Here is a 72,089-nt window from a genome sequence, read left to right as displayed (position 1 = left end):
TATCCTGGCTTGAAGCCTGGGATGTGCTGACAGGTGATGACTTTATCAATGACACAGACAGAGATGGGTGACATGTGCGAGGGCGCAATGGCAGTTTTGCTAATTCACCAGTGAATGAAACATCTGCTGTTGATGAGAGTTTACTTGTCCGAGAGTAAGTTCTGGTGATTTTTGTAGGCTCAATACTAGAGATGTCATCACAAATCTCCCATGAACCTGGTTGTGTTTTGTAATTAATATTTATATTTTTGGTATCCTGAGATGCTGGCAAGTCTATAGTATTAGTGTTTATCTGAGCTACTGGAGGTCCTTGTGACACTGGTGAGGGAGTGGCTGATTGACTACATGGCATGGCACAGAAATGGTCAACAGACATGCTTCCCAACTGCCTATTATCTGATGTTGCTGTGTCATGCAGGGGTATTTGGGCAGAGCTGTTGCTGCTTAAGTTATGTGGGCCACCAGAGTTTGTGGGATTCCAGTTGTCAGCAAATTCATTATTCGCTAGGTTGTCAGACTGACTGGTTCGATGCAAAATTCTAGATTTTCTCTGAGTGGGAGACTCTTGGTCATGAAAAGTTGGGCAGGCACAGGCTGATGATGGTCGTCTGCGTACAGCTTGTGGAGAATTTGTGAAACGCTGTTCTTCAGGGACTATAGGATAATCGAACCTCGTGGATTCTTGAAGTAATCTGGTAGCTATCTCCATCTTCCTCTGTGCAGCAGCTTCTCGATGCCGGAGCATTTCCTCTCGTTGTCGCAGCTTAGCCTCCTGTTGATGAAGGGCCAGCCAGATGCGTTGCTGAGCCTCCTCCTCCTGCTGCTTAACTACTGCCTCAGCTCGTTCCAGTTGTTCTTGTCTCTTTGCCAGCTGTTGCTTCTTGAGCCATACGGGGGAGGGTGGCTCATCTATATCCAGATTTTCATCATCTCTGGGCCATCCTGTTACTGCTGACACAATGGTACCTGGAGAGTATCGCTGTTCCAACCCTCGTGTGCCAGTCTTCCTTCCTGTTATGGGCAAAATGCTACCTGGGGTCCTCTGCTGAGACCTACTAGACTCCCCACCACCACAGCAATGCACCTTCCCCTCCTGCTGCCTTGCCTCCTCCTCACTATCATCACTAGTGTAGCTTGAGGCTTGTGACTCCCAAGGTCGGCGTTTCACCATTCGGAATGAATTGCACATCTTGATACTATCAGATTCATCTACATATTTTCGCTTCATTCTAGGTACACCTGTATCAAACAGGATTCCACTACTGGTATTTTGAACAAATGCTGGTCTACCAACTCGTCTCTGGGACTGGGAATATGAGCTCTCAGAATATCCTTGCTCCTCACTGTTCATCCTTAGAGTGTTAACATCCACATACTTCCTCATCTCCTCCAACTCTCTTCTGCAGCGGACAGAACGTTCAGATCTACCCAAGTCCTGAACACCATACTGATGGACCTCTAAGGAAGACGGGGCAATGGACTCGCGTCTTTCCTGGCTCCCAACACTACCTTCCCACCTTCTGCAGCTGCTGCTCTTGTCCCTCTCCCTCCTGACATTGTGCACAACCTGCAGGTGCTCCCACAGTGCAGTCAGGGATGGTAAGCTCTTGCAACAAATACCACATGATGTATCAAGTAGCCTGGAGTTGTTGCAGTCTGATCCAGGGGTGGCTGAGCTCTCCCTTGACCTATACTCTCCACTCTCTCCATCCCCAAACCTGGAAGGGCAGAGACAAGTAATTTTGCTGCAAAAATTAATCCAGAGATAAGGAATATGGTACATATAGATATAAAAATTCATTTAAGTTACAAGAAGCCTGAATTAAAACGACATAATAATAGGATGATGATCACCAACCACTTACCTGCATGGGTACCTTTGCTAAATTAACAAGGGTAACTGTACAGGGAGATGCCCTGAGAAAAGCACAATGGAATATAACATATTGTAAACACTCAAATGGGGTATTAAAGGATTAGCTGTTTCTGTTTTCTGTACTCCACTGAGGTACCTCTCATCAATCTGTTCAAATCTCGATCACCAAACACATGGCAATGTCAGTCATCTTCTCTCAATAACCACTGGTTGCCTTCACCTATCTCTACACCCTGATACTCGGAGATTTTATTGAACTCTTATCCAGTAAGCAAAGAACCTGTTTACCAACAGCAAACAGCACTGCATCATTTGCATACATCACATCTGAAATACTACACCTTTCACCACTCTTCACCAGCTTTCACACTCCTTTCTGCATTACTCATTGTTTTGACTAATCTCATTCCTCATTCATTATCAGTGTTGGAAGGAAAGAGGTGTGTGTGACATCCCCAGGACGGCCAAGACAGAACTGCTTCCAGGTTATTTTGTCCTCTCATATGACTATCACTCCCTCAGACACTCCTCTTCCTCTTCCTTCTCTTGAACAATCACAAAACAAAACTAAGCCAATGTAACAAGCATGAAGCAGCCATAGTTAGTTTTAATCATGATAATCCTACCTGGTGGGAAGGAAGGCAATCGATGTACCAAAGGTGTTAAAGGGACGGTAATCTCTGTCCTCCTCCTCCTCCTCACAGGCCTGAAAACATTTCACTTTTCAGTAGGATGACAAAATTTCTATACAATCCCAAGTACCCCACAACATCAAATAAGAAATCTGACCTGGGTTCCAAGCAACCAACTAATGTTCTCTTAAAATACAATATAAGCATTTATAACTTGTCTACTCCTTATTTGTAGTCCATCTATCCATCCAATCCTACGTTGCCCCATGTGGAGTGTAGGAGTCCGGGGCTAGGCAAGTCAGTCCCGACAATGAAGATGACTCGCCTACACCTTATTTGTAGTATATTATATATATATATATAATACCAATACACCAGTCCTGTATGAGACAGCCCTAGCATGTATTCAATATGGACGGTGGGTGTTAGTGCCGAAATGGTGACATGTAGTGGTGTATGATATGTAGGAGGATTACTGAGCCTTGAGAGCTGGCTGTGAGGCCTATGCCCAGAGTTGAGCACATAACATATATATATATATATATATATATATATATATCTGATGGAGAGACAGGCTGACGAATGAGGATATAAAGGAGTGTTGTGGTGTGGATGTGGATGTGATAGGAAGCGTTATGAGGAACACACTGAGGTGGTTTGGCCATGTGGAGAGGATGGAGGGTGAAAGACTGACGAAGAGAGTGTATGTGAGTGAGGTGGAGGGGGGAAGAGGGAGGGGGAGGCCGAGAATGAGATGGAGGGATGGGGTGGAGAGGTATATGAGAGAGGGGGGTGTGAGTTGGGGGCAGGGCAGTGAAATGGCGGGGGACAGGGCGACTTGGAGGTGATTTGTTTGTGGCCACCCCAAGCAGGATTGAGGCGTCTGGCAATGGATGGATGGATGGATATATATATATATATATATATATATATATATATATGTGAAGCTACAGAACGTGGTGAATGTTTTTTGGCATATCCGATACAGCCAGGATTCCGGGGGCTTGAATGATGAGTGAATGGAAGCGTGGTCCATTCAACTGGGCGAATTTGGTCTGTCTGGACATTGCTACTCCTCACCCTGCCCTAGGGTAGGAAATGAGGTCCGGATGATGATGATGGTGATGAAATATATATATATATACCACAGCCTAATAAATTATTAGGCTGTGGATATTTGATTTAAAAAATGTTTTAATGATTTTTGTAAGGATCTGCATAAGCTATTGTATATCTATATTTAATTATTAAATAAAACGTCTTAAGAAAATGCAGATAAAGGTAAAACTGGCAACATCACAGCCTTTGGATGGACAGTGAGAGACTAACGAGGAGAGTGTATGCAAGTGAGATGGAGGCCAAGGATGAGATGGAGGGATGGAGTGGAGAGGTACCGTATATGAGAGAGGGGGATGTGAGCTGGAAGCAGGGCAGTGAAATGGCAGGGGACAGGGTGACATGGAGGCGATTTGTTGATTGTGGCCAGTGGCCACCCCTTACGGGATTAAGGCATCTGACAATAGATAGACAGATAGAATAATAATAAATAAAAGTAACTACAGTATGCTAATTTATTTACATATCCCAATATTTTTCAACAATTCCCACAAATATATGCAAATGGTTGGTGCTAACACTTTGCGACATTGCGCAAGCTAAATATTAAATTATGCACTTGTGCAAATTACAAATAACAACAAATAATAATAATAAATAAAAGTAAGTACAGTAATCCCTCTAATATCCGGACGCCCAATAACCGAACATCCCCACTAACCGAACCTTATCGTCCTGGGATCAAACATTCCCAAAATGGTCCGAAAATCCAAAAAAATTGGAAAAAAAATCGATTTTTTTGCCGTCCGTAATTTGAACTTGCCGCGCGCGCCGCGTGAGAGCATTGTTTTGGTTCGTCATTCCTCCGACGTCTGATAGAGCGCCGCTGCATCCTCCCCACTTCCCGCCTGTCTCTCACCGCGACAAGACCTACGCTCTTCGCCATGGCTTGGGAAAGGTTAATGTGCAACACTTAAATTTAATGGAACATTATTTGGACTAAAGTGAACACTGTGAAAAGAACGGACTTCTGTGTGTTAGTGACTAAGTTCAGTGCAAGACTTCAGGAAGAGTGTAGTGCAAGTGCTTCAGGAAATCGTTCTTACTGTCAGAGTCCGAGAGGAGGCGGTTATTCATCGAGGTGGCCAGGGACTTGCTGTAAGTAGCCAAAATGTTTCATGTTGTACTATTTTCCATACTATATTTACCAGAATGTTTCATATTGTATTTTTTCCCATACTATACTTACCAGAAAGTGTCATACTGTACTTCTTTCCATACTAAACTTACCTCATGCATGTGCAGTAGGAATGTGTTTTTCAGAGTTCGGTTAGGTTCGGTTAGGTTAGGTTCGGTTAGAGTCCATAAGTACCAGAATGTTTATTAATGTATGAACATACTTCTAAACCCACATTTTATGTGTGTATTGCATTTATTTCAGTCATTTATGTGCCTTATTGGTGTGATTTGGGTGTTAAATAGGTGCTATGCATGTCCGGAGGGAGTTGTATAGGTGTTTCTCTGTGTTAGGGTCCGTAAGTACAAGTCCATAAGCTGGGGCCCAATATCCGGACAAAACCAATATCCGAACCTACTGATGGCTCTATTGATCCGGATATTGGAGTGATTACTGTATGTTAATTTATTTAAAATTCCCACAAATATATACAAATGGTTTACGCTTGCGCTTTGCAACATTGCGCAAGCTAAATATGTGTCAGACTGCGCATTGTGCGCACTTAAGGTCTTTTTTCATTTGTGCTGCCCACCACTGATCACACAATAAGGATGATTTCCAGTAAGCAACATGTGAATCAGAATTTATAAACAAGCAAGTAATAACATTTTCCATACAATAGTATGACACAGTCTTTTGATGGACTGAAAATGCTTGTAATATTTTCATTCTACTACTTCCATGCAAGTACTCTTTACTTAATTACATGTTTTCTTACTCTACAAGAAGTTTTCCAAGCAAGAACCAAGTATAAAAAGATTTAAGATAACAAGCAAGCTGAAGAGGGCCCTCCAAATAAATATTTCCATATCAAGGTGAAATTGTTGCATATGAGCAACTACAGTAATGACAACTTGATTATACCAAGACACTCTGTAGCCAGTTCATTCTTTCCATGTATGTACATAAGTATGTGGTAAAGCTGGCTGATCATGTATTTTACCTAGTTGTATAATCATTTATTCATTCATCAACTAATCCTGTGTTGCCCCATGAGGAGCACAAAAGCTCGGGGCTAGGCAAGTTGGTCCTGACATTTACGATGAAAGTGACCAGCCTCACTCATCCTTGAGTGGAATTACGTGAGCAATAAACACCAACAACCCCTTGGATATAAACTTGCACAGGCTCAATCCGACTGGAGCAACTTAATTACCTACTAAACCATCAGGAGCCATAATCTGGTTATATGGTTACCACCCAGTGTACTATATTATTTCCTGGTGTATAGGACCAATTTGGCTTGCCACTCAGTGTAAAGTCACCTGTAGGCAGAAGGATGAGGAAAGAATGAAGGAAAGAAAGACAGAAGCGGGAGTGTCAAGGCACCCATAGGTAGAAGGAAGAGGAAAGAATGAAGAAAATAAAGACAGAAGAGGAAGGAAGGAAGGGAGGAAAGGGCAGACACCCGAGAGCAGCACTACATCAAGTGAGTGGATGGTGGGCGCCCCCACTTAATTTATGACACATGGTGCATACTGCCATAAGAAACTTTACAGTGACACACACTTCTACATCCCTGGCGACATTTATAATGCTAGACATCACAATTTCATCCAGTGATTCAACATTTTGTTCTTACTGTTTGCAAAACTGAACCAAAAACCTGGAAAAGTGTTAATCCCTTTAATTCAAGGACATATTTTTGTGTTATGGTATTCCAGTTTACCTCCACACGATGTTATAAAGGTTCAGTGAGCCATTCTGAACCGGAGAGATGAGATGCAACCTTCCTTAACCCCTCCAGTATGTTTTTTTTTTTTTTTTTTTCCTGAATAAAATAGTCTGGTGGCATCAAGAACAAAATCTAACAGGCACATTCGTCAACCACTTGGCCAGTGTCATACCATGAAAAAAGGTAGGTACAGAAATGAGCGCAGTGAGCAAAGGAATGGGTGATATAAGCAAGAAGTTTGGTGGGTGGTGACCTTGGGGTAGGAATGTATATCCAGTGAAAATGAGTGTTGCAGGATTAGTGGTTTGAGAGCAGCGATGGTAGGCTTCAACACTTCCTCCAAGAATGACTCTGTTGGGTGAGTGGTGGGTGAATATATGGGAATGGGGAACAAAGAAATGGGGGGGCTGACCTACAGCTGTGGTGGGGTTGGGCAAGGGGCCACAAGAGGAAATACGTCCTGTAAAATTAATGGTATGAGTGCAATGAAGGCTTATTTCAGTTTTCTCCAACAAGAACAAATACCAGTAAGCTCATGCAGCTCTCATATGCCTAGAATCCACAATGCAAGCAAAACCTTGTCAATATAGTGAAGAAGTTGAGTCTCCGATTTACAACTGAATTTATGGTGTTTTGGAAATGAAACACACAAACAACGACATGGCTGTGTTGCTCTCGTATGCCTGGAATATTATGACAATGGCAAATATGGCATCGTAAAGGTGTTGAGTCTCAAATTTTTGGTTTCATTTACAGTATTTTAAAGACTGAATGCTAACACCTTTTTTTTTTTTTTAAATGTCCCAAGATCCTGAACACAATTCTTAGTTCTGTGGTGAAATTATATAGGACATAGTACTACAGTACTTTTCATAAGAGTAAGATGTTGGTAACATCAAGTTAAAACCATGACACTAAATGAATAAAAGACAAAATCTGTTCAGTATATTCTTATGTAATGCTTTTGCTTTTACAGTTAGAGACAGTGTTTCATCTATGACACCCTGCAAGAGTTAAAATAAAGACAAGCTGGCGCAGACTCACCTCAGACGATGCTTGGGTATTTCCTCGTGGCCTTTGACTCACCTGTTCCTTGCGACCTTCCTTCCAGCTGGTCCCTCCACCACGCTCACAGCCTCCAGGGTCACTGCACGGGCGGGGTGGGTGATGCCGGGTAGGGAGGTGGTGGAGGGGCAACTCTGGGGGACTGGCACTTCTCTGCACCAGAAAAAGTTAATGTTAGTATGATGACTGTAAGCACAGATATCCCTAACATGCAGTTGTTGTCAAAGGAGATACATATACCAAAGTGGTATCAGTAGGACAGAATGCACATTCTTATAGTACTGGAGAACCACTCTACTATACAAATAGGGTTATCAGCATGGTACAGAGGAGGTACACCCATATATACCCATTAAAGTCAAGCATAAGCCTATACAGACAAGACTTCACAGGAACACCAGGTATGTCTCCATTGGTCAGAATTTATTCAATACTGTATATCATTATATCAGAGAAAGTGAAATCTTAAAATTCCTAGGATAGACAACTGTGTTTATGACTCTGTGGGTAGGGACAGAAAGAAGAGAGAGCTGGAGGGAAAAATTATGACTGAAAAAGGGCAGCGTAACACTATATATATATATATATATATATATATATATATATATATATACTGCATATATACAGTATAGCATCCAGTTAACAAAATCACATACAAGAGTGCATAGTACTTTTTTCTAGGCACTGTGTTGAACGTCAGAATATTTTTCTAGTGTTTTTTTCTGGAACCCAAAGAGTAATTCATAAAGGAACCATTATGTAAATTGGGACCCCCCATATGGCAATCAAACTGCTATATCTTACTTGGTGTGGACTATCATGTGATTTGTGTGGCATATACAGTGATGGATCTGGGTGTGTTGGTGGCTCCACTTGGCTACCAGACTCCACACCACAAACCCCACTTCCTCCTGCAACATCTGCAGGCCCTGCTTCATCCATCTCAATCTTTACTTCCTGCAAGAGGGAGGCAGCATGAGATTTGTGGTTAGAGAAGTGGTAAGTTGTCTGAAAGGATGTAAGTTTAATCCTACACTGTGGCAAGGAACAATTCGCTGACCTGAATTTTGTTAAAACAGATTTTATTATCTTCCACAAGACCTATCAAAATGTAACAAAAACACCACTGCTATCATCACACCAGTCCTGAATGATAAAGTCCTACAATGTATTCAACCTGTACAGTGCAGTGGGTATTTGTGCCAAAGTGATGACAAATGAAGGTATGTAGCGTGCAGAAGGACTGCTGGCCTACAAGACTGGGCTTTCAAACCTATAGACAGACCATGACATAAAAAAATATTCTATCCATCTATCTATCATAAAAAAAAATAAATAAATAAAAATAATAAATATATATATATATTTTTTTTATGTGTTCAACTCTGGGCATAGGCTTCACAGCCTGCTCCCAACGCCCAGTAGTCCTCCTACATACCATGCACCTCTACACGTCACCACTACAGCGCTAACACCCACCGTCCATACTGAATACATGCTAGGGCTGTCTCATACAGGACTGGTGTATTGGTATTAGCGGGGGTATTTTTACATGTCTGCGGGTCTTCTGGTAGATCAGTAAAGTCTGATATTATGAAATTCAAATCCTTAAACTGTTCCCTGCCCCAACCGGGATTTGAACTTGGGTCCAATAGGACTGCAGGCCACCTCTCTACTGACTGAGCCAACGCCTTCAATATTCACTTGCCTTCATGCAATCTTCACCTACTGGGAAGATGATGCAGTAAGAAAAAAATTCTAGTAATAATCACAGCATCAGATTAAATACAGGACTTATAAAACAGATTACATAACTGACTTTCATTGACCTGTATACCTGGTAGAGTAGATGAGTATTGGACACTGATAACAACGAAGTGAAAGCAGTGGATGTGGGGGTGGCTTTAATGAATGAGGGTCAGATTTGGAAGATTCCGGTGTTGCTGTTTGCTGATGATACAGTATTGTTGAGTGAAAATGAATGGGAGTTGCAAGGTCTGGTGAATGAATCTGGGACAGTGTGTAGGACGACGAATCTGAAAGTTAATGTAAACAAGAGTAAAGTTATGGTGTTTGAGACGAATGAAGTTACAGAATGTACAGTGAGGCTGGATGGTGAGGATATGGAGAATGTGAGTGCATTCAAGTACTTGGGTAGTGTGATGAGTAAGGATGGAATGCTGGGGGATGAACTGCGTGAAAGGGTACAGCAGGGAAGGAAGGTTGTTGGTTCACTGAAAGCAGTGATGAGAAAGAGGGGGGTGAGTATCGAAGTTAAGAAGTCACTGCATGATAGTATTGTGATCCCTACCCTGACGTATGGAAGCGAGGCATGGACCTTGCAAGAAAGGAACAACCCAAAAGTGACAACAATGGAAATGAGTTACTTGAAAGGAGCATGTGGAGTGACAAGGAGGGACAGGTTGATGAATGAAGAAGTGAAGGAACATTGTGGAGTGGATGTGGATGTGGCTGAGAAGATTAGGAGAAATACACTGAGGTGGTTTGGACATGTGGAGAGAATGGAGAATGAAAGACTGACTAAGACGGTGTATGTAGGTGAGGTGGAGGGAGGGAGAGGGAGCGGTAGACTGAGGATGAGGTGGAGGGAGGGAGTTGAGAGGTATATGAGGGATGGGGGAGTGAGCTGGGGGGATGGCAGTCAAATGGTGGGTGACAGCGCGACTTGGAGGCGTTTTGTCTGTGGCCACCCTTTGTGGGATTAGGGCGTCGGGCTATAGATAGATAGATAGACAGAAAGCATAGGATACAATATGAACAAAGGCCAGGCTCCCACCATCTGAGCACAGCAGCTGCAGTAACCCATTCAGTATGACATTATTCATATTTCATTCCTGCCATCATCACACAATTTTCTTCAGCTTAGGTGATGTCTTGCAGTGCATGGGCCAATAAAGGCAATTTCTAACTTCTCCAGTTCAAAGTTTTTCCTATGCTGAATAAAACTGCCAAGATATAACAGACAGGAGAAAATGAATATTATTAATACTGAAGGGCTTAACATTAGCTGGCTATCACCACATTCATTCTGACATTTTTCCCACCTGAGGATGGGGCGAAGTAGGGTCCACAGAGCAAGGGAGGCAAAGCATGATAAAGGGAAAACTATTAAAAACATACCCAGTAAATTGGAACTGACTCACCAATCAAGTTCCAGAATCCTGACTCCCACATGAGCTCAACCATTCACACATTTTCTTATGTGTTTTTCATAACAGTGTAAAATATAATCATTGTGACAATGGCACTCACTTGATGTAGTGCTGCCTACTTCTTCCTTCACCTTTATCATTCTTTTTCTGTGCCTGTCCTCCTCTCTTCCTATTTCTCCCATCTTTCCTGTCACTTCTTATTGCTTTTCTTTACAGGTGGCTTTACATTGAGTGACAAGCCAAATGGTTTCCTGTAAGCCAGGAAACCATTTACAACGCTGGGTGGTAACTATATAACCAAACCATACGTGCTCCCTACGTGTCAACAAGTGGGTTGGTGGAGGGTTAGTGCCCCTCCCCGTAAACCAAATAACTCAAAGTCAAATGGCCACCCCTTACGGGATTATGGCGTCTAACAATAAATAGATAGATAGATAGATAGACAACGGCATGTCCTTTGAGGACAGTGCACAGATGAAAGCATGGAAAAGCCACTACCACTGGCTACTGAACAAGGAGTTTGAGTGGAAAAAAAGAGATAATTTGATGCTAATCAGAACACAACAACAGTCAGCTTTTCAGAGAGAGAGATCGGGTCAAGCAACTAATAACCAACACAAAAAATCGTAAAGCATCAGGACCATCAGGAACTGTAGCCACTTTTCTTCCTTGAATCCACTAAACTCCCATCTTCACTTTAAAATATCGTCTATTACTGCTCCAGGGCAATGAGATGAAATTCTTGGACCAATTAATTTTCCTCTATTTGCCAACACATACCACAGCTAATGCTGTGACCCACCTTTCTTCTCACCAACAATCATTTTACTTTTATTTATATTTACTTTCAGACCACACCACTCACAGAAAGTAACAAGGCCAACCAATCTGCAAACATACCATTCATTATTAAGCATCACAGCATCATCTGCGAACATCAGATGTGAAATACTCAGTCTCTCATAACATAATTAATCACTAGCTTCATTCTCATTTCTAATAATCTTGTTTTCCCTGTCTGAAATCCCATCCATATTGCTATAATTTCATCACCAGGCATATCACACACCCTCATCCCCCCAGGTTACAGTATGCTGATCTGATTCTCAAACAGCTATCTACTCATACACATGCTTCAGTACCCACATAAATTATTTTATGGTATTTGACAGTTTTCCATTCACACCATACATACATACCTGACACATAACACCTTCCACAATTTCTCCCATTGCATCGTATCATATGCTTTTTCCAGATTCATGAATGCCACATCTTCCAATCTTTCTCAGATGTTTTCATCACTATCCGCCTTACTGTAAATATTTAATCCAAACATCCCCCAACACTCTAGAAACCACTTTGTTCATTATTCACTGGTATCTGCCTAATTACCAAGGCATAACCACAACCTATAATACACTGGTACAACTCCAGTGTGAGATTAGGTCCATACAGAAAGGTGAGAGAAAGCATAACCGAGGAAGAACTACCAAAAGCATGCCCAGTGTTATGGGTAACACTCATTCACACACCACTGAAGACCCCAATCCTGTCTCTACCTTACAAGTTTAACCATTTTCACATACTTACGGGTTATTTCTGTTTACTGTTATGTTTCATAGTAGCCTACCTGCTAGAGAACCAATCCCTCAATTATAAAGTTAAAAAAAGGAGTACCAAACCTGTCATGTACTCCATCAAACCACAGATAGCCCAATCCACACATCATGCACTCCTCTATCCATCTTGTACATTCAACTCAATCCTCCATTAGTTTCCTAACTTGAACTTCCATAGTTTACTTTCTTGCATACTCATTTGCCAAAACCATAAAACTTCTACCAAACTTCCTAACACCCTCATACTCACCTCTACCCTTTTCATCACCATGCAGTGGCTTAGAAGTTAGCATCACTGACTGTGAAGCTGTCAGCCCATTAGCATCATGGTTTGAATCCTGGTGCAGATAGCTGGCATCACACAACTCAGGTGTCCATCCACCCCTTGTGGATTGGTAGGTGGCCCACCAAGGGTAACACCTAGGGGAAGTAACTGTGGTAACCTGGATGATACAGTGGCTTTGTATACTAAGACAGTGTGTGAATAACCCAGCACAGATTCAAAGGTCTATGCTAGAGAAGAGCACCTTGGTTAAGTACGTCATAGCTTTTGTCCCTACCTTTACCTTACTTTCCATACTCCACAGCTTTCTCCAGTCATTATTGCTGATCCTATCCACATGTTACATACTCTACAAACTTACAAAATGAATACCGTATACCGATATTTGTAAAGTGCAATGCGCCCCAACTGAGAAAGCTATTTTAGCTGCAACATATCATTAAAGATATCAATTGAAACTGTACTTCCCAAACTTCATTCTCATTAGTTATTATGATTAAACTCAAGTAGATATGACCTGCAAATATGCATGCATATGTTTCTGCTTTCTGAAACAGATTAAAACTTTTGGAACTGTAGCAGGAAAACTATGGCAGAAACTGATCAAACAATTTATAAACACATGGTTCATCATAGTCTCTACATCATCATCATCATGTGGAGGCAAATGCTATGGGGATGCACAGTGTCACACTCTCCAACTACACCCACAGGGGTCCTAGCATCACACTCTCCAACTACACCCACAGGGGTCCCTTCATGCAACCCTCCTGGCAACAACTCTTCCCCCTCAAAATATCTCTCAACAGGAATCAACTTGCTCCAGCTATGAGTTCTGTGGCCTTCCCCTTGGTCTCCTTCATCCCAATTTCTCTCTCTCAGGATTACTCTGTGAGCTGAATCAACCTCAAGAACAGAATGTAGATAATGAGCCTTGATTCATTCTCACAAAGTAGCAGCTCGTTAGGCATAAGACAATGCCCCCCCCAAAGTGTAGAAGCTTAAGAAAATATATATATTCTTCCCTATACCAAGTACAGTACATGGCAAAACTTCCATAAACCCCAGATTATGGGTCATGTAGCCTTTTCAGTCTGTCCTCAGAAAAAAAAAAAAAAAAAAAGACATGGGTGATAATAGGACCTCTCTTTGAATTGATTCAGTGACTCTGTTAAGGGTGTAAAGAAGTGCATTTCCAAGTATGAGGAGGCTCCATCAATAAACATGGAAGTATGATTATATAAAGGATGGGTTAGGTTGGGTCTGGATAAGTCTGGATAGGTTACCACAAAACTGGTTAGGTTTGGTTAGGATAAACAAAGTTGGGTTGCTACAAAAATTTAGGTCAGGTTTGGATAAAAAGGCACTGATAAAGGTAATTTCACTTAAAAATAGTATTCCAAGGTGGCGTCCATCTGTCTTTGGCAATGCTGGGGATTGTACACAAGTGCTATTCTAAATATTTTTCACCACTTGTAAAAGAAATAAAAAACACTGACACATGAAATCACACTCAGAAAATAATAAAAGAATCCCGTGATGCATAATAAAAAATAAAAAAAAGACGCACTATTAAAAAAAAAATGCACTTAAAGAAAAAAAGGGATCACTTGTCTCCTCCAGGATCACCACAATGGTCATTTGTAACATCTGTGTTTTGAGTGCACAAACAACCTAGCTACATGAAATTTATATACCATAGAACAATTCGACAGAACACGGCATAATAATATACACCCTTGCCTCTATAAAACGGTACCTATAAAAACATACACTTTGCATTCTTCCATTTTTCCCTAATGGCATTTCTAACAATAACAACACATAGAGTCTACATACATTTCCTGATTATTTCTGGGGTGCTCTATAGTTACATCTCCCCCTTGGGCCTATACACACCTATCATCTATAGGAAATCTATCTCTATCTATTGCCAGACACCATAATCCCGTAAAGGGTGGCCATTTGACACTGAGTTAGTTGTTTTACAGGGAGGGGCACTAACCCTCCACCAACCCACTTGTTGACACGTAGGGAGCACGTATGGTTTGGTTATATGGTTACCACCCAGCATTGTAAATGGTTTCTTGGCTTACAGGAAACCATTTGCTTGTCACTCAATGTAAAGCCACCTGTAAAGGAAAGAAATGGAATAAGAAGTGACAGGAAAGATAGGAGAAATAGGAAGAGAGGAGGACAGGCACAGAAAAAGAATGATAAAGGCTAAGGAAGAAGTAGGCAGCACTACATCAAGTGAGTTATTGCATTTATATATAACACATGGAAGCTGTCAGCATCTGGTAGGCTACGATACACAACATCTCGTGATGTATTAAACAGCAACTCTGAGAGGCCAACAAGTTAGATACAGTTGGAGATGGTCTTGGTTAGTACGGTACTGAATTAAATGGGTTTAGGTTAGGTAAAGTGGGATCAGGGTAGGTTTATGTCTTTGGGTATAATGGCTTGTATTCCTCTCGCTTCTATATGTCACCATTGGGGATAGGAGTTAGGGAGTGGGGGTTCTCAAAAACTGGCCAATTCTGAGGGAAATAACTGCAAAAACCACACAAACTGAATACAAGAAGCCCAATGAAAAAACATAAATTTATCACCAAGCACAGTATGGTCTGAAATTTAATATTTACCAACTCAAATCTGATAATTTCCATTCATCCACTGGTAGCCATATGCACTGAATATTGCCTAATGCTATCACAACTGCAGCCCTAATTGCATACTGGAAATTTAGTGCTAACTTTAACTTAGGAATCACATTAGGAATTATCAGCCAGCCTTAATTACAGTGATTAGTAGTATAGGCAAATTATGGTATTAAATGTATTTTATTGGGATATCAAGTGCACTCCACAAAAGCCATACAGAACAACGACACACCAATGCAGCCCCACCATAATGAGGAAGCCAGCAGCCCTGAGGGAAGGTGGTGTTCAGACTAGGCAGGCTGATCACTAGGTTAGGCAGCCTGATCACTACCACATGTTACTGGTGCTGTGTGCAGCATGACATGAGTGCTGCACGTGGACAGCCAACCAACACGTGGGTCATGCTCTCACATGCTCACTCTCAAGTTATAATTAAAACATCTCCGGTCAAGAGTAATCACTTCTCGTTAAGCACTATTGGAGACCATTTTTTGCTCATCTGGAGTGAGTGACATTATCAGCTGTGTCTAGACTACACGGTTTCAATAAAGTCTACGATTGGCCATTATTTTTGGAGGATATGTGCTCGGATTCGAACCCCTACCCACAAATACACTTCCTCGCCCTCACCTGCTATCGAGTCCCCGCCGTCATCACCCTCAGCAATATTTATACTAACTCATATATATATCCATACATGCTGAATTACTCAGGCTTACCTTAAAATATACGTAAAATGAGTGTCACAAAATGATAACTTGCTGTAAAATATTACGACACCACCAGCTGTTTATCTAACATGGCTGCCCATAACCTATTCAGTGTTGCCATCTGTCTGTAAATAATGATGCAGTTTTGAGAGCACCTCCTTCAACCAATACTTTTTGTTACAATCTTTGAAACTTTTGGAGTAAATAAGGTAACACAATATAATTAATACCTATCTTAGTACCATTAGGCATTTTCCTCATGAGAAAGTCTTAAGTGTCGCTTATGTTGGTACTACAGCTATACTAAAAAAAATTGTTTATAGATCTTTCGTTTCTGTTCAACAAGAGTTCTAATATTCTACTCGTTACCAGTCAAAAATCACCATATAATACTACAAACAAGTATTCAAGCATTTAAAACCGAGACGCTGAACACGATAACGTTACTCCAATAAATCAGACAAATGCATTTTATCTCGATAAATTATGATGAATGGCTAGTGAAGTGGGAGTATATATCCTGCAACACAGTGTGCAGAAAAAAAAAAAAAAAAACTAACATTGTCGATCAGTCACTCTTCATCACTAACCCCTTCCTGACTATCGTTCCCCTCCCCTCCCACCACCACTTCGCTGTCATCTACAGTCACAGTCTACTGATGAACCGAAACTCTCCACACTCCAATGGAAGCCGATTATCTCTCTCCATGCAGTAATCGACGGTTTTGGAAGAATATTAATGTTTACACCCTTGTAGTTTTAGAAGACACCTATAGGAGATTCGAACGTGCGACCTTTTGATTAAGAGAGAGCCACTCTGCTGACTAGGTCACAAAACACCACTCTGCGGCCTCCGATTTGCTTTGGATTATAAAAGTAAATCCGTCAAACCTTGCAAACACTGAATGAAGGAGAAATGAGGGGAGGGGCAGTGGCGTAGCGTTTCGACAGATGGAGGGGTCAAGCCCTATTCTGGGGGGACCCAATGCTTAACATTGCCTACAAATTAAATTATACAAAATTTCAAGTGGAGTGGCTAGAAGGGAGGCCAAGGGTCTGGGTCTGACTAAGGGGGTCCCAGGCTCCCTCAGCCCCCCCCCCCCAGCTAAACAACTGACCTTAACACCCCTTCATCACCGATTCATTTTTGAATACGGCTATCGGTCACCAACAATTGTTATTCACTTACAGAACACGGATAGTAACAGTTCTAATAGCCGCATTAAGTCAAGGCACAACAAACATGGGGGTATACCTTTGAAATCAAAGGATTACACTGTTCCAGAGGATAGAAATTTGACAAGATTCCTTCTTATTCCCTCACTTGGCATTACTTTACTCTGTTCAGTTTAACTAGACGTAAAATGACCATTGCTCCATCTTGAATATTTAGCTGTAACAAGAGATGAACACGAATATAATGGTAATCACGAAGAAGTGCTATGAAAGGTATGCTGAGCTGTGGTACAGTAGTCTTATTCTGCCTCTGAGGTGTAGGAAAGAAGCTGGAATGGGACGAAAATCCCCATCTGACAAAAATGATTGAACCTTACGTAAGTAACCTATTGTAAGTGAGTGATTTTAAGAACCCACTTATACGAAAGGAACAACTCCCAAACCTAAGGATTTTCTAAGATACTGAAAAATGCAGTACCTTCAAGTAATCAATGGCTAATTTCGTGAAAGTTTGAAAGCAGCCTCTTTACCCGTTTTCTTTCACCCGGGTTAAGAAAACGAGATTTTAGTGTTTATGTTGCTGGGGATGACGAGCCTAAACCACGTCAAGGAAGAAGAAGAAGATTAATTTTCTGAGGTAAGGTGTTTGCTGGCATATATATATATCAGTATTTTTACGAATATCAGGATAGCAAGGGTAAATTTTTGATGAACTGGGAGGATAGAGCAATCAGGTGCACTGTATATGTTGATATCAGGTGAACGGGTTATTTTCAACAGGGAAGTTTTAATAACCCAGTTCGCGAGGGTATATTGCGGTGATAGGCAAACCTAGGTCAGTATGTCGAGAGTTTTACGAGTGTGTGGATGCCTCTCAAAGTGATCGCGTCACATTAATTCCTAAAGTACTGCTTTATAAGTCTACGACAATGGCACTGAAGGAGTTGAAGCCTGAAATACATAAGACTGTCTTGGCCATTATTTGTGCTCTTTGTGGATCATTCTTTTCAACAACAATGATTGTATTTACAAATCAGAGAGTGCCATCTTATCCCCCACTTCCAGACATGTACCTAGACTCAGTGGATCGAATTCCCTGGGCATTCAAGCTTTGTGAAACAGTTATACTTTTCTTACTTTTCATTCTGTTTTGTATTACACTAATGCACACTCACAGATGGATAATACTTAGGCGGTTTGCAGCTATTTTATCACTCTTGTTTATACTCAGAGGGATAAGCATGTTTCTTACGGTGTTCCCGCCTCCTGATGAAAATGTCCCATTCACAAAACTCCCATTAGATGGGTTTATGGAAAAACTTGCCATGTCATGGAAGATTTGGGGAAAGTTTGGCTTAAGTTTGCAAGGAGTTGAGACACCAGGTGATTACATGTTCAGTGGCCACACGGCTGCCCTGACGGTCTTGAACTATTTTATTACAGAGTACAGTCCGAGAAGGTTAAGGTGGCTCCATAGACTGTCATGGGCCCTGAATATTTTTGGTATGTTTTTGATTCTAACATCATTTGAACATTACTCAATTGATGTTTTTGTGGGATATTGTTTTGCTTCAAGGATATTTATCTATTACCATGCCTGGGCTAACGACATCTCTCGTCACTTTGTTCACGCGAGTATCAAACCGAAGCTTCTCCTTTTCCAATACTTTGAGGAGAATATTGTTGGTATTGTTCCTAATGAGTACAATTTTGCACTATGGTACTGATGACTATACTTTTGCATCTGTCTTTCAGCCCAGTAACTGAGGAGAATATTGTTGGTATTGTTCCTAATGAGTACAATTTTTCACTATGGTACTGATGACTATAATTTTGCATCTATCTTTCAGTCCAGTAATTGAGGAGAATATTGTTGGTATTGTTCCTATTGAATACAGCTGTTCACTATGGTTATGATGACTATAGTTTAGCATCTGTCTTTTGGTCCAGTAATCATAGGAGTGCTCTTGTGATGATGATGAAATTGCCTGTCTTTCTGGAGAAAAACTGTATGCATTTTCCAGTGTTGTGTTTTAGTCCTAGCCCTGTTTAAGTCTTGAATTTATGACCATACCTAAACCAAACTTACTCTTTCACAACAACAAATCTGAGGCATGACTACTGTTGTCCAGATAATTTTAAGGGTTGGAAACCAGCCTGTGCCCATGATAGCATTATACATGTTTAAGCAAAACTATACTCACCTCAGGGATTCAGACTGTAGCATGTAATCCATAGAATATTTTTACGCAAGAGCTTTACAACCAGACAACATCCAAAAATAACACATGCAAAAAACAAAACAATGATACTGTCTATTATTAACTTCGCCCAAAATTGTCATCTTTCCATCATGAATGTGAAGTTGTAACAGTAGAGTAGCTTATGATGCTAGTCAGAAAGTAGTGTTATGGAAAGGATGAAGAGCCATTGAGCTTTGTGAAATAAGCTGAAGAATTAGGACAAGCCAAAATGGGACAGAATCTAAAGTATGGAAACAGAGATTAACCCTTGTACTCCAATTCCATAATTTTTAGTTTACGGCCTTGTTGCAGTTTCCAGATGATATATATTGAGACACATTAAATGGGAGAGATGTGACATAGTGTACATTAATATCTTCACTATGGTGCAAGATATATTTCCCAAGACGAATATGCTTATCTGGAGTCAGATATTTACAATATGCCACAAAGAGAGGGAATGAATTCAGAAAACTTTACAAGGTTGGAAGACAAGGAGGATTTTAAAGTAAGAAATGGACATCAAAGGAGCATTGCAATGTGAATAGAAAAATCTCTGGCCACTTCTAGGAATCCAGCCGTAGCATATAAGAAGACTGAAGGATTGGAATGAATGGATGAAGCATGAATGAACTTGGATATGATAAGGGTTGCACCTGCTTATCAAGTTTTTCAAGTGATGGAAAGATTTGCCCTCAGGGGTTGTGAGAGTGACATTTAAAAGTGTGGAAGGCTTTTGCTTATTTGGTGGACCCAAGAATATGAAGGCTTTCATGATGTTTGAATGGCTGTACAACCCAGTTTTCTGGGCATTTTTCTGATAGCTGTCACACAATTATGCACATTTCATTTTCTTATTTCTGGGTCCTACAGACCCTTAGTTATTATTATGATTTTGGGTTAGAATTGGGTTTGGATGATGATGATGATGATGATGCTTAACTATGCTTAATGTTAATGGCTATTACTGACAGCTCAGATTGTTCGCAGGTGACAGTCACTCAAGACAGCAATAATGGTGGCCCGGTTGTCACGCCACGACTGGGTGACTCTCCATGCAGCATTGCTGGAGCAGGAGCGCAAGGCTGAGATTGAGGAAGCTCAGGCAAAGGTATGAGGAAACAGGAGATTAGAAATTGGTTGAAGGAGAAAAGTGGTGGGTGAATGGCTTTGAATGTAGGCTAATGTATTACAAGGTCACAAGTTCAGACCTGGTCATTGCAGGGTAAAAGGTGTGGATGATTTTTTGCTTGTTAGGTGGAGCTGAGAATTTTGAATGATTTGTGCTGTACTATATGATTTTGTAGCCCATTTCACTGGGCATTCTGATAGTTCTACTTTTCTGCTTTCTTCCTGTTTCGTGATCCTGTGCATCATATTTTACTGTGGGAAATTGGGCTAGATTGATGTTGATAATTTTGTCAGTATTTGTGTTCTTAGCCCTTTGCTGGTATTTCTCTTGGCTGCACAAAATAGTCCTATGTTACCCCAAATATGTTAAAGAATTACTTGAGGTACTTTTTGAAGCTTTTGACAACATAATCCTTTAGTGTTTGCCTAAAGAAAATGTCCAAGTGCTCCAGCCTCAGCAGAAGGGTTAATTCTCTTGGGAAATTAATTTCATGTGCTGTATTATTCTGCAGCTTGAAAGTGTTCCTCTAAAGAACCTGCAGTCACGTGGTGTGGTGGTGTTAGGCCTGGTGGTGAATGAGCGGTCAACAGGGCTATATGGTCGCCCCACACTCTCTCTGACACCCGCCCGCACTGACACACCTCTCCCTGCCAACACACTTACCCCAGGTCAGTGCACAAGATTCTCAGTTATTCGTCTGTCACTTGCCCTTGGTGTGCTGTACAGTAATTTTGCTGAATCTACCACAAGATACTAGCCAACCATTGAACCATTTGTAGCCTTCATTTACCTGTTCATTTTGTGTGATTACGGCAGACCCTGAGTATACGATGAAGTGGTATGCAATGAAAGGTACAATGGCAAAAAAAGTTAAGGGCTTTTTTTTTTTTTTTTTTTTTTTTTTTTTTATGATGGCATTTTTACTTATATGATCACTGTGATCCCATATGAAGATTCAGTGGTCATTGTACAGTAGCTGTTGTGAGTCATATGTTTTTATATTCAGTTCGTAATGTGCTGTTTTGCCATTTATGGGATGTCACTGTAAAGAAATGCGGGCTAACCATCAAAGCAGTAGAACACTCATTGGACAGCTCTTGATTAATTATATGATCTTTAACTTAATGAATTTTATATTGTTAAGTCAGACATTTACCACAGATTAACATCAAGGAGACTATGGCAAAATGCAACTGTTAAATTGAGTTTCATATATTCCATCATCACCTTGAGATGAGCTACCATCACTGTCACCTAACCACACCATCACTAGTTTCATCACTCATCTCTTTCCACCACCATCACTACTAACCACCATTACCACCACCACAACCATCACCACACCATCACCACCATTATTACATACACTCCATCCACTACCACTGTCATCCATCATAACTGCTACCACCACAGTCACAGGTGTTACTGCTTACACCGCCACCATCATGTCTGACACCCCACCATCACTACTGTTGGTAATGACCCCACTACCATCACCATAACAAATAGTGCAGTAATAACACTCTAACAACTACTAGTGCTATCCATCACTGCTTTTCCACTACTGCTACCATTTCTTGACTGCACAAATACCACCATTACTACTGATATGGTACCACTACCGTCACTAGCACCACAAATGCAACCAATATCATCACTACTGTTACTGTCATTACCATTACTTGTTGGCCACAACCACCTTCCATTATGTACCTGCAGGTGACATTGTGGGTGTGCGGAAGGGCGGGGTAGGACGAGGCGTACAGCTAACATCTGGGGTCGTGACACACATATCCCACTCATCTGTCCGCATCGCCATTGATGAGGGTGCTGATGAACTGGATGGCCTTGATGATGACACCACTCTGCAACTCCACAAGCTGACCAGTGATGTAAGTTGCTTTGGTCAGTGCAGTCAGTCTTCATGTAACCTCTTGAATCTGATGATATATTTTGTTAGTTGATTCACTCTCATCGTACATGTCAGGACCAACTTGCCTAGCCCCGGGCTCTTGCACTGCTCGTGGGGCAACATAGGATTGGATGATGGATTAGTTGGTGTCTATATTTTGTTAGTTTATTCTTGGTACCTTGAGCTTATTGAATTTGGGAAGGAAGTGAGATCTCAGCTCATTTAATTATTGTTGAACAGTGTAGCTTAGCTTTTGACACGGGGTTGCATAATCTGGATGACAGCTCCTTTAAAAATCCACAATCTCCTGGTGATGTACGTGGCTGTGGTCAGTATTTCCTATACATCTCTAGGGTTCTAAACTGCTGGAGTGGCATCCCAATGCATTTGGCTGTTTTTGAACAGTTAAGTGAGATCTCAGTAAGTTGTGATAAAGTTATCCTTTTCCTCAGCCTGTTTCTGTTAGCCTCTGCCCACATCTGTCTACAGCAGTTAATATACTGCAGGTTAACGGCCACACAACAGATATTGGAGAAGAGGGAGAGTGATTCTTCTTGCTCCTCCTTCTCGGCACTTTTTGCATTCAACCTCTTCCAACATTTCTTCCAAACAGGTAACATACCGCCGGATAAAGGCTGGTCTGCAGATACTGGAGAAGGGAGAAAGTGGTCCAGCCTCCCATCTGGTCTCAGTGCTGTTTGGAGAGGCTCCACCCAGGCCCCCTGCACCCTCCCTCCCTCCTCAACTCACAAGGGCACCAGGCAAACTGCAGCTCTTCAATAGTGAGTTTTTATATCCACAACATTTTTTTTTAGATCCATTTTTGGTATTAACAGTTTTAGTTTGGTGAAGTCTTGCTTCTTCTGTTCATTCTAAATTTAGAGACTTTTTTTTTTTTTTCAGCTAAAAAGATTAATTGGAAGTAAAGATGTAGCTTTTTCTTTTTTTCTTTAAGGATACACAATGGCAGGTTGGGAGCTTTATTTTATATTATTTTATTATTTTTATTATTTTTTAAATTGTAAATGAGGACACATAGTAGGTTGGGAATTTTAGTGTTTTATGATGGCCAAAAAAAGACTTGGGATGAGATCATACAGCATGACCTCAGAGATAAGGGACAGGATATACAAGCTGCTAGAGCTCAAACAGCATGGAGAGCCGCCAATAAGTGACCGAGGCCAGTGCATGCAAACATGTTGGAGCCTTTATAAATGAAGCAAATGAACCTGAAGATATATAGTAGTAAGATGGGACTTTAAATATTTTGTGAGGGATGAGGATATTGGTGGTAGCTTGGGGACATTTAATTTTTATGATTATTGAGGATATTGGTGGTACGTTGGATGCTTTAGCCCATAAACTGCAATGTACCTTAGTAGACAGATTGGTTTTGACTGTGGTGTACCTCAGTAGAGACCAGTTTAAGTTTAATTCCCTGCAGTTTTTTACTGATGTTTGTTATTTCTAAAGCACATTAGATATTAACCTAGAAGTTTGTATACCCACATTTCAGCAAGACTCTACCATCTTATAACCTACCCATATAACTGGTTTTTGGTTAAATAAAATGTAGGCCTAGATATTTTTTAGCTTGCTGAAAAGTTTTACATAAAATATAACTAGTGGAAAAAGTATGACATTAAACAGTCAATCCTTAAATTTATAGACTTATAACTCATCACATCCTTTGTTTCCAAGTATTAACAAAAAAATTAGTCAAATATATATGGTATATAAGGATAAATGGTGGTAGGATGGGAACTTTAACATTTAAATATACCTAAATATGGAGCTTATCCTGATATCCCAATAGGTAACCTTGATGAGTCCCAGGAAGCAGCAGTGATGTTTGCATTACAGCGTAGCGACCTGGCAGTGATACACGGCCCCCCTGGCACCGGCAAGACCACCACCATTGTTGAGATCATCAGGCAGCATGTCAAACTCAATGCCAAGGTGTGCAGAGGGTAAACTTTGCTGGTCTAGTGGTTGGAAGTGCCAGATGAAGTAGCAGCCTTGATTGCAGCCATGGTTTCAAACTCCCAGTGATGACTGGAGGGTTTTAAATCATGGAATGCCATAAAGGGATAGGGTGGTCTTCTGCCCTTAAATGTTTAGCAGCAAATACCATCTTCACATTCTCAGCATGAAGGCCTGGTGCCCATTAGTTTTCTACAGAGATAGACAGTATCTTGCTTCTTCTTATGGCTTGTCAGTCCCAGTGTCTCTCAGTGTCTCCCTGGTCTTCAAGACAGGTGCTTGTCTCTCCACTCCTTTTGGCCTGCCACATGCATCCACAACCTCACCTGTGTTATAACCTGTTCAAGTGACTCAAAAATGTTTGTATAAGGCAAAAGCTACATTGATATGGTAGCAGTAATAGTGTGCATGATTTACATGGCATTGTTTTTGGATGACAGTGATGCCTCTGATCCTGATGGGTGCTGAAAGCAAGCTTGGGGGTGTCGGAGAGACAATGGCTTTTTTTTTTTTTTTACATCACACTGATTTACATATTTTATATCTTTGTTTTCTTGTGTTTAGGAGTTGAATGATGAAAAAGTAGGGGTTAAATACTTTGAACTGCAGTACCCTAGCCTTATACCCCTGCTTGTCTTAGGGGTAAAATGGGCCTAGCTGTCACTGTTTTCACTCACATTACTTGTTGAAATATGTAGAGACTTGAGGCTCAGCCATCATAGTCCCAAGTATTTAATCTTTTCAGTCTAGTGACTTTTTTTTTTTTCTCCACTTTAGGAAACTATCATATTGAATGGGCACATATGGAGATAACAGATTGGTACCCCATCAAACTGGATAACATTCTTTATCATGCAGTTCAATATATTTTCATTTACGGTACTCTAAATTACCAGGGGCAATATTTACACTCATATTGTAGGTTGTGCTTACTTGGTATATATGAAGCAATGCTTCACCCATGTTTCAGAATGTTAACCCTTGGAAATCAACAATATTTTAAATTTTAAATTAAGAAAAAAATCATTTTTCGGAGGGATCACTAATAATGAGATATTTTGAACCCCTCATGTTTGAAAGTCTCACTAAGCTGAATAAAAATATCAAGAGATAGAGTGACTAAAATCCAAGTATGTGTCATCAGATTAAGGAATTAATGTGCTGTAAGTAGTGATAACTTTTTATTGTCGACCGTACCTGAAGGCAGCAGTGAGTAACAGACTATGCCAGCCCTGCATGGGTACCCATCCTGTCAAAGTCATCACAACATTGTATTTGAATTCCCACTACAATGTCTTGTACCGCTTTACAAGATTCAGCTGTTTGTTTTCTCTTGGTGTTGAGTATAATTACTGTATAGTGCTTCCGAGGGTTTAAATGATATGTGAATGTGTGGCCCATACCACTAGGTGTGCTGTTGATGGTTCTGGTTCTTTCACAGTTTTTCTTTCCTACTCCTCCTTATCTTAAGGTGGAAATAAAGATCCTGATGGTGATGATGGTAATAGTGTTTTTGAGCTACTGTACCCCCCCATGCGCCTCTCTTTGTAGGTGTTGGCATGTGCTCCCTCCAACTTGGCAGTGGATAACATAGCTGAGCGTCTGGCAGCAGCGGGAGGAGGAGGATCAGGCGGAGGAGTGAAGATAGTAAGGATAGGACACCCGGCACGTGTCACTCCTTTGACACAACGCCACACGTTGGATGCACTTATACACAACAAGTATGTTAGCTGGTAGTGGTAGGATAACAGTAGGAAGTGTTTGGTATTGCTTTTTCTCTGCTTCAGTTTCATACCATGCCATCATCATCACCCTGAAAAAAAAGTCATGATGATTGTGAAGGTGACCTTTTTTTCAGGGTAATGATGATAGACTGGTATGAAACTGGAGTAGAGAAAAGTAGGACTGTAACATACGAAGATATGTAGTCATTGGTTGAATTTACCTGCCTTACCAGAGTCTTTCATCCACATGTTAATGTGGACCTGGCACTGACAGTCTTTCATTTAGTTCTTTTGCAGCCTCCATACTTAGTCCTCTGTTTCTTATTATATACTTGTTTCTTTGGATTTTGTCTTGTGCAGTATGCCACTTTTCAAGCTGAAATAATGATAATGATATTATCATTGTATTAGGCATATCTCAAGTAAAGTACATATGTTTCATTGTAATTTAGCATACAGCATGTTCCCATTTTGAGGGGGATGCATTTGAAAATATCCATTGCATTATGATTTACCATAAATCAAGTCAGTTGTAATGGGTTCAGTGAGGATATGTTTTTGACCAGGGGTCACACACCCAACAAAGTCTGTTAACAAGTTTCCAGTGTACCAAAAGTGATAATTGTTTCACTTCTTTGCACTTCACTTACTGCTTGAACTCCAGCGTTGCGCTATTGTTCCATCACTGACACTAATACATCTGATAGTGACAAGTTCAGAGGCCACCTTGGAACAAACAAATGACAGTAAGCTTGCACATCGGTGATCCCATAAGCGAAAACAGTGAATGTACATTGACCAGTGAGGCTTCATACAGGATCTTAATCATTGTACAAGTGAAAATGCCGTCGTATATTGAAAAAGTCCTAACTTTTTTGATATTGTATAAGTACTGTAATTCATTGCATGCCGGTTCATCATATAACAAGGGTCTGCTGTACTGTATCTTGAACTAAAAAATGCTGTTGAACTAAATGATCTGATGCTAATGTGTTCATGTTATTAAAAAAAAGTTGTTTTGTCATTTCAGTTTGAAGAACAGTGTACAGTATGGGTATCTGTTTTTCATTCTTCATTGATAAACACCATAAGTAATCACTGTTCACAGAATCAAATTTTTGCTTCATTGGAAATTAGTGTCTATTAAAGGATATTATTCACCTCTTTTGTATGTCATGGTCTGCAACAGGACAGTGAAATATCAAAGAAATATCTCCCACAACTAAGCTAACCTTTACATTGTATTGTTTGCTCCCTGTTGTAGTGAGGAGGCTGGGATCTTAGATGACATCCGCAGTGATATTCGAGAGCATCTGAATCTCCTTAAGAAGGCCCGGGACAAAGGACAACGTTATCGCATCAAGAATGAAATAAAAGAATTCAGAAAGGAGCTTAGAGAAAGGTTAGGACTACAACAGAGGAGTATGTTTTAACCCTTTCATTTTGGCAACATAGTTTTATTTTTACTCAGGTTAGTACCAGACGAGTATATTCAAGTTGGGAATGGCCACTAACAGCCAGTTAGGTAGTGAAGACTATATCTAACTTCTCCAGTGTAAAACATTTCCCCTGGATGTAATTGTGTGGAGATAGAAAGAGTGAACTGAAATTTTATCAGTTGTAGTGAAGGAGTTGAAGTAGATAATTTCATCATTTTACTGCTACTGATAATTTGAATGGTGTTTGCTTGTGTGGATAGTTTGAATGGCATTTGCCTGTGTGTTTGGTACCAGTATATTGTTCCTTATTTAAGATGTGCCTGATATCTTCACTATAACAATGTATTTTAATCCAGTTATTTTCAGAGGCTTTTATTCAGCTTGGGAAATCATTTCAGAGTTTAGAGGTTAAACTTATATAGCCTTTATTTACCGTGTCTGAATAAATGACCTATCTCAAGTTGAATAAGAATGTCCAGGAGTAACACAACTGAACTATTAAAAAGAAAAAAAGACCACTGGATTTAAGGGGTTCATGGCCTATATTGAAAAAAAGTTATCCCTCATGAATAGGAAACAGATGTGAATAATACTGTAAATCACTATACTGTGTGGATAAACCAATACTCTCCTACTTTAAGTGTCACTAAGAAGAGACAGTTTGACTGGTAATGGAACCTGGATTTGAACCACATTTTGAACATATTTTCAGCTAGATTTTTTGTTGTGTTTCCCTCAAAAGGAGCAAACTAACATCCCATTATTTCATGATTTTCAAATTCACAACATAAATTTTGAGTACAGTACTCAAATAAGCTTGCTCTCATTAATTCCCAGGGAGACTCGAATGGTGCGTCAAGTGTTACTTGGGGCTGATGTGATCTTGGCCACTCTCACCAGTACAGGGGAGGACGGCCCACTCCGTCATCTCCCAGACGAGCACCTATCCCTCACCGTTATTGATGAGTGCTCACAGGTACGACAGGCAAGGCACAGCTAGGTTGTTGAAATCAGGGGTTGTAGTCTCACCAGCTAAGGAGGCTCTCTAGCACCTCATATTTACCAGTATATTTCCATATCTTTTATGTAACTATGTCCTTGTATGCTGTTTTTGCCATTCATGTTGATAGAAAGAGAGATATAAATACCTTGTAATATACCTTTGCAAGAGAATAGTGAGCTATAATTCACAAAAGGAATCACAAAGGAAGAGGTGCAGGAATTCTCCAAAACTGATGAGAATACAGGTCAAAGTCTTGCGTAGAGCAATATTATATTAATCTCCTTAGTTTCATGATACCGTTTTCTAGTTTATTCATCATCATCCGGACCTCCTTTCCCACCCAAGGGCATGTATTATTGCCACATCCATTTCATTTACTTCAGCTTGGAAATTTTTTAATACGAGGGTTCTGTATTATCTTCATGAATTGCATCACCGCTTGGGATCTCTCTTAAACTGAATAGAATTGTCTTGTAGGAGCATAATAAAGTAAGAGATAAATAACATCCTCCTCCTTTTCCTCCTATCTTTCTCAGGCCTCTCCTCCTCCACCTCATTGACCATCACCATTTTTCTTCTGTCAGGCTATCGAGGCATCATGCTATGGTTGCTTGCTGCGTTCCCCTAAGGTGATCCTGGCAGGTGACCACTGCCAGCTGCCCCCCACCATCATGTCCGCAGAGGCAGCACAGCGTGGCCTGGCTCACAGTCTCATGGAAAGGGTTATCAGTTAGTGCACAAACTATCTTAGTTTTGGTGGCTGAACATGAGACAGATTAGCATAAGGTGATTGGAGTTTGAAAGGGTATGTGCATGAAGGAAAATTAAAGTGAATTCAAATAAAAGGAATGTAATGGTGACTGAAAGAAAAGAATATGGTGAAACAGACTTTTGTGCCAGTATAGGATGAAGGGAGAAATTAGGATGAAATACAGAGTACAGATAAATGGCAAGGTGCATGAAGGAAGTTAATAAGTAGCTGGGAAATGTTTTGTTTGGCAGGACGGAATGAAGCAGGGGTGAAGGAGGGATAACTTCAGGGGAAAAAAGTAACTAGAGAGCTTGGTATTGTTTTTAAGAGGAAAATGATCAGTGTGGAGATGGAGAGAGCTCAAGTGTGATTGTTCTGACATTTTATATGAGAATGAAAGTTGGGTAGAGAAAGAGAATGTTATAGGTTACAGGTCATAGTAATTTTTGCTTTCCCCTTCAGAACAGATGCAGCTATAAGTAACTTGAATGGTATAAGCAGTTGAGAAATTTGGAGGACCTTTGGATTAAAATAATAAGCTATTTGAGTGAGACTGAGTATTGCTGAAATGGATAATCTTATGTGATGATCATCATATTGATAAGGATTTGCAAAGTTTTCCTAAATGACAGAGCCGCAAATGACAAAACTGCGAATGAGCAACTGAGAGACTGGCTGGGAACTTGGTACATTGATGTGATTTATAGAGGGAGATTGAGATGATTTAGATATATGGAGAAAATAGATGATGAAAATTGGTGAAAAGATCTATGAGGGTGAATGTGCAGGGTGGAACACCAAAAGGTAGACCTGAGAGGACATCAGACGAAGTGCAACAAAATTACCTTGGTTAAGGGAATTTGAGCATAAATACTGCCAGACCCATCAGGTGAACAAGGCTGAAACATTCAAGAATATACAAGGTTTTCCAGTCTGAAGGAACAAGTGAATAAAAATATGATGGCATGAAAGCTTATTATGGTACTTGTTCCCAGGTGAGCAAGGTGATGAGGTAGTGCATATGCTGACTGTACAGTACCGAATGCACTCATCCATCATGAACTGGGCCTCCACTGCCATGTACCAGGGCCGCCTCACTGCACACCCCACTGTCTCCAGTCATCTCCTTACTGACATAACTGGTGTTGACAAGACTGAAGATACAGGTTGGTGGAGGAATCATGTTGAAAATATTATTGTTAATTGTACTAAAATCATAAGAATAAAGTAAATAAATATATTGGTATGGAATTCAAAAAACATCATCACAGTGAAGAGGTTAAGTTCTGTGTTGTTTCCCCAGAGAATGTGTTGGTGGTGGTGGACACAGCTGGATGTGGATGTACAGAGCTGGACACAGAAGAGGACCAGAGTAAAGGCAATACTGGGGAGGCGATTCTTGCGGCTGGCAGAGTGGCTGCACTCATAGCTGCAGGGGTGCCACAGACAGATATAGCTGTCATCACACCATACAATCTCCAGGCAAGTGCTGGAAAATAGTTGCAGGTGTTTGCAAATGCCCTGAGTGGTAGATGTAGACTTTCGGGGGGCATTAGCGGTGAAAGACTAGTTACTGCCTGACTTTCTATACTTTGTTCTTGTTTGCTTGTAAGCAAATAATCTTAGGGGAACCATCTGGTTGTGAAGGGATTATTGAAGAGTTTATCTAAAACCTCCACATCACAAAGTTTATCCTAAGCAATAACTATATACAGGATGATTTGCTTGGGCTTAACACATCACCTTTATGTTTTGGACAACTATAACCTGCACCGGATCCATACACCTCACATGGGGTAGTATTTGTCCGTGTTTTTGCTATTTGCTATTAGCATGTATGTATTCTTCCAGGTTGAGCTGATTCGAAGCCTGGTGAGAGATCGCTTTCCAAAGGTGGAGGTGCGTTCCGTAGATGGCTTCCAGGGCCGGGAGAAAGAGGCAGTGGTGCTGTCACTTGTACGCTCCAACACACATGGTGAGGCAGGGGGCTGACAGGGAGGCTGGTAGGATGAGACATAGAGATTGAAGGGTGAGGAATAGAGGTTGAGAGCATGAAGTAGAGAAGCACTGGCAGAATATTAGAACCAGGCAATCAAAAGAAAGTGATGCAGGATGGGGGAGTAAGAAATGTGAAAAGAGAGATGCTTAGAAAGTGTGATAGAAAGAGGTGCTGGTAGAGATAAGAGTTACTTCTAATGGTAGACAGTAAAGCAGATAGACGATTAGGTTGGTAGGTAAGGAGGAACAGGAGGGAAGGAAAGAAGAGAGACAGAGGAAAATGAAGACTAGAACAGTTACATAAATAAACAGGCAGGAAAGATGGGATACTTTGGGAATGGGGTGGGAGGTTGAAAGTTAGAGGGGAGGGCTGGAGAACAGGGAGGTAAAGAGGGGAGAGATACAGGAATGAAACAATAGTAGGGAGGGATGCAGGATGGGAGGAAGAGGAAAGGGTGGAGGGACATATGGAGAGGGTGGGAGGTAGGGAGAGAGAGGGATGAAGGGAGTTTGGGAGAGGGAGGGATGCAGAGAGCTAGGGAGAGGAAAGGAGGGTGGAAGGGCAGGGATGAGTGAAAGGGATTCAGAAAGGAAGCATAAGGAGAGAGAAGTGGAGGGCATAGAGGGAGAGAGGGGGTGGGGGAGGAAGCTGTGGCTCAGTGAAATGGGCTGCACACTTATTTACACACCATTCTAGCCATTAGAATCCTTGTTCCATGCTACAAGTATATATAACCACTTTTTTTTTTTTTTTTTTTAACATCTGCCAGATAATCAGTCTGCTGACTATGAAGGTAAAAAAAAAAAGGGTACCAAGCCTGCATCATGTTCATTTCTGTATATACTTCATTCACCTAACTTGATCCCTGTCAGTGTCCTAACCGTATCAGCTTCCATACCATGTTTCTCACATATTCATTTACCATATCCAGCCGTCTTCTTCTTGGCCTACCACACCTTCCACTTTGAAACTCACTCATAATCAGTATGTGTATTTCATCATTCCATCTATATCTCTTCTTTCCATATGACTATACCATATAAGCAAAATACCTTCTGCCCTGTTAGTAACAACATCCGTACCCCATATCTTTCATGAATCATATTAGTCATATCATATCCTATACTGTGAACTCCACACTTTTCTCAATAATCCCCTTTTTACAGCTATTACTCCAGACTTTTAGTTCTCATCCTGTGCCAAAGTCTCACATATACATTAACGTGGGTGCTAACACACTCATACAGTCCTCTAGCATTCGTCACATAGATCTTTGTTTCATATCAAGACCTTCACAGCACCAACCACCTCTTTATCATAAAATCCTCACATACTGGATGGATTAAGCACTACTGATCTGTCTTTTGTAACACGCTAACCTTATAGGCACAGTTGGCTTCCTGAGTGAGGACCGGCGCCTAAATGTTGCCGTGACCCGTGCCCGCCGCCACCTGACAGTGATATGTGATTCGTCCACAGTGTCACGCCATCCTTTTATCAGTGACCTCCTCAATCACATGATTCAGCATGGCACAGTCCGGTCAGCGCATGAGTACCAGGAAGGTCAGTTGGATACCGTACCTTTATTAATAAGTTCAGTTTGGTAGCATCTTTTTAACCTCCTCAGTCTGGTCATGTACAGCGCAGAAAATCCTCATTATAAGTTGCCATTTTCTTCTTTCATGTTAGTTTTTGCTAACAAATAAATTACAAGAAGAATGCCCATTAAAAGTTCTGTTGCTACCTATAGAGCCAATTTACCAATTTTCCCCAGTTACATTACCAGTTGTTTGTTAAAAAATGGTAATATTTTGGAACATCATTTTCATACAACAAAAACTAATTTTTTTTTTTTTTTTTTTTTTTTTTTTTTCTCAGCTACCTGATTAATTTATTCAGCTAAGGTAAAAGTTAAAAAATGAATGAAGATTACATCTAGCCTGTCCAGTTTAAAAAGTTCATCTTAAGCACAGATAGCAAAATTTGAAGGCTATACCTAACCTTTCCTATGAAAAAAGAAAGAAAAAAAAAAGCACAACAAAATCATCTGGAGATAGCAAGATGGTTATGAATGATGTCCACATGCTGAATGGGTTAAATTGCCTTAGTATGGTGAAGTCTTTTTAATATTCTTGCTATCCTCAGATGATTTTGATCATTGTAGTTAGCCCTCATGCAAAAGGGGGTTAAAAACAATCCCTAGTATCTATTATCTTTCATGCTTTCTGATGGCATTGTAACCTAACTCAAAGGACAGCCCTTGATAGGAGTTGCTTGTAGATATTTACATACTTTACTCATTTCAGAACTGGACACAACGGAGGTGATCCTCCCTGAAGGTATTGTGTGGAGGAGCAAGGAGCCAGATAAGCAGAGAGGCCAGAAGACAGAGGGCAAGAGTAAGTCAAAAGACTCTGTGAAAAACAAGAAAAGCAAATCCAGTCAGCAAGAGATGGAAGCTAAAAGGGAGGAAAATAACCTGAAGAGGAGAAAGGAGTACCTGGCCATTGTCAACAGTTTCCTCAAAAGTTACGAGCAGACATATGAGTTTCCCCCAAACCTAAATGCCTATGAACGGCGTTTGATACATGAAATCTGTGAGGAGTCTGGCCTACAGCATGAAAGCAAAGGAGAAGGAAAAGAGCGGAGAATTGTGCTTCAGAAAGTTAAAGCTGAAGAAAGTGAAAAGAATGATGAAGAGAAGGTTACTGACAGTGAAAAAGACTTGAAAGAGAAGGTTGAATTGAGGGAAAATGATCAAGGGGAAACTTATGTGGGAAATGATTGCCAGAATGTAGAGGAGACTAGCAGTGTGGGAAGAGAACTGGAGGATGATATACGGAGGTTTGTGGAATCTAACAGACAAACTCACACCTTCTCCCCAAAGCTTAGTTCGTTTGAGAGGATTCTGGTGCATGAGATCAGTGAGAAGTGGGGTCTACTACATGAGAGTCAGAGTGATGGCAATAAAAAGCAAGTGGTAGTCAGAAAGAAGGGTAAATGTATATCACAAAATTGGTTTGAACTAGAAAGTGACTCTCAAACTCTGAGTGAAAATAGTGGAAATTGTTATAATGATAGTGTAGTGGAAAACAGTGATGTATCAGTGAAAAGAAAACATAAAAGAAAGGAGAATAATAAAAAGCCTGGTAATTTATCAGAAACCACAAACACCATAGACCAGAATAACAAATCACCTGTAGAAAACTTAGAGACAGTGTACACATCAGAATCACAGAACAGTATCTCTCACCTCCCAAACAATAATGCAGTCAATGAGAGTAAGCCCCAGACTGGTGCGATACCCAAACTGCGCACTCGCTTTGTTGGTGGGCGTTATGAGGAAGTGAAAGCCAATGACCCGTCCCCTATTGCTGCACCGCAGACCCGGCACTGTGAAACCTGTGGCAAGGATGTGCCAGTGATGAACTGGGGTCTACATACTGTGCAGTGTGAGCGCAGCAAAAACAAATTGAGCCAAGTTGGGGACAAAGCTGGCAAGGTATGGTAAATTGGATACTGGTATTATATCCTTCCTTATGTTAGATATGTTAGTAAATGTTTGTTGTTGTTGTTGATTAGCCCTAGCCTGTCTGGCTGAGCAGACCCATCAACCATAGACAAGCAATTGTCCCTGGAGGGCTGTTTTGTACAGTGAACTGATGTTCTGTTATGGTAGACACTGCTTTGCCACAACAAGGTGTGGAGAAGAGTGTAGAGGTTTGGTTCCTAGATGGACGCTGTCTTTCTGTCTCAAGCCAGTTAACAGGGGCACTATAGTAGGCTCCATATCATCCCTTTACTTGGTTATATGGTTACTGCCCAACATTGCAAATAGTTTCCTGGGTTACAGGAAACCATAAGGCTTGTCACGCAATGTACATCCCCCTGAAGTGGAAAGAAGAGTACCGCTAAATAAAAAGTGACAGGAAGGATGGGAGAACTGGGAAGAGAGGAGGGCAAACACAGAAAGAGATTGATAATAGGTAAAGGAGACATAGACAGCACTACATCAGGTGAGTGGATGATGGTCACCACCACCTACCACCGGGTATATGTTTGTACCTTGTAGATTCATGCTTATGGCATAGCCTATCAAATTCTGACCCTCCCTTTTGTTCCGGTGTGTGCTTGCTTATGATTTCACCAGACAGACACACACACATGCATGCATACAGGTAGCCACTACAACACCTTGATCTTTATATGCATTGCTCTGTTTAGCTTTAGACACCACTTCCTGACTTCTACGTAGCCAGCATAGGGAAGGGTTAATTCTTGCCATCACTTTCCCTCAAGTACGGTACCTCTGTGGTCATACATGAACCATCAGTCATCTGTTTAAATCTCTTGTCAGCTCCTTAACCATCTGTGTAAATCTCTTGTCTGTTCCTTAATGTGCTCAACTTGCCTGCTGGGACTCACTTCCTCCTACAATGCATTTGTTAACCAAGGAAGGAAAGGTTCTGAGGATCTGTTTATACTGGAGAGGCTTACGGCATATACTGTACGGTACTGTAATTATTTTTCCACATAATTTTGTACAGGAAACTCTTAATGTGTTGGACTGTGCCTTTATCTGACAGGCACCTTATTCTTGCCAGACATTAATCTGGTTTTAGACTCAGTCCATTTAGAAACAAAAAATGGTCAGAGTAGCCAGTGTTTAGCCTGTACTATAATTAGTTTTAAAGGTATAAATAGGTTCATTAGTATGCATATACTGTACGGTACATTTATTATTATCAGCTGCTCTACAGTTGCAGTCAGGTATTGTTTCCCACTTTGATACATCTAAACTGTAAATATGGCATTGTAACATGCATTCCATGTGTGTATTCCAAACATGACAGCTGGAATTTGCTGTGCAATCAAATTCTGGTGGTTTTATATTCCGATATCATGTGCTATGGTGCCTTATTTATAGGTTTGAGATATCAGGATGGGAGTGAATACCTGGCTACAATTGTACCATAGACCATATTTTCTGTGTTAATGTACCTGACACCAAATTACAGTAACGTGCTTGCTTTGCACTACAGTGTCAGATTTAATTGTGATACCAGATATTTTCCTCACATAATGGATTACATTCTAACATAAAGGAAAACAGTGTTACATAAAATGCTTCTGATATACTATTCCTGTAATTAGACATCTCCCTAATAGTCTGATATGCCAGTATATACAGTAATGATGTTTTATGATACTGCTGTTTAATAAGTTTTTAAAAACTAGTTCAGTGTTGTAATGTTTATCCACTTTACTGGTATGTACAAAAAATTTATTATAGTGAATTGTAGGTAAGTATTACATCAGTAACAGCCTGTTTCATTTTGTATGAATTTTACTTTCTAGGTACCCAAAGAATCAAAGGACAAGAAATCAAAAAAGAAAAATGCCAAAAAGGGTGGGAAAGACAAGATACAGGAAGAAGAGGAAGAAGATTTTGACACTTTAATAGCAAAATTTACTAAGGTAACTAACTATGACTCAGTATCCAGATAGCAGTAGATGGATTTTCTTCCCTCCTTGAATTCACAGGATGCTTCTTTGTAAATTTAGAAGAAAAAGTGTAGTCATTAACAGCTGATAATATTATCTATTATTGTAATTCCCCCCCTTCACCCTTTCTCTCTCTCTCTCTCTCTCTCTCTCTCTCTAAGCTTAACTTTGTGATTGATAATACAACTTTCACTTACGTTGTGGAGAATATTTGTATATATGCCATGAACAGTTTGTTTATGTTGGCAGATTTCTTGATTCTTACGTGCTTACTAGTATACCGTATTGAAATTTGTGGGGTGTATTCTTCCTAAGATTTCAGGGTCTTGGAAGGAGAGTGAATGGAGATACAGTATGTCCCATTTCACTAGTCACTTTGTTGATAGTTCTTGTGCTTTGTGTTTTCTTCATTTATATTTCTGGACCTTACCCTCACATGTTTTAGTGGGATATATGGTTAAGACAATGATGATGACAGCTTTCTGTGATACTGTATCTACATTTTACCCTTTAACTGATGTTAGCAGACTGAGGAAATTTAATGTGGATAACGGAAGATAATCATTTACTTTTATAAGTGGAGAATTCTTTCACATCAGAGGGTTGAAAACCAACACAATAAGTTTCACTTGTATAGTTACTCTTAACTCCCGAATTTTATACTGGGTAACACAATTATTTTAATTCACTATTTGATTCAGGAATATAGTTCTTGATTTGTATAAAGCCTGTTGTTGTTGCTGTAACCCCAGGCTCATCTTGATGTGTACAGACTTAATACTGTAAATGGCAATGTTTATGTGTTGAAAATCATGACAGGTTGATGATTTATATATAGGACAGTACAGTACAGTCAATCCACACTTTATATTAGGAATGTGGTCCAAATTGGATGTTCCAAAATATTATTATTATTTTTTTTCATACAATTGGTACTGTAAATGTGGGGAAGCCATCAAATCAGCATTACAGGTATCCAAAAATAACATCAGATACAGTGAATGAAGTCCTAAATTATTGTACTCTGCTTACTGTATAGTGTGACCTGTGATGATTTATTTGTTGCCCTTATTGTGTGTCAGGAGAACAACCGGTGCTCCCAGCCTCAGTGTGGTGCCCCAACCACGGTAATCTCTCAGTTGTGTCCGTTCTGCCGACGTACATTTTGCCTGAGTCACCACATGGCTGAGGTCCACGGCTGTGGAGATGCGGCACGACACCATGCCAGAACGGTCAGTGATGGTAGAGGGACAGGGGCCCATATTTTTGTCAGGTTTGCATACTTTCTATTATCTCCTTATTAGTAATTTATTTCCGCTTAAGATATATTTGTATCCTCCCCATGATATTTATATAAACTTTGGCAGTAATACAGGTTAATTCAAATACAAAAAAGAATATCAGGATATACAGTACTCCCCTGCCAACCACAGGGATTAGGTTCCTGAAAACCACCATGGTTGGGAAAACCATGATTGGTGAAGATAACTTTTTATGGGGAAAATAGAGTTAAGAAAATCATGGTCAGAGGTAAAAGGGGGTATAACATGAAAAATATGCACTATTTTTTTTAATCTTTATTGCACAATATTGCACTGTACCATATGTAATCATAAACAAAAAATAAGCAATACTGTGGTAGATAGTGATTTACTGTACAACTCTAGAAATATGAAGATTATCAGCTGACTGAAAATCTATTGAAAGTCTAATAAATGGGCATGGAGAGAGCAAAGCAACTGTTAACGTGATTGGTTTGGGGGTGTACAGAGAAGGAAAGCAGTGCCAGGATCTGTGACACTCACAGAAGTGAAGGATGTGGCAAAGTGACTGAAGAATGGGAAAGCAGCAGGGGTTGATGAGGTGTTTGCAGAGATGATTAAGTGTAGCTGAGCGAGTGGAATGAAGTGCCTGTTGGAGATATGTAAGAGGTGCTTGTTGGATATATGTAAGAAGGCACAGTGAAACTGTGCCAGTTGAGTGGAAAAAGGCAGTGATTGTACCCCTGTACAAAAATAAAGGTGAGCGAAGTGAGTGCAAGAATTATCGTGGCATAAGTTTATTGAGTGTTGTAGGGAAGGTATATGGAAGAATTATTATAGAGAGAGTAAGAGAGATATCAGAAGTTCTAGTGAGTGATGAACAGGGTGGCTTTAGGAGTGGCAGAGGATGTGTGAATCAAATATTTGCAGAGAGACAGATAGTGGAGAAGGCTTGTGAGAAGGACTATAAGGTGTTTATGGCATTTATGGATCTGGAAAAAGCATGCAACAAAGTAAACAGAGAAGGAGTGTGGAAATTTTTGTGAATGTATGGTGAAGATGGTAAACTGCAAGGTGCCATCAAAGTTTTCATTTGGTGGAGGATTACTGTAATATGCATGATAAACCAGTAAAGAGGTTGTAGTTAGTTTTCTGCCTCCATGAGAATATGATCCAGGGACATGGGACTAGAAAGACGGGGCCATATTCTCAGTCATAGAGGATCTTTAGTAGGCAGGTTGGGGTCAGGGTGGAGGGTTGGTAACATTAAATTTTTATAATGGAAAATGGACCTCCACGTATGAATGTTCTGCTTGAGAGCTACCATAAGTTAAGACTTTAGCTGTGTATCAAGATGTTCTGCTGTGTAGTTCTTCTCTGAATGATAGAACTGCACCTGGCGGAATCGTGAATTAGCAACTAAGAGATCAGCTGGAAGTTAAAGGCATTGGCAGTTTGATGCATTGGAGGAGATTGTGGAGATACTAGAGGATGAAGATAGGGTGAAAAGATCTGAGTGTGAATGTGGAGGGTAGAACACCAAGGGGTAGACCTGAGAAGACTTAGGATGAGGTCTTACAAAATGACTTTAGGTTTAATGGATTGGAACAAAGATTCTGCCATAGATCATGTAGCATAGAGAGCCATCACCAGATGAATAAAGCTGACACATGCAAGAGTGTACTGTACAGAGATTTAATAAATGAAACATTATTGAGTCATAGAGGCCTGATAGTGTTCAAACTGACCTAATACTGGCTACAGGTAATATCTCGTGAGGGAGTGCTGTACCCGGGCAGTGGGGTTCCATCCAAGAAGCCCAATGAAACACGCCGCCGCCAACTAGAGCGCCGACTGGACAAGCGCATGGAGGAACTATCAAGCCAACGCAAGCCAAAAAAGTCAGATAAGGACAAGGACAAGGGCAAAGGGAAGAATGCAAAGTGAAGGTGAGTTTAACACCTATTTATGGATTTTATTTCATCAGTTAATTTTATTTTGTACATTTGCAGTGTGAATGGTTGTTTTCTGTGTTATATGGACCACTAACTCCTGCAGACATAAACTCAGTGGAGTTTATACAGAGATGAGGCTTGAGTGGATGTGTAAATGAACAAGTTCATGGATATGAGGGAATGGATGTTGGGTTAAATTATGGCACCAGGAATGTTAAAGGTGAGAGAATAGTTAATTCACTGATGCATTGAACATGTATATTTTCAACACTGGTTACAAGGACATTAAGCAAACTTATCCATGTATCAAGTGGTGTTATGTGTCAGTTTTATTATAGCTTAGTATGGAAATGTGAATGGAAATATGCCCATGGTGTGTAGGGAGAAATGTGTCCCACAGCACAAGCTGCTTGTATGTGATATGATATTGAAGAAAGGAATAGCACGCCCATGATTTATAACCAGAATGCGTTTCTGAAAACTAACTGTGTAACAGATTCAACATTGTAGCAATTGTAAAAGCAAGTAAAATGAAAATGTAATGAGAAATCGGGCATCACAGTGATTGTACAAGTGAAAAACATTTGTAAAATGAAAAGAGTCCTAAAATTTAATTCTTATTGATCATATACCGTACTGAGTGATCTTATAACGAGGGTGTACTGTATAGGAATGCAAACTCTGCATGTCATGAGAGGAGAGTACAGAAGCTGAAGAATCAGGCTGGGTTGGGTTGATTCTGAACACAACTTTCTGATAGCGGTGAAAAACATAAGTCTGAGGAGAAAAGAGAGATCATGTACCATCTTCCTCTTATTAAGCTGGGAAAAATCTTGGTAACTTTGTAATCATCATGCATAATGTAACCAGGAGTGAAAAAGCTAGCTTTTTAAATTATTTTATCATTATTTTTTACAAAAAATTATAGGGCCATGACATTTTTATATTGCTAAAAACAATCATTTTAATGTGAGGAGGAAATATATGCAAAATAAATGGAGACATGGGCCCAGGTTGTCTACTGACCAGTATAAAAAGTTTGGACAATAGTCTGTGTTTTCTGTACCAAGAAGAGTTATGATTAGAATGTTGGCTACCTTGTATTATTAGGTCTTCAACAATGAAGTTGTCCATGATCATCAGATGAAAATTTTTTTTTTTTCATCACAAAGCATAACAGCATTCCAGAATGACTGATCCATTGCCAAATACTGGTGAGAAGATCCTGCTTTTGTCTTTGTGCTGGTGACTTAATTCTGGCTTGTTTGCTGGTGTTCTGTGGTGAATACCAGCATCATGAAGTCAGTTTCTTGTTGTCTGAAGAGCAGCCTTGATGGCATCTGCATAAGTTACCTTGAACAGCCACAGTAGTGATTTCATCTTGCTGCCTAGTGGTGAATGGTGAGTTCTGCTTTCTGTCTTCATGGTTCTTTATCCACTGATGGCTTGTCTTCTTGCTTATGTTAAATATTTTAGAGATTTCTCTTACTGGATTGCTGGTCAAATGTTGTGTAATAATTGCTTGCCTTTGGGCAGTGGATGTCTCCCATTGCACTTGTGAATGGTCCATCTTGAATAGCATACTTTCTTACTGTACTTTGTTTTCTCACCCTCTGCTGTCCATGAAGATGGCACAGATGGAAATGTACTGTATTTCTTGGAATTTCCTCTTCCTTCTGCCTACAGGTGACTTTACAGTCCGTCTTGTGTCTTTCTTTCCTTCGTTCTTTCCTCTTCCTTCTGCCTGTGGGTGACTCTACACTGAGTGACAAGCCAAATGGTCCAGTGATTTCCTGTCCCCACAGCTGTGTTAAAATTGATGGTCATAAATCAGAGGCTTCCTTACACCTTCCTGTACTCAGTTTAAATAATACTATAATAATATATCAGTTACTCCCCTTGATTGCCTTGTCATCAATAGAATATAAATTATAATGATAGAGAAACTGTGGGTAAAAATGTTTTTGTGTAAGCACTGTCAGTATATACAAGGAGATTGCATTAAAACTTTTAAACAAATATAAACAGTTTCTGTATTACCAATACAATGTCATTTTATTAATCAACCCTTTCTTAGATGAATAAAATCAGATGAATAAAATGTCACCATCATAATGAAGAGGTTAAATAGTGACTGGAGAGGGTAGGAATGCAGGTGATTAATAGTGGTAAATGTGTCAAAAAGTTAACTGTTAAAAGAAAGAAAGAGTCAGTCCCATACGACCCCCTTTAAGGTATAAGGGCCTAAGACTAGGCTACCACAGTCCTAAGTATTTTAGAGTGGGAGACTGACCTAGACCCTTGATAGCATTACTGTACAAGACTGCAAAACTTCCAATCACCTCTGGAAATTTTGAACTTTGTGCAGGGCAAAGCTGTCACTCTGATTGGTACCTTCTGATCTCTAGACCACTAGGTATATTGTGAAAGGAAACAAGAGGTCTTATAGACAGTTGTAGGTTACTCTGCACTGTTCATTTTAACCGTGCCATAAATTACCATATCTCCTTGAATGCTGAGCTGTAACAAGAGATTATCACTAATATATGATAATAGGCATGAAAAAATGACATGAAGAAGGATGTAGAGTCAAAATATTGCATTATTCTGCCATTGACTTACATGAAATAGGCTGCAGAGGGAAAAGATCTACATGAAGTTAAGGTGAATGAATGTTAATACTACTCGCAATACATGCACCATATTAAAGCTCTTATAACTGGTAAATGTTATTGGGCATCTCAGAAACAATAAACAGTATTATACATGTCTATAGATGATGATGAATGATACAGATACAGTATATGTGCTTAACTCTTAAGATCAAGGACAGTGCATGTTCCCATATAGTAATGAATGTTTGTAAATATATATATATATATGTTGAGAAGAGATTAATAATGATATCCCAGATCTGAACTCCTGGAACCCAAGCAGTGTGTGGATACTGCACATTTTTATTTGCTCTTAACCCCTTTGCGCACGATGACTCAAATGTCAGTGTTGGTCTGAAGGGATGCCGATTAGGCAATTCTGGACAAAAATAGTCACCAAAAATTATGTTTTAGCATGAAATGTGTCAATATTTGGTCCATCATAGGGGAGGGTGTCTATTTCCAGGCCAGCATTCTCAAATAGTCGTCATTCTCTTGGTTTTGGGTTTGGGGAGGAGAGGGATGATTTTTGGCAATTTACTCGAAAACTACTGGCCATATCAGAATTCCATGTGGCAGCTCGTGAAATTTTGCATCTACTGTAACATATGCTTAGCTCTTGCAATATGCGGGCAAAATTTTGTGCTTGAGTGAAGGGCAGTTATTTTCACTGTTGAACAACAGTATTCTCACCTCATTCCGGTACTTTCACGGTTCATTTACTCATTAATTTTGTGTGTTTTTATTAGCTTATCGTATAGTATAAACATCACAGAAGATGATGGTATACAATTTATACCATTATAACCAATTTCTGGGGCTAATAAAGTATATGGGAGTGTTTTCCTTTTGCGCGAGTCCAGCCTGCCCTCGTGGCATTTTCTCTGTGGCGCACACACAGAAAACTTATGGTGCACGAGGGGGCTAATAAGCAAACTTATTAACTGGTATTTTATCCTGTATAGATTTTTAAATATGGCGTTGGATGTGTGACTTAACCTGCTTTTTTGTGCAGTGGAGCTCCAATTTAAAAGGGTACATACATCCAAGTTATGTTATTTTGACATTACATATGTTGAAATTACAAAACCTAAAACACAAGAAGTTTATGTCTGCTACCTGTAACAATTATGCATTTCTACATATTACTGTACATTATCTTCCTCTAATGCACACTCACAAGGTTGTATAGTAGTTTTTCAAGTGTTTTAGGACCTTTTGGGGTATTTTTTTTTGGTATGTTCAAAGTACCGTATGTATTTTTTCTACATACTCTACTGCCTTCTCAAATGGAACCCCTGTTTAAGCTTGGTACTCCTGTAAATACTGTACATTTACCTGTACTGTATTGTACAAGCCACTGATTTATTGCAAAATCTTTATATTTTTTATCCTCTCAACTTAAATCCAGTAATGTCTGATAAATTCTTGCCACCTCCAGCCTATTTTATTTAGACTAATTTTCATTGTGGAAGAGCTTCTGGTACAGTACTGAAGGGATTAATGAAGACTATAACTCCTCCATTTCAAGAGGTCTTTGTTAAAATGAATATAACTGTCTAGGGAAAAGCAAATATGAATGAAAACATACATGACTGGAGTGCAGGGGTTAATGGCAAATTTTCGGTAACAGTGCTGAGCATGTAAAAAACAATGTGGAAAATGGGTTATCAAATCTGAGTTACCTTTATTATCATGTTTGCATTATATGTCTGATTCTTTGCAGCACTATTATACAGCAGGACCATTACTCAGTAATGGTTCAAGTACTTTCACTTAATGATTAATGCTTCATGGCTACAGTATTTCTGAATGTGGCTGTTTTATTATCACAACCAAATATCACTGAAATGATAAATCCGTGACATAGCAGGTGGTACATTTTGTAGGTACGACAAAAACTGTAAGTGTCTATGAGTACCGTAATAGTACTGTACATTTAACTAATACTGAGCAGACTATGGTGTTATTTAAGCATTCAGCATCTACAAAGGTTGCTGATTCAAGCCTCTATACAAAGAATATCAGAACTCAACATTACATCAGCCAGAACCAATATAATCAGCAGGCTGTGATTCATTCAGCATCCACAAAGGCTGCTGGTTCAAGCGTCTGTTCAAAGAATCACCGAACTCAGGAGTACATTAGCCAGAACCAATATAATCAGCAGGCTATGATTCATTCTGCATCTGCAAATCTCCTGGTTCAAGCCTGTATACAAAGAATATCTGAACTCAACATTACATCAAGCAGAACCAATATAATAGCAGGCTATGATTCAGGGTTCAGCCTGAGGACACATGATTTTAACACTGTCACAGTAAACTATATGCAGTGTTTTTGGTTAATGCAGGATATAAAATATATTGGGTGAAATAACCAAAACCACAACAGGCATAGAATCCTGACCACCAACTCTGCCCAATCGTACAATAAAGCACACAATAAAAGGTACAGTAATAAAAACATCCCATATTTCTCTGTTCAGAGCATAGGGGCCCAAGACTAGGCTACCAATGGTTCAGAATATTTAAGGACAGGAGACCAATCTACACCTCTTGAGCTGAAACCTGTAGGCCACATTGCATTCTGACCTAAGCACTCCACCAATTGCACCACCCGGTGTCATCACAGTAAAAGACATATTTTAATCTTGCTACACATAATTTCACTTAGCTTAGGGGAGACTTCTGAAATTGGGGAGGGTATATACAGCATTTGGTCTCCTGTATACTGAATGAAATCATCTGGAGGTAGCAAAAATAAATGACAAAAAAAAGTCTTCATGGTGAAGAGATTTAAAAAGTTGAATATAAAAAATACTTTAAAATCAGTGGAAAAGTATTTTCAACAAACATATGATCCATATTATATCTAGAGAACTTAAAAAATATATAAATAAAATAAAAAAATACTGACAAAGTACATGAACATCATCATCATCATCATTTGGACTTACTTTCCCACACTAGGGCAGGGTGAGGAGTAGCAATGTCCAAACAGCCCACATTTGCCCACTCCAATGGGCCACGCTTCCATTCACTCACCATTCAAACCCCCGGAATCCTGGCTCTATTTGATATGCCAAAAACATTCACCACGTTCTGTAGCATCACATAAACTTGTCCTGTAGAGTACACCAACAAATACAAAATAAAACGCTTCAAAATATGAGAATTCTTAGTCTAATGCCTAACTAAAAACATAAACACTATACACAAGTTTAAGTGGATTCAGTAGTGGACACCCAGCATAATGGTGACCACATATAACATTCAGCATAATGATGGCAGCGTATTACCTTTGTCTGCTGTGCATAATTACACTGGCGTTTATGCAGCAGCCATGCTGTTAGTTTGACATGGCCATCATTTCACTGCATCCTTCAGCTGATATGTATCAAATCATAATATCTCATTTTATACACCTGAAGGAACTTAGATACTGTATTAGTGTGAATTAATTTTAGTACCATCAAAAAGTTTTAATACTGTACTGTACTAAATATGTAAAGACCACAGCAAAATTTAAATAAAGTCAAAATCCTGTCTGTGCCACTAGTTGTCTGCTGGACTGGTACCAGTATAATGGTCACAGAAAAGTTAACATCCGACACGTAAAACAATACACAAAATCAGCGTAAACAAAACTACGACTAAGTTGGGAGTAATGCAGCTGACCCCGGAATGGTGTAGATTTTGGTTGACGTGTTTGTAGACATTTTTCGGGGAGCTGAAGGAGTCATGGCAGTCTAAAGCATATGGGCCAGTGCATGATGCGTACCCCATCACATGTGCTACGTGGGTCTGCTCATGGACACGATGGAACAGGTGTGCCATGGGACCTGGGGGAGGTGATTCATGTTATATGGGACTCATACAGATAAAATGAAAGTTTGTTAGAGTAAGAAACTGTTGATAAAAAACAGAAGTGTCATATTACTCCATTAATGGTGTAGGGGCCTGAGCAAATCTGCATACAGTACTTTGAATTATACTGCCAGTTTCTTGTAAATAAAAAGAGTTGCCATACCTTGAGCAAAAATAGCCACATCTTCACCCCCATGAGTCTCTGAACCTTCTTCAGTTGGAACAGCAGCTAGTGGCTCAAAGTCCTTGTTTGCTGTGTCTACCCAGGTCAGGTTCCGTCGTACCACCTGCATAACAATGATGATTTTGTGTGTGTGTGTGTGTGTGTTTTTTTTCGGTTAATGAGGATTGAAGGTTTAATACAAGGGCATCAGGCTCAATATGAAATTAAGGAGATATGGTTTTATATGTAAGGGTCCTTAGACCAGAACAGGGAGTTAGCATTAATTGGACGATTTCACTGAATCAGTGTGGGTAGTAAAAGTTAGATTCTGTAAAACAATATGATGAACGGAGAAATGGATAAACAGAATGACCAAAGCTATAGGTCTTAAGCTGAGGGCAGGATACATGATTGATCAGTCAAAATGATTTTGGATTATGGTAAAGAAAAAAAAAAATACAGTAGTTCAAGTCCTTGAAGACTTATGTTTGTTCCAAGGTTCAATTACTGTTGTAATTAATAGACTGCAAGTGAGCGATTTGGTCTAAATACTGAGGATACAAGTAACAAAATGGCTGTACAGTAATTCCTCGATTATCAGACATATTAGGGGCAAAGGCATGTCTGGATAAGGACAAAATCCGGATACGGAGCAATATCCTCTACTGTACCCATACCCTACTTATACCCACCTGTATGTACAGTACCCCTCCTAATTTTGGCAGTGTTCTCCAGTCTTTCAGCTGTATTTAGACATCAAAACACACATAGGAATATCCAGTGTAATGCTAGACACTAAGAAAACAATACATAAACAACAAAAATCCACAAATATCCTACTCACAATGTACAGTACCCCTCCTAATTGTGGCAGTCTTCTTCAGTTTTTCAACTATGTAGACATCAAAACACATATGAGAATCCATCCATCCATCATCCAATCCTACATTGCCCCATGAGGAGCGTAGGAGCCCGGGGCTAGGCAGTTGGTCCCGACATTTAAGATATAATCCTAGACACAAAAAAAGCAGTGCATAAACAACAAAAGTCCACAAAAAAATAAATGAAGATAATGGTTCCAATAAGTATTTTTGACCCTCTCAGGAACTGAAGTCTTCAAACAGGTTCTGGGTCAATAACAGTGATGGCTGCTTCCGCTCCACAAAGAAAAAAACATTTCCACTGCCAAATATGCCCCTGACAATTGATTATATTGGTATAAATTTATACCATCATCATCATTGGTGTTTATATTATAAGATAAGCTAATAAAAACACGTAAAACTAATGAGTAAACGTACAAAATTGCAGTGAGAATAAACTTGTTCAAGAGTAAAAAATACCGTCAAATAACTTCCCAACATCCTAGTGCAAAATTTTACCCAAACCTTGCAAGAGCTAAGCATATATCTAGATGCAGAATTTCATGAGCTTTCTCATGATGTTTTCGTAATTTCAGTATGACTAATATTATTTGAATAAATTGCAAAAAACTAAAAAACTCCTGGTGGCAATGCAGGAATTGTAGGCAACGAACAGGTGAGGGAGGGCTGAGGGACAGGGAGGGAGACAAGCCAGGCAGTGGTGAGCATGGGAGGGGATGGAGGAGGGGGGAGAAGAGAGGGATGCCAGGGGACTTTAATCATTCAGGTAGGGGCCGGACGGGTGTTTTCAATCAGCTTACGGATTGCGGTCTGTGTTACTTGTGTGCTGCCTGTAGACTGTAAGGGATTGGCCAGCTGGTGGACTTTGACCATTCGGTGAGCAGCCAGACATGCGTTTTCAGTCTGCTTCTGGGTTTCAGTCTGTATAACTTGCTCATGACCAGTAGCATCAGAGTGAACTGGGCTCCCAGGGGACATTGACCATGTGGTGAGGAACCAGATGGGCATTTTCAGTCAGCTTGTGGGTTGCGGTCTGCATTACTCACATGCAGCAAATACCATCGGAGTGAGCTGGGCTGCCGGGGAATGTTGACTATTCAGTGAGGAGCCAGATGGGCGTTTTCAGTCAGCTTGTAGGTTGCGGTCTGTATTACTTGCTTGTGGCCAGTAGCATCGGAGTAAACCGGGCTGCTGGAGGACTTTGACCATTTGGTAGGGATCCAGACAGCCATTTTAGCTCAGCTTGTGGGTTACAGTCCATTACCCATGCGTGAACAGACAGGCAGGCAAGCCACCCAACTGATTTTTAAAACTTGTCGGTCGCCCGGCTGCCAATGTTGGAACTTTTATGTTCAGATATGGACAAATAAATTCAGATACGGAAATAATAGAGGCAAGGCCTAACATCCATATATAGAGCATGTCTGGATACAGAGCATCTGGATAATCAAATGATTACTGTATTGCATTTTTTAAAAGTTAGCAATGTACACATAAAATGTTAATTCTTAAAGGGTTATAGAATTCTTATTTCACCCCCAAGTATTTTTCCAGGCTTAAAACAGTGGTAATGGTATAGTAATGATCAACTCCTGTTACCCCTTTGGGTTCCTAGGAGTACCTAGGGCATGCGATGTTTTGGAATTAAATCCATGACTTATAGTGTAAATATATAAATGCAGAAATATGGCGCACCACTCACCTCCTTCCCATTCCAGGTGTAGTTGAAACCATGGCCATTTGTAAACATGAGTGTGGTGTATGGCAGGTTGTCCGTCACGTCTTTATTTGTCACCAATCCTGAAAGAGTTATTATATTAGTGTCCTTGAAGTTTTTACCTGTGCACCATTTAAACCTTTGGCTGTATATTTAATTTTCTTAACATTTCTTGAATAGCATCAATTACCCACTGACACCAAAAATCGTGTAGCAGCCATAAATTAAACTAGCGTATTGCAGTCAAGAATATTATTTTGTATGTGAGAGTTATTTTGCAGCTGTTTGGTTAAAATCATGTTTTCTCACACACACACACACACACACACACACACACACACACACACACACACACACACACAAACACACACAAACACACACAGATGTTTGCATAAGCTAAATGCTGGTACATTAAAAAAAAAAAAAAATAATAATAATAATAATAATTATAATACCTGTAATAAAATAAAAGGTTACATTAGTCTGGAAATTTTTAAAGGGGAATTGACCAGCCCATGCCCCTCTCTGAGAACAGTACTTGCCTGAAAAATTCCAGTTGCCTTTTAGCAATTTAAATCCATTCACACAGCACGTGGTTTTCACCCTGAGGAGCCCTTTTGACCACTCGACCATCAGGCATTTGGATTAGTAGAGAGTATGAAAACTGAGACAGACATAAGCCAAAGTTGAATTGTACTTGGATGTAATTATAGCTAGATGTGGATATATCTAGACTTCCCATAACCACCTCTGTTTTTTTTCTTCATGGTGGCACCTGTGGTTTAGTGGGTAATTAAGGTACGCCAACAGGATTGAGCTTGTGCAGGTATTTACAGTATCAAAGAGTGGTTGGGGTTTATCCCTCATATAATGCTACTCAGGGATGAGCGAGGCTGGTCACTTATCTTTAATATCAGGACCAACTTGCCTAGCCCTGGGTTCCAACACTCCTCATGGGGCAAGACAGGAACAGATCATCATGATGATGATGAAGATAAATATTTCATAGTTTCAGAATCATCAGTCTTCATAATCACCATCACATGAGAAGAGGAATATTTGCATTATACTTGGAGTACTGTATATTAAGCAAGAGAATTTTAGATACCTGTGGGAAAATCAAGCATTCCGTGACTTCTGTTTAATCCTCCTATATTAACCCCTTTCTCATCCTGCATCTTGATTTTATCTCCATTTGTGACTCCTCTCATTCACACTCCAATCTCTCTCATTCCTTGTGACTCCTTCCTTGGCCTGATTAACAGGAACTAATAATGGTTTAACTTAAGTGAAGGAATATGAGCAAATATGAAAACTAAGTGACCCAGTGCTTCAGGATATTAAAAACATAACAGAAAAATCCAGTCATTCGAATGATTGCAATTATGACTTAGTATTGTAGCTGTGGGACTGGCCCATTTCTATCAGGTAGCAACTCTGTAGCTATAGTATACTTACCATAGATGTCATTCCCTCTCTTTGGGTATCCATTGATGGTCATGACATGGGAGTGGTCAGCAGTCACCACCACTAGGGTCTCAGATGTGTCAATCATTGCCAAGGCTGCTCTCACTGCCCATTCCATGGCTAATAGATCCTCCAGAGCACGTCTTGGCTGGCTACCGTGCAGCCCATGGTCTATCCTACCACCTTCCACCTGCCAGTGATAGATTGGAACTGTGAATGTGCAGCATCTATCTATTGCCAGACACCATAATCCTGTAAGGGGTGGCCATTTGAGTTATTTGTTTTATGGGGAGGGGCACTAACCCTCCACCAACCCACTTGCTGACACGGAGGGAGCACGTATGGTTTGGTTATATGGTTACCACTCAGCATTGTAAATGGTTTCTTGGCTTACAGGAAATCATACCTGCATATAGAGAGAGAGAGAGAGAGAGAGAGATTTAAGAGCTTACAACCAGCCTAGTACAGTACGGAGTAGTTAGTTGACAGATTTTGTGGAGCTCCTGGAACACATCTCATTTTCTTAAATTTTTAAAGGGGAAAAATGCTTCAATATATGAAAAATTGATATACAGAAGATTTTAAAGGTACCTAACCCTTTCGTTTATCAGGGACTCTCTGTATATACAGTAATCACTCCAATATCCAACGTAATAGAGCCATAGGTAGGTCCGGATATTGGGCCCCAGCTTATGGACTTGTACTTATGGACCCTAACTCAGAGAAACACCTATACAACTCCCTCTGGACATGCATAGCACCTATTTAAGACCCAAATCACACCAATAAGGCACATAAATGACTGAAATAAATGCAAAAGAAACATAAAATGAGGGTTTAGAAGTAGGTTCATACAATAATAAACATTCTGGTGACTGGCTCCTGGACTGGTACTTACGGACCCTAACCTAGCCTAACTCAGAAAAACACCTTCCTACTGCACATGCATAGCTCCTAACACCCTATTCACACCAATAAAAGACATTAAAGAGTGAAATGAGGTAAGTATAGTACGGAAAAAAGTACAGTATGAAACATTCTTATGTCCGGATAGTGGGGATGTTCGGATATTGGGTGTCCGGATATTAGAGTGATTACTTATATATATATATATATATATAGATAGATAGATAGATAGATATATACTGTAGATATATATATATATATATATATATATATATATATATATATATATATATATATCCATCCATCCATCATCCAATCCTACATTGCCCCATGAGGAGCGTAGGAGCCCGAGCCTAGGCAGTTGGTCCCGACATTTAAGATGAGAGTGATCAGCCTCAATCATCCCTGAGTGGCATTACATGAGCAATCAACCCCAACCATCCCTTGGATATAAACCTTCACCGGCTCAATCCGATTGGAGCGCAATAATTACCCACTAAGCCACCAGGCGCCAAAATTTGGTTATATGGTTACCACCCAGCGTAGTAAATGGTTTCCTGGTGCTCAGGAAACCATTTGGCTTGTCACTCAGTGCAGAGTCACCCACAGGCTGAAGGAAGTGGAAAGAATGAAGGAAAGAAAGACAGAAGAGGGAGTGTAAAGTCACCCATAGGCAGAAGGACAAGGAAAGAATGAAGGATAGAAAGACAGAAGAGAATGGAAGGAAAGAAGGATATATATATATATATATATATATATATATATATATATATATATATATGGAAATTTCTTTGAGAATAGGAAGTTATTCTGGAAAGAGGTGCAGAAATGTAGAAGTGACAGTGGAAAGAAATGTGAAAGTTTGAAGGATATAAGTGGTGAATTATTAGCCCAAGGGGATGAAGTAACAACCAGATGGAAAGAATATTTTGAAAGTCTGATGAATGGGAGTGAAGAGGGCAAAGCGATTGCAAACTTGATTACGTTTGGGTGTTTACAGAGAAGGAATGCAGTGCCAGGAAATGTGACACTCGCAGAAGTGAAGAGCGCTGTGAAGCAGCTGAAAAAGAGAAAGCAGCTGGGGTTGCTGAGGTGTATGCAGAGATGATTAAGTGTAGTGGAGAGAGCGGAATGAAGTCCGTGTTGGAGATATGTAAGAAGGCACGGATGAGTGAAACTGCCAGCAGAGTGGAAGAAGGCTGTGATAGTACCCCTGTACAAAAATAAAGATGAGTGAAGTGAGTGCAAAAATTATCATTGCATAAGTCTGTTGAGTGAATTATTATTGAGAAAGTAAGAGAGATGTCAGAGGGCATAGTGAGTGAGTCTGCAGCCACAACAGTAACAACATGTCCACAGTAAATGACAGAAAAAATGCATACTGAACTCCCATTACTGTCAATAAAATTGTTTTGACTCCACCAGGCATTACAGTATAACAACAGATACACAATACAAACCAGAAGAAAGAATCCATCATCATCTCTCATGAGTCGTTTGAGTGCCACAGTCACCATCTCCTCCAGTGACGGAGTGCCATCCAAACTGGTGTCACGGTCAAGCTCAAAGTGCAATTGTAGGTCAGCAAACAGACCTGAGGGAAGGCAGTCATTCGAGGCATGGAGGTGAAAATATTCATATAAAGTGCATGAGATGATAATCATATACTGTACAACCTACCATGCACTGTAGTGACTAACTATATCAGTATCTAACACTAATAAGAGCCATTTTACATTTTTAAGGAATCATAAAATTACATCATTTTACTAACAGAGTTAAAAGGTGGGCAATTGTTGTCCTGTTAAAACATTTACCGAGAAATGAGGAAAAACACTGCTACTCATGTAGTTCCTGTGGCCAAATAGTGGCTAAATTGTGGGTTGAGGCTGAAAATACACTCACTGTTGTATTATACTGTATGTGTGTGGTAACCCAACTCCCAACACTTGCTTTGCAAATAACCTCACACTTCCTGTGACAAAGGAAAGAGGAAAAGCATATCTGGGCCCTCCTTTCTCTTCCAGTTCATGTCTCTAGGGAAGCCAAACAATGCTGCTGAAGAGCATTTCATCTCACACATGTTAGAATTATAATATTAATTTAAAATTTTCTTTTCACTTTAACTGGAAAAGTGAGGATAATAAAACCAGACATATAGGAAATTAAACAAAGACATAACCTCCACAAGAGTAATAAGGTAAGCAGTAATGGATGATGAATTACATCTGGTAGAAAGAAAGGCACAGCACCACAAAATCTTGTCAGCTTACCCATGATATAGTCTGTCTTGTGTGGGTCAATCTGTCGCAACTCTTGTGTGTTGGTGACATAGCTGTGTGTGTTGCCCTGGGCCTCCTTGCTGTGCTCCCAGTCCCTCACCAGATTCCTCTCATCTGTTCTCACACATTCCTTCTCTGCATCATCATCCTGGGGGACCCCCATCTCTTGCCGCCCACCACCCATAACAACCTGCAGAGTAAAATAGTAATGAGTGATAACAGCTGAATCCATATTATCTTCTTTGGAGTATAAGGACCCAAGAATTGAATACTGTGGTACAGAAGATTTAAGGGTAGGAAACCAAACTACATCCATGGTAGCACTTTATATAACAGACAGCCAGTCCCTTCATACCCTTTTTAATATATTGGCATTTGAGGCTGGGCTGTTGTAATCCACTACTTTTAACTCTTTCACTGCAATAACATTATAAAGTTTATATTGCTGTTACTGCTTAGGACAACCCCCTGATTATGAATGAGTTAATGATTGTAATATACAACCTCTCCAGTTTGAAATCTCTAGTGCAGAACAGTACAGTGAATTTAATTGTTGGAAGATGGCCAGAATGAAAATAAAATGTACACCTGCTGGCAGATGGGTTTAAAAGTAGATGAACAGCCTAATTCCATAAGTCTATCTGTCTATCTGTTGCCAGGTAGGTGGGGGCGCTCACCATCCACTCGCTCGATGTAGTGCTGCTCTCGGATGTCTGCCCTTTCCTCTCCATCCTTCTTTTCTTCCAATCTCTTCTGTCTTTCTTTCCTTCATTCTTTCCTTGTCCTTCTGCCTACGGGTGACTTTACACTCCCTCTTCTGTCTTTCTTTCCTTCATTCTTTCCACTTCCTTCAGCCTGTGGGTGACTTTACACTGAGTGACATGCCAAATGGTTTCCTGTGCACCAGGAAACCATTTACTATGCTGGGAGGTAACCATATAACCAGATTTTGGCGCCTGGTGGTTTAGTGGGTAATTATTGCGCTCCAATCGGATTGAGCTGGTGAAGGTTCATATCCAAGGGGTGGTTGGGGTTGATTGCTTATGTAATGCCACTCAGGGATGAGTGAGGCTGGTCACTCTCATCCTAAATGTCAGGACCAACTGCCTAGCCCTGGGCTCCTATGCTCCTCATGGGGCAATGTAGGATTGGGTGATGGATGGATGGCCAGACGCCTCAATCCCGTTCGGGGTGGCCACAAACAAATCGCCTCCACGTCACCCTGTCCCTCACCATTTCACTGCTTTGCTCCCAACTCACACCCCCCTCTCTCATATACCTCTCCACCCCATCCCTCCATCTCATCCTCGACCTCCCCCTCCCTCTACCCCCCTCCACCTCACTCACATACACTCTCTTCGTCAGTCTTTCACCCTCCATCCTCTCCACATGGCCAAACCTCCTCAGTGTATTCCTCCTAACGCTTCCTATCACATCCACATCCACACCACAATGTTCCTTTATATTCTCATTTGTCAGCCTTTCTTTCCATGTGACTCCACAGGCTCCTCTTAAATAACTAATTTCCATTGCTCTCACTCTTGACTTGTGTCATATTTCCGTAAGTGCTGCTGTTAAATGACTGAATAACCTTCAGTCACTACTTTGAGATTAAAGTAATAGACACAGCAAGGCTGGCATTCCAACTGAATAATTCTAACTACTAAATCACTTGGGAGAATGATAGTGATTTTTTTTTTTACAAGAACTTTACCACCTATCAAAACCTGTTTAGACCCAAGTGATGAAACAGATTAACTCCCTCAGTCTAATGGCATCTTTTACATTTTGTTATAAATACTATACGTACCGCACAAATTTATTTGGCATAGGAGAGTCCTGTAAGACTAAAGAGGCTCAAGATGTGAAGAAGAGTTAATTACTGTATGCCAAATTTTAATTAGATCACATTGTGGGAGTCAACACCTGTATTTTGATTCCAGTAATTTTCTTGAATGATGCCGTACCAACATCATTCTCACCTCCATATTCCTGGCCGGCTCATCCTCAACCAACTGGCGTGCAATGTCCTTACACTTGACGGCATCTCCACCGGCCTTCATGATCTTGGTGTCACACTGCCAAAACCGACTGGCGCTCTTGGCATACAGGGCACCCACTGTGGCGTGGGTTACCTGGGTTGTTGTTACAAAGCCTGCCAATATGGGACAAAATACTTTTTACACATTCAGCCACAGGAGGTAATTTTTATTACAGGCAGCCCTCCACATCAGCGGTCAACTTTCGCAGGTCTCGCAGATTCGTGGATTGCCCCTCTTTGGAGGCAAGGCTGAATTTAATGGTATGGTTGTAAGAAGCTGGGGTAAATATGTAGCTGATGACTTGCCCACACGTGAGTGTGGGCAGGTCATCAGCTATTTGTGATATTTTATGCAGCTTTAAGGTCCCAGGTATGGCTTATTAGGTACAGTCTGTGCACACTTGCTCTAGGGGGTGATTTGCGGCTGGAGAGGTATTTACGGAAAGGTGCACCAAACATTCGCAGAAGATCCACATTCGTGGGGGTCTGTGGAGGGCCGTCTGTATTTTCTTTTCCTACACTTTCATTTTTATTTTTATTTTTTTTATACCTCCAGATGATTTTAATGACAGTGAAGGAGTTCATGAAGGCTAGACAGCATATAATTATTCCAGGATGACATGGATTACCTGGGTCATCATCACCAAGTCATATCCAGCCACAGGATATCATTTTTATTTTGTTCTTGGTGCATTTATATTAATTTTCTTCAACTTAGGAAAGATCTTTTGCACTGAAGGGGTTAATGGAGGCTATATATCTTACTCCCCACCAAAATGGGAGGAAGCATAGTAACACATTCAGCCAGAGAACGTCTTCACTAACATTATCATCATCATTTCTTTCCCACCTACGGATTGGCCGAGGCATGGTCCAGAAAATGGAAAGAGAAGGCTTGAAAGAGGGAGAACTGTCAGTCGCACATTCAGTGACATGGACCAAACACTCATTCACCAATCCTCCATATTCTCTAACATGACCTATCCTGACCCAGCCAAAATTAACTAAGTCTAACCATTCCTATTCCTCACTCATTCATGTGTCATATTTCCTGTATTCTCTTTCCTTCCCCATCAACTACATCTCAGTCCAAGCCAACCCAACCCAGCTTAACCCAACTCAGCCTGTATGTTCCTGTTCCTCACCCATCCTCCATATCCCTAACCCAACCCATCCCAGCCTAATCCAACCATTTCTGTTCTTACGCCATCTTCTTCATCCCTTAACCCAACCAACCCTACCCAACCCAACCCACCCTAACCCCATTCCTCACCCGTGGCTTTCCCTGCATCCTGTGCCCACTTGAGGATAGTGTTAACTTGGTTCTCTGACTTGAGTGAGGCCAAACAGTCGCCGGGCGATACGTTGCCATTGACCCCGAGGGTGTGGTGGTTGGCCTTCACCCCCGACAGGAAAGCTGAACCTGTGGCAGCACTATCAGGCACCTGCATGTCGATGCTGTACGTCTGAAAGGAAAGGATCTCATGTACAGTAATCCCTTTATGTCACGAACGCCCATGTCCTGGACACACCAAGTCCCGGACATTGTGGGCTCAGGTCCTTGAACACCAAAAAAAAAAAAAAAAAAAAAAAAAAAAAAAAAAAAAAAGGCCGATATGCGTTCATCCCTACTTTAAATTTGCTGCGCGGTGATGAATAGCTGTGTTTTCGCGCGTAGTAGAGTGCCCCTGCATTCCTCCCCTCCTCCGTGAAACCACGCTCATCGCCATGCTGCCCCACATGTTCGTTTTTGTGAATAAACTGCAGTACCTCGCCACTAGACCACATGGGAATTTACAGTGTTGTGCAGTGTTAAGAAATTAGAATTCAGAGTGCAAAGGATTAAGTGCAGAGAGCAACATTGGCGTGTTGCAACTGGCGTGGCACAAGTAAGAACAGAATGTGCAGTGTTTCACAGTGCAAAGGATTAAGTGCAGCACAAAACTGGATTGCTGTACGTGCTTCAAGAGCACTTTCACCACTGTCAGAGCCTTAGAGGAGGCGGGTTAATCTTCGTGACGTGTTGTAAGTACACTACAAAATATTTTCCCTTCTCACTTCTAATTCCTCATTCTCTGGTTCCTTTTCATTTATTTCATGCTTTCTGTCCCTTATTTGTGTGAATAGGGTCTTAAATAGGTGCTGTGCATGTCCGGTAGGGAGTTATTTAGGTGGTTTTCAAAGTTAGGCTGGGTTAGGGTTCATAAGTACCTGTCCAGGGGGCATTTTCCCAAGTCCCGGACATGCCTTTGGCTCTGTTACGTCGGATCATGAGGGATTACTGTAAAATGTTTTATATAGTACTGCTTGACGACGTTGTGGATCTGAAAGAAAAGGATCACATGGAAAATCGTATACAGTACCCTGTTTATCTAGGAAATCATGTAACTTAAAATAGTGTTAGCTGCTTGTTTAGGTTGTGTCCGAAAAAGGGAAGTCACATATTCAGGCAATATATCTAAATGGAAATGGTCACATGTAAGATACAGTATTATACAGTACACTGTTTATTGTGGTTGTGTCTGAAAAGGACTGCTGGTAGCATATTACACCGTCTGTTAATGTAAATATGTCCTGCAACATACATTTTATTTGCTTAATTTCAGTGAAAAACGAAAATGGAAGTTCTCTCTCTCTCTCTCTCTCTCTCTCTCTCTCTCTCTCTCTCTCTCTCTCTCTCTCTCTCTCTCTCTCTCGCTTTGTGTGTGTGTGCGTGTGTGTGTGTGTGTGTGTGTACTGTCCAGAAAGGAACTCAGGCATTAGCATACTTCGTAAAGAATATGAAACTACACAATGCCGAACCGACCATTTATAGGAAATACATATGATTTCCGTAACGTCTTCAGTCTCGGGACATTTTTCTTGCCACCTTCAAACGATTATCTTTACCTTAAGTAGAGAAATTAGGTTGTGGAGGGGTCAATGGGGACTTCGTAAACCTGCTGACAAGAATGTGGCCATAGTATAACTTTAAATTGTCCTGGGTTTCCATTCTTTCACGGCTATTTCACGTAGCTCAGTAGAAGAAGACCATCATGACTCTGCATCCTTTCCATAGCGCTTCAAGTGACTACGTTCATATTCTAGTATCACTTTACTGTTACAGCACAACATTCAAGGTGGAGAGGTGGCAATTTTAAGACAAGTTAGAGTAAAAAGAGTACCGGTATGGCCTAGATCTTGTATGAAAAAAAAAAAAAATAATAAATAAATACAGCCACACATTACCTCGTCTTGGTAATTTATGTGGCTGCATTTATATACAGCAACATATTACCAAGACGAGGTATCTAAAATTTAATGAGACGAGAGAGCAATTAAGATACGAGACAGCACGATCAAGCATAAGGAGAATTCGGTTATTTAAAATGTAATATGCGGTGAGATGGCGCAGAAACCCTGTAGATGTCAGTGTCTACTATTTTCAAGTGTAGCACCTTCGTATGAACATCACAGCGCTCCTTCACTTCTTCATTTGTGTCTCCACGGGACGCCACATGCTCCTCTCAAATATCTCATTTCCATTGCTCTCACCTTATACAGAACTCCTTATTTCCTTCATTTGTCTGCCTGTTGCATCTTCATGGAAAGCCACATGCTTCTCTCAGATATCTCATTTCTGTTGCTCTCATTCTATAGCCCTCCTTCACTTCCCTCATTTCTCTCTCTCTTCACGTAATTCTACATACTCCTTTCAGATAATTCATTTCCTTTGCTCACACTCTACAGCCGCCCTTCATTTCCCTCATTTGTATGTCTCTGTCCCTCCACATAACTGTACATGTTCATTTCACACATCACACTTCCATTCCTCTCACTTTTTATCTGCGTTCTTCCAACAAGGACACAGGTGGAGAATGAGAGACTAATTAGGAGAGTGTAGGTGACTGAGATGGAGGTGAAGGGGAGGGGGAGATCGAAAATGAGGTGGAGGGATGGGGTGGAGAGGTATGTAAGAGGGTTATGTGAGTTGGAGAGAGGACAGCCAAATGACAGAGAACGAAGAGATAAGGAGGCGATTCGTTTGTGGCCACTCCTTACGGGATTAAGGCGTGATACAATTATGTGCCACCAATTGAAGGGATCCCCAGCACCGCAGTAAGACACAGAGTTATTTTTCGATGTCCTACGTTACCTTGGCGAGGGCGATGTTAGGGAAGCGATCCCAGACGAGGTAGCCCTCCTCCCCACTGCGTCCCTCCTTCTGCCCCTTCAGGATGCGACCCGCTGTGTTGGCCGTCACACCCATACCTGTACACAGACACGGTTGAGCTTAAACGTACATGGGTACACACACACACACACACACACACACACACACACACACACACACACTAGGGGCTCTTCGCCCAAAAAGGGCCTTAAAAACCACACACACACACACAGCCAACAAACAAACGAGGATCCGCCCAAAAGGAGCCATAAAAACCTTTTATGTTCATATTGAATCATATGGCATTTATAAAGATTCTCAGTTTAAGAATCTTTGAAAGTGACTCGTCCCTAGTAATAATCTCGGGGAGAGAGGGGGGGGGGCGGTCCTAGGAGTGCACATGCTTTGTAGGTTGTAGGGTTCCTGCAAATGGATAATTTCAAATCAAACCCTCAGAAAGTCAGTAATTCAGTGACACCGGCGCTTCTAGACCAGCCCCTGGTAGACTTTGGCAATAAAAAACGACACAGAAAACAGAGAAGAAGGAAAACAAAGAAGTAAGGCAATGAAAGAGGAAACAGAAACCAGAAAAGAAAGAAACCAAAGAATGAAGGCGAAAAAGAGAAACAAAGCAAAGAGAAATAACCTAGAGAAGACAAAAGAGAAACAGAAACCAGCGAAGACAGAAAAGAACGAAGTGAGACGAGGAAAAAAAAAAAAAAAACTACCGTCTCCGAGGAAGAGGATGACGTTCTTGGCCTTCTTGGTGTTGACGGGTCTGGATAGGGCCTCGTGGAGCTCCCTCTGCCCGTGTTCCAGCCAGTAGCTCGTTCCTGGGGAGGAGGGTAAGACACGAAATTATCTTCATTATCATCCCGCCTCCTTTTCACCACCTACAGGAATATATATATATATATATATATATATATATATATATATATATATATATATATATATATATATATATATATATATATATATAAATCCATTGGAGCCCAATGTCCTCAGTATAGGACAGAACTGGAAATTTTCAAATTTTGATGAATTAGGGAACCCCCGGGTAGGGACCTATGAGCTTCGCGACTATGAGCCGATAGGCGGAGGGCAATACGCTTAGTACCCTCCCAGCCCAGTGCCTTGCTCAGGAACCCTGAGATCCAATGGGATATATATATATATATATATATATATATATATATATATATATATATATATATATATATATATATATATATTACGGGCTGCATAACGCTACATATGTTACGGGTACACTACGATATATAACTCTCTCTCTCTCTCTCTGTTTCCTGAAGATGTCTGTCACTAAGAGCAATTGTGACCACCACAAATACCGTCACCACCACCACACCACCACAACCATTACCATGTCACACCACCACCACGCCATCATCACCACCATAGCTCCACAACCACCATCACCACCAAAATCACCATCACCACCACAACCACCTCCATAACCACCCCACCATACAACCCTACCTTTCTCCTGTGGGTTTGGTGCAGGGAAGACAGCGCCTGTAACGCAAGACCCCATCAGCATCACCCACGCCCACGCCCACGCCCACGAAGATCTGCAGCCCATCATCATCATCATCATCATCACGTCCTAGCATGGGGGGAGAGAGAGGAAGTGGGTGAGGCGAGTAAAGTTTTGTTATGTGTTCGGAGCAGAGGTTAATTTAGGTGATTATGTGGGTCTCTCTCTCTCTCTCTCTCTCTCTCTCTCTCTCTCTCTCTCTCTCTCTCGACATCCTCGGGCGGAAGGGGTTGTCGCCACACCTCAACAAGATGGCAGTTAAATCCCTTGTTAGCTTTTTTATATACCTAAATGCGTCCAGAGCTGTTAAAGGGTTAATTTAAGTGTGTCCAGAGCCGTGAGAGGGTTAATCTAAGATGGCTTTTAACTCTTCTGAATATCTCCTACGGGAGCGAGAAGGAGAGACTGACTGGGAGAGTGTGAGTGGGGTGGAGAGGGAACGGGAGGCGAGAGGGATGAGGCGGAGAGGTATACGAGGTTTGTTCAGAGAGTATCGAACCTTAGGCTTTAAAAATATCAATAGCTAACCTGTTGAGCTAGGACACAAATACCCTGCAAAGTATACCCCTTCTGACTCAACACACGTAGCCCAGCTTTCTTTCCACTGTCTGAAACATTTTTCAAAGTAGGTTTTCGGTATTTCCTGCAGGTGCTTCGTCGCATTCGTCATGGACTCGTCCCTCGTCTCAAATCGGGAACCCTTCAGCGGAGTTTTGAGCTTGGGGAATAACCAAAAGTCACACGGAGTATGTCTAGTGAGTAGGGAGCCTGTCTGACCTGCGGGATGTTATGCTTGGCCAAAAATTCATGGATCAGTTGAGAAGAATGGACAGGGGCGTTGTCACTGGGCAGTTTCCAACTTGCCTCTTTCCAAAGGTCTGGTCTGTTCCGCCGAACTACGTCACGAAGACGACGGATAACGTTGAGGTCGTAATGTTTGTTGACAGTCTGACCTGGTGCGGATTCGTGATGCACAACACCACGGTAGTGGGGGGGGGGGAATTTTTTTTTTTTTCCGAGGTAACCTTTCATGCTTGCACTGGGACGACTGTACTTTGGTTTCTGGGTCGTTCCCGTACACCAAAGTCTCATCTCCAGTGATAACAGTCTTGAGAAAGTCTGGGTCACGATTTGCACACTCCAACATGTCTTGAGCAACGTTCATCTAAGGGAAGAGATCATGACGAATGCGACGAAGCGCCTGCAGGATACCGAAAACCGACTTTGAAAAATGTTTCAGGCAGTGGAAAGTTCGCTGGCCTACATGTGTCAAGTCAGATGGGGCCTACTTTGAGGGGGATATGTGTCCTAGCTCAGCAGGTCAGCTATTTTTATTTATTTATTTATTTTCCTAAGCCTAAGGTTGGATCCTTTCAGAACAGACCTCGTATTAGAAGGGGGTGTGAGCTGGAGAGACGGCAGCCAGATAAAGGACAGGGTGATGTAGAAGCTATTCGTTTGTGGCCACTCCTTAGCGGGATTATAGCATCTGAAGATAGATAAATAGATAGGTAGATAGATGGACAGATAGATAGATATACATTGGCAGATAGACAAAAACAGATAGATAGATAGATAGATAAAGCAGACAAAATAAATAGATGAACAAATTAACATGACAATAGTCGCGTGACGCTGTGCTGCATAAAATGACTGAGAGGGTCGTTTGGTCACACCTGCATGGCAACAGGCTGCCCTTCCCCCGCCCCTCCTGCCATCAGTGAGGGGGATGCAACTGGCAGCCTGGTGGGGGAGCGAGGGGTGAGACATAGCCTGGGTGAGGGTGAGGGAGGGGTGAAGAGGAGGGGGTAGGTGGGGAAGAGGGTGAGGGAAGGGAGGAAAGGGTGACGATGAGGAGGGGTTGGAGGAAGGTTGAAGGATTAGGGTGAAGGGGAGGGGGTAGGCAGGGGTAAGGAGGCTCCCTAACACCTTTTCCTTTGCGATTTATTTTTGGATATGGCTGGTGAATAGCCTTTTGTGCTTTTGCAGATGTTGGAAGGATTTATAAAACACAGAATAGGACAGTAGTAAGTGTAGACATCAAACTAGATCGCTTAGGAAAAGGTGTTAGGGAGCCAGCAGAGGAAGGTGAGAAGCAGAAGAGGTAGACGACGAACTTTTGCTTCCATCTGTACACGAAACCGGAAAATAAAAGAAAAATAACGTAAAAAATAAAAGTTTTGTCCATGAAGGCAAACTTGGAGAGGAAATGGGTTCTCAGACGAAACACTGTTAGTTAAGAATGTTGGAAGGCTGAGGGGGTGTCCGTGTGTGTGTGTGTGTGTGTGTGTGTGTGTGTGTGTGTGTGTGTGTGTGGTGTAAATATATGCTGCGACTGCTGTGTGTATGAGTGAGACCATTACTCTGTCATACAATCATCCTTGACAGGGTATAAGAACAATTTGATAACACCTGATAGAACATACTACCCCACCTTTTAAATGTCTCCATGCCTAGCTCGAGCCCATGTCTGGAAATCTGGTAGACACGCGATACCGGCCCGACCACCAAAATAAATAAATAAATAAATAAATACATAAATAAATAATAAGAGACAAAAACAGCATTCCCTTTTCCATGTCATGTCTCTCAAAATAAACGAATTTTTCTTGGTTGTCAGGTTACAACAACATGAAACCAAACACGTATAATAGTGTGGATGAATTTATTAGGAGCAGGTGTGAAGGGCTGGACTATTACGGCTACGACTACGACTGTCACTGCTACTACTACTACTACTACTACTAATAATAATAATAATAATAATAATAGTACAACCAATATGACAATAATAATAATAATAATGATGATAGACGGGCTCATAATACAATAATAATAATAATAATAATAACAATAATAATAATAATAATAATAATAACCTCCCCACACACTTCCAACACCTTATACTCATATCTCACAGCTTTTCCTCGTCGTATCATCTCACCCATATCCTGATCATTCACATACACACACACACACACACACACACACACACACACACACACACACACACACACACACACACACACACACACAGAGGGAGAGAGAGAGAGAAGAAATGAACGTAAGAACATAAGAAGAGAGGATAACTGCAGTAGGCCGGTTGGCCCATGCTAGGCAGCTCCTAGAAGAGTAACTGAACTACTAGAATGAGATAAGGATAGCAAAGAAGGCTCTCCCCCGCCCTCCAAACCCTCCATCCGAAACAGGCAGGAAAAAGTCAGAAGGAACACCACGCAGTATAGAAAAACTGGCGTGGACATTTTATGGGAAAGTGTGAAAGGAGAAAAAGAGACTATCATAGTGTAACCTGAAAAGGAAAAATAATGAATTAGTATTGGTTATATATTTTTTTCATACCTAATTCTTATTCGTCATATGCTTATCTAGCCTATGCTTGAAACTCTCAATGGAAGAGGCAGCAACTACATCACTAAGTAGCTTACTCCATTCATCCACTAATTTATTGCCAAACCAGATTCTACCTATTTCCATGTTAAAACGGAATCTGTCTAGTTTGAAACCATTACTTCTAGTTCTATCCTGTATGCTTACTTTAAGTAGCTGGCTAATATCTCCCTTATTTATTCCCTTCATCCACTTAAACACCTCAATTAAGTCCCCCTTTACACCTTTCTAGTGAGCGCAGATTTAGTCTTTTTAGTCTGTCTTCATATGAAAGGTTGCGAACATCATTTATTATTTTTGCCATTCTTCTCTGTACATTTTCCATGGAATTTATATCCACTTTACAGTACGGACACCAAAATTTTGCACGGCGTAGTGTGAATGTGGTCTTACTAATGCTAGATAAAGTTGCAATATTACTTTACATTTCCTATTCTCACTCATCGCTAAATAAATCCTAGGACCCTATTTGCTTTATTTCTCGCATTAATACACTGTTGTCATGGTTTGAGGTCGTTACTAACCATACAGTAACTCCTAGATCTCTTCCGCATTCCGATTTACTAATTTCTTTTTTGTTTTAGTATCACCAGTGGTCTTGCCTACGTTAAGTACTTTGCATTTTTCAAAGTTAAATTCCATTTGCCAATTTTTAGACCATTTGGGCAATATATCGAGGTACTTTTGTAAGTTAAGGCTATCGTCAGTCGAGTTAATCATACGCCCTATTTTTGTCATCGGCAAATTTGCTACTACTGCTAGTGATTCCTAAGTCTAGATTATATATATATATATATATATATATATATATATATATATATATATATATATATATATATATATATACACGTAATGTTATGGTAAGTACCAGAAACATATAGGCATAGTTAGGCTAATAGAAAGTGATGAAAGGGGCAGAATATGGGAGAATCTTTAATCTTTTACTGTGTCCACATACCTTGGAGAGCCTTGAGGTAAGGGGTTTTGATGCTAGGGCTTGGAGAGTAGTCCCAACCACGTGGAACTAACTCCTTCAGTAGGGCCTTATCTTACACAAGCAAGGTGAATGCATGTGTGCGTGTCTTGGTGAGTCAGAGCTTGGACTCAACCCATCTCATGTGTGCAGTAATGAGATTTTGGTATGAAAACTGTGCTATAATGGCCAGAGTATAGATTTTGATTTGGTCGTGATAACAAGTCTGTTTTAATCAAAGGATTACTGTATTTGGATAGTGTGTCATGGGGAGACTTATATGTTGTCATGAAAATCTTTAATTAAATGTATACAAATGGAAGATTGTTTGTACTGTATACTGTATGGATAAATCTTTGTAATAAAAGTTGTATGTATGATGTACATAAGCATACAAAGAAAAAAAATAGCCTCCTCTTCGTGTGGTAGTAGAGTTAACTTTTAGTCAGTGACAAGTCATTAACGCGCTAAGCATGTGCTGACACTCCTGTGGCACTCACCATGGACAAGTGTGGCAGAGAATGCATTTGAAAAGACTGAGCCGGCCCATAATATATGATTGTAGATTTATTTTACCTTGATCAGATCTGTCTATAGATTTATTTTACCTTGATCAGATCTGTCTATAGATTTATTTTACCTTGATCAGATCTGCCTATCCACCCATCTCACCCTATATTGCCCCATATCCACCCATCTCTATAGATTTATTTTACCATGATCACCCATCTCTATAGATTTATTTTGCCCCATATCCAATCTCACCCTATATTGCCCCATATCCACCCATCTCACCCTATATTGCCCCATATCCACCCATCTCACCCTATATTGCCCCATATCCACCCATCTCACCCTATATTGCCCCATATCCACCCATCTCACCCTATATTGCACCATATCCACCCATCTCACCCTATATTGCCCCATATCCACCCATCTCACCCTATATTGCACCATCAGGTATGTAGGGGCCTGGGCTAGGCTGCTCATTTCATACACAAAAAGTGCAATTTACCAGTTGCTTGCCTCACAGCAGTGTGTGAACAGTAAGCCTCAACCATTTCTTTGATATATGGGACACAACTGGTTGGAGCCATAGTCACATCATCAGCACATACAGTACTGTATTTTGGAGTATGCTTATCCAGGTTTTCCCCATTGCCCCTATCATTTTATTATTTATTTATTTATTTACATCATCATCCAGACCTCCTTTCCCACTCTGGGGCAGGGTGAGGAGTAGCAATGTCCAGACAGCCTAAGTTTTTTTATTTATTTACAGTATTATTTATTTTCTTTTTTGCATCTAAGTTTGATGTCATTACTATCATTCTCCCCCTTTTTAACTTTTGAAAATATTGGAGGAGAGAAAAAGGGAACTCCGTTAAGCCAAAAAATACAGTACTGGGTGGTAACCATATAACCAAATCATACGTGCTCCCTACGTGTCAACAAGTGGGTTGGTGGAGGGTTGGTGCCCCTCCCTGTAAAACAACTAACTCAGTGTCAAATGGCCACCCTTTACGGGATTATGATGTCTGGCAATATATATATATATATATATATATATATATATATATATATATATATATAATATATTATATATTATAACTAATCCCCAATCCGACTTAGTTCCATTTAATGCTCTCTGCTTTCGTCCTTTCAGCCAGGATTCTATCCATTTTAAGATATCGCCGTCTATACTGTGTGCTCAAACCTTTCTAACTAACTTTTCTTGTGGGACTCTATTAAAAGCCTTACTAAAGTTCAGATAAATAACATCGTAAAATTTATCGCTATCTACTGCCTCATAGACCTTCCGAGAAGAATGACAAGTTTGTGAGGCAGAATCGTCCTTGCCTGAATCCGTGCTGACTTTCATTTATAAGATTAAATCTTTCTAAGTGTTCTTTTTCTTTTTTTTTCTTTCTTTTTTTTTTTTTTTTTTTTTTTTTTTTCCAAAATTGGCTCTAGCATTTTTTTCTGCTATTGACGTTAGGCTTATTTGACGATAATTCGACGCAGATGCTTTATCACCCTTTTTAACAAGTGGTGCCCGGCACAACAAACCCCGCCCGACAGCATTTGTTTGATTGTTGTTAAATACTTGATCGGTACTGCCATTTAGTCAGTACGGTACAGAGTTAAAGTCTAAGGAAATGGCGCAAATGTTTTCATGTTACGCCCTCTGAAAGTCCATGCTCTTGCGTTTGACCCTTCAAGGTGACTCAAGGTCAAAGGTCATAGTGCCAAATAAAAGCCCATGAGACTTCCTATATCTTGATAATAGTAAATATTTATCTTCATCCAGTTTCGAGTTATAGTCCCCTGAATATCAGTGACCTTGAGTTTGACCTTTCAAGGTCACTCAGGGTCAAAGGTCTTGGTGCCTAATGAAAGCTCATATTACGATTTTTTCCTAATAGTAAATATCTCTATTTTCAACCGGTTTCAGGTTGTAGCCTTCTGAAAATCCGTGACCTTGAGTTTGACCTATCAGGGTCACTCAATTACCCTCAAATTTAATCACTTTCTTTTGGGACCAGTGCCCACATATCCTGAAAGTTTCATGTAATTTTATTCAGCCGTTTTTCCGTAATGGTGCAAACAATCAGAGAAACCAACAAACATAGAAACATACAAAGAAACTCGACGAAAAACAATACCTCGCCGGATTTGGTCCGTGCGAGGTAGAAACGGGTACTACGTTTGTGGTTTTCCATGCCTCTAGAACTGAATTTTTTAGAATCATTTAATAACGTTAAAAGTGCCTGACATATATAACACTTCTTTTTTTTTTTTTTTTTAATATAGTTTTTGCATATATATCGTCCGGACCTGGCGATTTTTGAGGTTTTAACTTATTAATTTCTTTCAATACGTCCTCCTTACTAATGGTTATTTTGTTAAGAATATTGTCCGCATTATCATCGTAAATATTTGCTGCTTGAGGGATCACGTCTAGATTTTCCTTGGTGAATGCTGATATGAAATAATTATTTAGGATGGAGCACATTTCTTTATCTTCGCTGGTAATGTCACCTGATTCTGTTCAGAGTGGTCCTGTCATATCTTTATTTTTCGTACGATACATTTTGTAAAAGCCCTTGGGGTTTTCTTTCGATTCACTAGGTTCACTAGCAACCTTTATTTCATAACCTCGCTTTTCTCTACGATCTCCCTCTTCACACCCCTATTCCAGATCGCTTACCGGTTACGTAAGTGTTCCTGTCCACATTTTATTTTTCTTTATATTAGTTTCCTTTGGGCTATCGGAGATTTAATCTGTTGTTTAACCATCTTGATTCTGAATTATGCGCTCTAAACGGTTTTGAAGGGATAAATCTATCTTGCATCTGTGTATTATATTTATTAACTCATATTTCTCACTGGCCGAACCTCTGCCTGGTACCGGACATGAGTTAATATCCGTCGCCTGAACAACACTTCCGCCTATGTCCTGTCCCTCACCTATGATCTGAGCTTCCCCAGTGACCTGGCACACATTCCCACCCATTTCCTGCCTCTCACTTCTGACCTGGGGTTCTCCACTGACCTGACTCTCCCTAGAGTAACTAGTCTCCCCATGGAAATTGGTTCTAAAATAAGCTCTTAATCCATCGAAATCAGGAACGGTTGAAGGGTTATCAGTAGACCAGACATCCCAAATAAGTTTGACTTTAATTTCTTCATGATTGCTGTTACCAAGTCGTCCACCAACTTCTTTATCACTAATGACGTTTTCTTTATTAGATAAAACCAAATTTAGTATATTATTACCTTTGGTGGGTTCCCTGATATACTGAAAGGAGAACATCCTGTACTACCTCTAGAGATTATTCTGACTCTGCATCCCCTGTCTGATTTCGCCAATCTATCCTTGGCAGATTAAGATCCCCTAGAATTATTACTAAGGTGGACTGCGATGCTTTCCTAACTTCCTCCCAAAGGTATTCACTATCTGCCCTACTTAATTTTGGAGATCTGTAAATAGTTCCTAAGATTTTTTTCTCCCTGATGTTACTAATTTCAACCCAGACACTTTCCGTGTCTCTATTTACTTTAATGTCGGCTTTATTGTAATAGTTTAATGAATCCTTTACATGAATAGCTACCCCTCCCCTCTTTCTTCCCAGGCGGTTTGAAACAAAAGGATTCAAGCCTTTTATCTGATATTCTGCTAAAAATTCTCGAGTGTCTGTATTCATCCAAGTTTCACTAATAATGGCAATGTCTATTTTCTCTGTACAGATTAAATCCCTCAGTTCATCCATTTTATTACGTAACTTCCTGCTGTTTGTGTAGTACACTTTCAGATTATTACGAGTAGTTGTGCCTCTACTTTGGAATTTACTTTTTTGTTTTGTTAACTGGGAAACTCTTTTCTAACATAACAGTTTTTTATGTACAATTCTATCACTTATCGCTCCTCTGTCACCGTTTTTTCCTGTCATCTGTCATTGCCTGCTTATTTTGAGGTGCCTGAGTGGATGTATCTACACTAATGGTTAAACTGTTCTTATTTTTGCAAGTCTCGCTGTATCTATCCAAACCTGATGATAATGATTTCTGAGTGAAGTTGTTACAACTTCCTGTACTTCTAACTTTCAACCACGAAAAAAAAAAAAAAACTCTAATTCCCTATCATTCTATCTAAAACAGTAACTCCCTGCCTACCAAGATGAGTCCCATCCCAACTATACATGACACTCTGTCCAAAAAACCGGTCCCAGCTTTTTCTGAAAGGTATTGTATTACCTTTGCAATACCTTTCAAGGTGGCTTCCCTCTCCCTAACTTCCTGCAACATATCCATCTACTGCTGGCACAGTACCTCACTTCTATGCCTACCTTACCTTCACTGAGGCAGACAGTGGGTTTGTCACCACTATCTTTCACGATATTTGATCTTTTTCCTGACACATCACCCACTCTAGCCCCCGGAAAACACACATGTTTAGTGAGTGGCGTATACACTGCTCTGTTTAGATATCTTACCTGGGAGTCTCCAACAATGACATTTTTGTTACCTCTCTTGGTCTCTGGATACCCACTGGAAGTACTCTCGCCGCCCTCCACCTCTGTTTCCCTCTCTGTCTTCCCTTCACCTTCGTCACGTAACGTGTCAAATGCATTTGTGGTTTTGTCTCCGCTTGTTTCTTAAGGGTGAACTTTGACGCACCCTTGTGAACAAGTGTCCAGCCTTCAGCCTTTTTCTCTCCTCCAGCATTTCCAACAGTTCTCTTATTTGTGACTTCTCCCACCTGAGAACTTGTACCTCCCATTTTAATTTGGGGAGTTTTTGCTTTAGCTCAGGTAGGCCTCAAAACATGCAGCGGGGACACAACTCTCCGTAGAGGAAGCCATCACGCACAGAAATACTACAACACACCAGCACAACACTATCAAAGGTCACTACAACACACTAGAACAACACCACCACAGGTCACCACAACACACTAGAACAACACCACCACAGGTCACCACAACACACTAGAACAACACCACCACAGGTCACTACAACACACTAGAACAACACCACCACAGGTCACTACAACACACTAGAACAACACCACCACAGGTCACCACAACACACCAGCACAACACAATCACAGGTCACTACAACACACCAGCACAACACAATCACAGGTCACTACAACACACCAGCACAACACAATCACAGGTCACTACAACACACCAGCACAACACAATCACAGGTCACTACAACACACCAGCACAACACAGTCACAGGTCACTACAACACACCAGCACAACACAGTCACAGGTCACTACAACACACCAGCACAACACAGTCACAGGTCACTACAACACACCAGCACAACACAATCACAGGTCACTACAACACACCAGCACAACACTATCACAGGTCACTACAACACACCAGCACAACACAATCACAGGTCACTACAACA

The 72,089-nt window shown here is 40.6% G+C and overlaps 2 protein-coding genes across 2 annotated transcripts; one reads left to right on the top strand and one right to left on the bottom strand.

Moving 5' to 3' along the window:
* Positions 1-20,429: 20,429 nt before the first annotated feature.
* Positions 20,430-40,511, top strand: LOC145407203 (DNA-binding protein SMUBP-2-like). Its single transcript, XM_080278240.1, has 18 exons — positions 20,430-20,525; positions 21,058-21,214; positions 22,266-22,438; positions 23,072-23,240; positions 24,275-24,417; positions 25,993-26,162; positions 27,430-27,567; positions 28,442-28,580; positions 29,192-29,336; positions 30,354-30,524; positions 30,662-30,840; positions 31,210-31,333; positions 32,744-32,920; positions 33,664-34,061; positions 34,149-34,859; positions 36,716-36,835; positions 37,945-38,094; positions 39,889-40,511. The coding sequence occupies exons 1-18, from the start codon at positions 20,430-20,432 to the stop codon at positions 40,069-40,071; spliced, it is 3,543 nt and encodes a 1,180-aa protein (XP_080134366.1). The 3' UTR covers positions 40,072-40,511.
* A 5,466-nt stretch (positions 40,512-45,977) lies between these two features.
* Positions 45,978-61,790, bottom strand: LOC145407169 (alkaline phosphatase-like). The gene is made up of 11 exons (XM_080278194.1): positions 61,716-61,790; positions 60,944-61,048; positions 60,198-60,313; positions 57,336-57,528; positions 56,004-56,176; positions 54,013-54,211; positions 53,200-53,333; positions 50,825-51,023; positions 49,352-49,449; positions 46,766-46,889; positions 45,978-46,577 (listed from the first exon to the last, which is right to left on the bottom strand). The coding sequence occupies exons 1-11, from the start codon at positions 61,774-61,776 to the stop codon at positions 46,336-46,338; spliced, it is 1,644 nt and encodes a 547-aa protein (XP_080134320.1). The 5' UTR covers positions 61,777-61,790; the 3' UTR covers positions 45,978-46,335.
* Positions 61,791-72,089: the final 10,299 nt, after the last annotated feature.

Source organism: Coenobita brevimanus, chromosome 72, assembly GCF_032717465.1.
Source record: "Coenobita brevimanus isolate Jiangsu-jjx chromosome 72, ASM3271746v2, whole genome shotgun sequence".
Lineage (NCBI taxonomy): Eukaryota > Metazoa > Arthropoda > Malacostraca > Decapoda > Coenobitidae > Coenobita > Coenobita brevimanus.
Note: the sequence above shows the minus strand (reverse complement) of the source record. Positions and strands in the feature narration are given on the sequence as shown.

Coding starts and splice junctions, on each gene's coding strand:
- LOC145407169 (XM_080278194.1), bottom strand. CDS start 61,776: ATGCTGATGGGGTCTTGCGTTACAGGCGCTGTCTTCCCTGCACCAAAC. Junction 60,314..60,943: donor CATCCTCTTCCTCGGAGACG/GTAGTTTTTTTT, acceptor GTCTGTGTACAG/GTATGGGTGTGACGGCCAAC. Junction 46,890..49,351: donor ACACCTGGAATGGGAAGGAG/GTGAGTGGTGCG, acceptor ATTGTTATGCAG/GTGGTACGACGGAACCTGAC.
- LOC145407203 (XM_080278240.1), top strand. CDS start 20,430: ATGGTGGCCCGGTTGTCACGCCACGACTGGGTGACTCTCCATGCAGCA. Junction 29,337..30,353: donor TCTCATGGAAAGGGTTATCA/GTTAGTGCACAA, acceptor ACTTGTTCCCAG/GTGAGCAAGGTGATGAGGTA. Junction 30,841..31,209: donor TCACACCATACAATCTCCAG/GCAAGTGCTGGA, acceptor GTATTCTTCCAG/GTTGAGCTGATTCGAAGCCT.